At 40.5% G+C, this 54,895-nt stretch overlaps 2 protein-coding genes across 4 annotated transcripts; one reads left to right on the top strand and one right to left on the bottom strand.

The window, feature by feature from the left end:
- The first annotated feature begins 16,545 nt into the window (after window positions 1–16,545).
- pxylp1 (2-phosphoxylose phosphatase 1) lies at window positions 16,546–45,361 on the top strand. 3 transcript variants are annotated; one of them, XM_047392637.1, is made up of 6 exons: window positions 16,546–16,695; window positions 19,802–19,943; window positions 30,753–30,941; window positions 33,932–34,058; window positions 43,347–43,486; window positions 43,657–45,361. In XM_047392637.1, exons 2-6 carry the CDS (start codon window positions 19,862–19,864, stop codon window positions 44,688–44,690), a joined length of 1,572 nt encoding a protein of 523 aa, XP_047248593.1. In that variant the 5' UTR covers window positions 16,546–16,695; window positions 19,802–19,861; the 3' UTR covers window positions 44,691–45,361. The 3 variants fall into 3 exon arrangements, with proteins under 3 accessions (XP_047248593.1, XP_047248595.1, XP_047248594.1); XM_047392639.1 differs by lacking the exon at window positions 19,802–19,943 and having other exon boundaries at window positions 16,553–16,695; XM_047392638.1 differs by lacking the exons at window positions 16,546–16,695; window positions 19,802–19,943 and adding an exon at window positions 28,018–28,164.
- Window positions 45,362–50,893: 5,532 nt separating this feature from the next.
- On the bottom strand, window positions 50,894–52,653 carry LOC124884029 (basic salivary proline-rich protein 1-like). The gene is made up of 3 exons (XM_047391614.1): window positions 52,224–52,653; window positions 51,164–51,786; window positions 50,894–50,908 (listed from the first exon to the last, which is right to left on the bottom strand). The coding sequence occupies exons 1-3, from the start codon at window positions 52,651–52,653 to the stop codon at window positions 50,894–50,896; spliced, it is 1,068 nt and encodes a 355-aa protein (XP_047247570.1).
- Window positions 52,654–54,895: the final 2,242 nt, after the last annotated feature.

The following is a 54,895-nucleotide window of genomic DNA, read 5'->3' as shown; positions in this document are numbered from 1 at the left end:
AGAAGAAGCAGGTAATGAGTGCTTAGAGCAAAGTTTAAAGTATTTTGCTGACACAAAGCACCAGAAATCATTTCCTGTAACTAAAAATTGATTCACTGCAATTAAAAATGTGTCTACACTACAGTGGTATGACTTGTATCCTACAGTGTCCTGCACTAGGAGATGATTGTAGATTTTAAGAGAAACAGGAATAAGTCAAAAACTATTTCTATCATGGGAGAAGAAGTGGAGGTGGTGGAGGAGTATAAATACCTCGGTGTTCACCTGGACAACAGACTAGAGTGGAGATGCAACTGTGAAGCCATCTACAAGAAGGGACAGAGCAGACTGTACTTCTTGAGGAAGCTTAGGTCCTTTGGTGTTTGCAGCAAGATGCTGCATATCTTCTATAAGTCTGTTGTGGAAAGTGTGATCTCTTCTACCATCATCTGCTGGGGAAGCAGCATCAGAGCCAGGGACTTAAAAAAGCTCAACAAGCTGATAAAGAAGTCTGGCTCTGTTCTGGGGACTCCTCTGGAACCTCTGGAGATCATTGTGGAAAGACGGATTCTTCATAAAATGAAGAACATTATGGAGAACTCTGAGCATCCTCTTCATGAGACTGTCCTACAACAACAGAGTGTCTTCAGTCAGAGGCTTCTTCAGATCTGCTGTAAGTCGGAGCGCTACAGGAGATCCTTCCTGCCCACAACCATCAGCATCTACAACGGCTCGTTGAAGAAACCTTCTTAATGAGCTAAAACAACATTTAATTTCCCTTTGGGATTAATAGAGTATTTTTGAATTTTGAATTGAATTGAATAGATGGGCATAGAATGCTTGCACAATCATTACATACACTTTGGATTTATTGATTCAACGTATGGAAGAATCCAAACGGAATCTCAGTGAATCAGTCAGCACAAATCTAATTTCTATTTTTCACCTCAGTCACCAGGACTCAGCAGTGACCCATTGAAATGCACAGTGTCTGATAATCAAGTGCATGCAGCACCTTTCAGCTGTGCAAGCCATGATCTTTTTCATGCTTTGTCTCATTAGTAGAAATCTTCCATGTATTTTATTTGGGTTTTACTTATTTGACCAATACAAAGTAGTGCAGAACTGTGAGGTGGAAGGAAAATTATAATTTAATAGTTTTCAATCTTCTTACAAAAAACCCCCCTGCATCAAAAGTGAACCACCTTTGACCTTTTGGCATTACAACTGCAAGTCTTTTAAGGTATGTCTCTATCAACTTTGGACATTTTTGCTTGTTGTTCTTTACAAAAGGACAGTTACAACAAAAAGTGCCTTTAGATATAGAAAATAAAATAGTTTTTAACTCTTGCCATATATTCTAAATTGGATTTATGTCTGGACTTTGATTGGGCCGTTTACATCAATATGATTTAGATATCGAACATCCATATCTAAATCATTCCATTGCGCCTCTGGCTGTATATTTAGCGTTGTCGCCCTGCTGAAAGATCAACCTCTACCCCACTCTCAAGTCTTCTGCAACATCTAATAGGTTTTCTTCCAGAGTTGTCCTGTATTTATCTCCCTTCATCTTCAACTCAACATCAGCTTCACTGTCTATGCTACAGAAAAGCATCACCAGAGCATAATACTGACACCACCATGCGTACCCCATAAGGATTGTGTGTTGTCAGTGTTGTGCACTGTTAGTTTTCCTCCACACAAAGCATTTTGCATGTATGCCAAAAAGTTCAGTTTTGGTATTATCTAACCAGAGCATCTTCTTTCACACACTTGCTGTGTCTCCTATATGGCTTGTTATAGAATGCAAACAGCACTTCATTTGGCTTTTTTTATCCACTGGCTTTCTTCCTGCCACTTGTATGCCAGGTTTGTGAGATGCACGACTAACACCATAATTGTCCTGTCAACAGATTCACTAACCAGAGCTGTGGACAGTCATATCTTGGTGGGTTTGCAGTTCTGCCATCTTCTTTCCATTTTTAGATGATAGATTTAGTAAAGCTCTGTGTGATGTTTAAAATCTAGGATATGGATTTATAAGATAACCCTGCTTTAGGATTCTCCAGAACTGATTCCCTGTACTGCCTGCTCTGTTCCTTGGTCTTTATGATAATGATTCCTAAGGCCCTTACAAAACAGCTGTACTTATACTAAGATTAAATAATAAAAGACAGTTTATTGGACTGAATTTTATTTAGGATAATTGGAGTAAGAGGGGACTGTATGCAAATCCACACCACAGATTTATGTTTGTGGATGCCTTTTCAAGGCACTACATATATAAAACTAGTTTTTTATAAGTACATGATAGTTGCAAGGCCCAGCCATCACAACCTTGATGATGTGATTGTCCTACTGGGTAAAACTGTGTCTGTCGGCAACAGAAAATGGGTAAGAGAGTGACATCCATATTAGGGTGCTGCCTTTTAAAGAAAATTGATTTGGGGAATCCCACAGTTTGAAGTACCGGCAATCCCATGCAAACTCTGTGTCACCATAAAAGGATGCAAGGTATGCCTGGTATATCGAAACAGGAACTGCAGGTATTAGGTGTAACTCATGTTCAGGATTTGGAAGTGCAGCCAGTTGAACTAACAGCAACAATAATAAATGGGTACTACACAACATATTCATAATTTAATTATTTTGTGATTCTTTTTTCATGGCTGATCCTGCTTCTCTATGACTTCTCCATGACACTGAAATGTTTCTGGAACGTGGATGTCCAGTCAACACAGTGTCAGTGATTAACCACTGTTTGACCATATGGGCTACTGAGCTTTTAACTTTGATGTTAACAACATTAAAACAGTAAGGTCCAGTCTGTTCAGAAAATATCCACCCTGTACCCTGGTTTAGAGGTGTTGGTTATAGTTTTCATTTGGGTTCATTATTTTTCTTGTATTGTGCTCTATTAGGTTTTGCCATATTCTGTTATTTTTGTCATATCAGTTCACTTCTCCGTGTTCCAACTTTTAAGGTGGTTTTCATGTTTGTATATTGCTTTGCATTTAACTTTCAAGTTTGTTCTCGTCTTCTTTATACTGTGAGTTATTTCTCTGTTAGAGAAATCCAGTGTCTCTGTTCAGCTCCAGTCATGTTTTTGTTCCACTCTTTGCCTTGGCCACCATAATCAGCTTTATTCAGTCCAGCTGTTTCATGGCAATCAGTCTCCTTGTTTTTACCTTTGCCATCCACTATATATATTCTTTGGTTCTGTTTACTCATCGCTGGAGAATACCGTTTCTTTCATGCCATGTCTGCTCATGGTCTGTTTAGTTTTTTTTTTTTGCCATTGCTCCATGTTTCATCTACCTCATGCCTGCCTGTAAGTTCTTGTCTTATATTTAATAAATTCTTCAAATCTGAAGAACTACTCCTGCCTGCATCTGGGTCCTACTCCAAGAACATTTCCTGATACATCTGGTCATTTTCTATAGCTGGTTAATCTTTTCAGAACTGCAGACTGGAGCCTTTCCTAGCAGCCAGTGGATAAGAGATTGGATCCAACTGTGCAAACACGAAGTCACACTTGAGGGCAATTTAGAATCACAATTAATCTCGCATGCACGGCATTGGACAGTGGGAGGAAGTCAGAACACCCAGAAAAAGATCCTGGACCCTAGAGACAATGGTGCTAACCTCTCCCAGCCCTTCAGAAACTCTCCTTTCAGTTTTTTCAGAGCACTAATTTTAATACATGTGACCACAAAGCGGTGAGTCATTACCAAGGCGCTCACATGTTCTGTGGCGTCTTCAGGACAGTCATTGTTGTGCAGGTCTGGAGGTGACTGGGAAGTGCCGTACTGTGCAAAAGTCTTGAGTCTTTCCTCAGACAGAGTTTCTCGAGATACTGGTTTCAGATTTCTTCAGCTTTTCCAAAAGTCTGTTGTATACATTGGCTGCTCTTTCACTCATTCTGTGGAAATCTCATAAAACAAAGCTACAACAATAACTGGAAGCATTGATATACAGGACAATACATTTTATCAGCAAGGCTTCTTTTTAATTTAATAATTCCACATTATTTTTAACTTTAAATGAATAATTTAATATTTTTAGGTCTATGTATAAAGTTAGAGTAAAATCTTTTGTGGCCGTTGTCCATATCATTTAAGCTTAAAGCAGCATGGTAAAAAATAGGCACAATTGCATCTTCTCTGATGCTGGGCTGACTTTTGCATCTGCAGCATATGATATGATGCCCTCCATAAGTATTGACATTCCTAGTAGAAGGTTTGTTAAAAGATGTAAATTAAATTTTTGTTTTAAAATGTAGCACAATCTCAAACAAAAAACTTTGTAAAAATTCAAACCTGTAATTTGGCTAGAAAGAGTTTCACGATAAATAATTGTTTTTCACAAAGGGATCAGCGCAACATTCATTGGTATCCCTGATAATTCCATCCATCCGTCCGTCCATCCGTCCATCCATCCATCCGTCCATCCATCCATTGTCTATACCGGATATTGACTGATATTGTGTTCAATTTATACTGTAAGAACATTTTTTTTACGGTCATGAAATGTGTTTTGTAATCATTGAGAAAGGGGCAGGTTTATACAAGATTTTTCTTCTTTCTGCTCCCTTTTCACTTGTGTATACCAAGTAATGTAAGAGTATGTGTTTTTGACTTAATGATAACATTTGTTAAATTGAGATAATTAATTGATTGATTGATCAATTTGGACTGTGGAAGGAAACTGGAATACCAGGAGAAAACCCATTCCTTCACTCAGAGAACATGCAAGCACCATGCAGAGAGAACCCATGCAGGGATTCAAACCCAGGGCCTTCTTGCTGCAAGGCAAAGGCTCTGTCTTACTGTATTAAAGACATGTCTAATAAATTTAACCTACTAAAGACTTTCACGTTGCAATATAAATACTCACAGACAAACACATGCATGTCATTCCCAATCACGCTTGGCATCCTCCTCATCCCTATCCCATGACTTGCATTGGTGCTGAGTAGAATTTAAAGGGAGCACAAAAACGTAAGTGGTTGCACATTCAAGCAGTTCCCCTCATATGACTGACATACTCCTAGACATTACTGTGGAAGAGAACCATGAATCCTGTTGACAATGGCCCACTAAAAGCCCAGGAGATTCCTCAGCCTGATTCACACTCAGATAGTCAGACAGTCTGTTGAGTGACCTTTCTACAGACAACAGAACTACAACAGAAACTATGTAGTTTCTTTCAAAGACACTTTTATTTTCTAGCTATTTCTTTCATCAAGCCATGGGACCCATAGTCATGTATTGGTAGCTTACAGGCAGTTCCTCACTCATTTGGGGATGACTTCCTAACTAAAGCCATTAAGCTACCCAACAGTGGTCTTATAATTAATTCTGGAGGAGGATGTGCAATATTTTTCAGTTAATTCAAAGAAGGTTAATGTCTTTTCAGCCCTCCCTTTCTTTTATAAGCAAGCACAGCTGAGCCCTTTGAATAGTTGTCTGGGATTTTTTTCCTGAGATCCATTTTAAACAGGAACCATAAGTCCTAAACAATGACCAAAGAATACATTTATTTTCTATTTGAGACACGTCTTTCTCAATGCCCCTATTAATTTGAACAAAAATCCATCTATGAATGGACGGCAGGCCCTATTGAATCTACAGCAAGAATCATACCCTTCCCACATACATACTATGTATGTTTATTCAAATGGGAGGAGATATAAACACCTCTTTTTCATATAATTCAAATTATCTGAAATTTATAAGCATAGCCCTTGATTGAAGGTTATAGCCCAGGTTTACTTCTTTTTTTATATCGTCCTTTGCAATTCTTATTTCTAAAAAGACAATTACTTCAATGGCTAAAGGTCCATGCAAAGCTGACTTACATTTTATTGACAAAAGTATTTGCTTAGTGAGTGACATCCTATTCTTAATCCATAGGGTTTATCATGATGTTGGCACATCAATTCAAATTTAGTCAGTCATTTTCTATACCGCTTCTTCCATAGTGGTCGCGGGAAGCTGGTGCCTATCTCCAGCAGTCTATGTGCGGGAGGTGGGGTACACCCTGGACAGGTTGCCAGTCCATCGGAAGGCAACACACAAACAACCACACAGGCTCATTCACACACCTTAGGGCAATTTAGAGACCAATTAAACTAACAGGCATGTCTTTGGACTGTGGGAGGAAGCCAAAGTACCTGGTGAGAACCCACACATGCACAGGGAGAACATGCAAACTATGCAGAAAGACCCCCGGCCGGGATTTGAACCCAGGGCCTTCTTAATGCAAGGCAACAGTGCTACCAACTGTGCCACCGTGCAGCCCGCCTCCTGCCCATAGACTGCTGGTGATAGGCACCAGCTTCCCCGCGACCCACTATGGAAGAAGCGGTATAGAAGATGACTGACTGACCTTCTTTGCACAATGATCTCCAGAGGTTCCGGAGGAGTCCCCAGAACGACATTGGCAATTATAACAGCTTCATGTTTTAGGAGTGTGTTTATGGGTATTTTTACCACTCTTCTAGAAGCTCGATAGTGAGGTCAAACACTGATGTTGGACGAGAAGGCCTGGCTCACAATCTCTGCCCTAAGTAAACCCAAAGGTGTTCATTCAGGCTCAGGGTTCTGTGTAGACCATTCAGGTTTTTCCATACCAAACACTCATCCATGTATTTATGGACCTTGACCTTTGCAGTGGTGCACAGTCATGTTGGAGCAGAAAGCGACCATCTCCAAATTGTTACTACAAAGTTGAGTGAATGGAATAAAAAAAAAAAATTCTGAGTGTGCTGATGCATTAAGAGTTCTTTTATTTGTATTCAATTCAGTTTATTTATATAGCACCAATTCACAACACATGTTGTCTCAAGGCACTTCACAAAAGTCAAGTACTTACATTCCAATTAATCCTAACCATTGAACAGTGCAGTCGGATTCAGGTATTTATTCAAATTGGATAAAAAGTTTTTCTATCTAAGGAAACCCAGCAGATTGCATCGAGTCAGAGACTTGTAGCATTCACTCCTCCTGGATGAGCATGTAGAGACAGTGGACAGTCACTGGTGTTAACTTTGCAGCAATCCCTCATACTGAGCATGCATGTAGCGACAGTGGAGAGGAAAAACTCCCTTTTAACAGGAAGAAATATCCAGCAGAACCAGGCTCAGTGTGAGCGGCCATCTGCCATAACCGACTGGGGGTTTGGTAGAACAGAGCAGAGACACAAAAGGAACACAGAAGCATTGATCCAGGAGTACTTTCTATGGGAAGGAAAAGTAAATGTTAGTGGATGTAGCTCCTTTAGTCGTTTCAACTAGAAAGAAAGAACAGATAAACTTTGAGCCAGTTTTCAAGGTTATAGTCTGAAAGGGAGCACATATAATTAGTTTCTGTAAAAGCTCAGTCAATTGCTATGTCTAGGAGAGAAAAAGGGTTAAACACCAAAAGACAGGACCAAGTGGATCATCCGTAGAAGGTGAGCATTAAATTGTTTCTAGCAGAAGCTTGGACGATGCCCCTCTCCAGAAAGGTGTCACAGGTAGACACAGAGTCAGGCCAGGTGTAGATTCTAGGAAGTGAAAAGACAGAAAACATAAAGTTAAAAACTGAAATAAAAGCAAATAATGCAGAATTGGAGAGTAGTGTGAGAATGTAGCGAAGAGAGTGAAAGTGGTCATTATGTCCTACAGCAGCCTAAGCCTATAGCAGCATAACTACAGAGATAGTTTCAGTTTCAGTTTCTTTATTTATATAGTGCTTATGTACAACAATGTCATCTCAAGGCACCCCACAAAGGGTCCGGAACGGCGCGAGGCTGCCGGGGAGGCCAGATCAAACCACCGAGTGCCAGAGCCTGGCCACCCCAGAACAGGCCACGTGTAGGGAGACTAAGTAAAATAATATACTGATATAGTTTGTCCACCTAGAGGCCACTGATGGCCATTGTTATACTAAAATCCACAAGGACTCGGATACTTCTCTCTCTCAGACTGATTATAACCATTGGAAAAGAGAAGGGGTCATACAGGTAGCAGAAATGGAGGGTGTGTTTGCACTTCAACCATAACTGAGCCGGTTTAGGGTAAACCTGACTCCCTCTTATTCCATCCAACAGGGAGGGAGGAAGGCGGAGGTAAAAAAAAATAAGGAAGATAGCCTAAGCCACTCTAACTATAAGCTTTATCAAAAAGGAAAGTTTTAAGCCTAGCCTTAAAAGTAGACAGGGTGTCTGCCTCACGGACCAAAACTGGGAGCTGGTTCCACAGGAGAAGAACTCGATAACTAAAGGATCTGCCTCCCTTTCTACTTCTAGAGACTCTAGAAACCATCAGTAAACCTGCAGTCTGAGAATGAAGTGCTCTGTTAGGAACGTATGGAACAATCAGATCTCTGATGTATGATGGAGCTAAATCATTAAAGGCTTTATATGTGAGAAGGAGAATTTTAAATTCTGTTCTGGATTTAACAGGAAGCCAATGACGGGAAGCTAATAATAGGAGAAATATGATCTCTCTTTTTAATTTTCTCTTGACATTAAGCAGAGGGAAAAGGATATATGGTTTACATAATTGAACAAAAACGATCTGAAGTGTGTCAGGCATTTGTATTCAGTTCTGTGAAATAATTGTAGAGCCACCTTTTGCTGCACTTTAAGCAGCAAGTCTTTTGGGCTAAGTCTCTACCAGCTTTGCACTTCTTGTGACTTTATTTCAAGTCTTACCACAGATTCTCAGTTGGATTTAGGTATGGGCTTTACTGGGCCATTCTGTCATGTGAATATTCTTAGATCTTTACCTATGCACTATATAGAGGGGTTGGACAATGAAACTGAAACACCTGTCATTTTAGTGTGGGAGGTTTCATGGCTAAATTGGACCAGCCTGGTAGCTAGTCTTCATTGATTGCACATTGCACCAGTAAGAGCAGAGTGTGAAGGTTCAATTAGCAGGGTAAGAGCACAGTTTTGCTCAAAATATTGAAATGCACACAACATTATGGGTGACATACCAGAGTTCAAAAGAGGACAAATTGTTGGTGCACGTCTTGCTGGCGCATCTGTGACCAAGACAGCAAGTCTTTGTGATGTATCAAAAGCCACGGTATCCAGGGTAATGTCAGCATACCACCAAGAACGACGAACCACATCCAACAGGATTAACTGTGGACGAAAGAGGAAGCTGTCTGAAAGGGATGTTCGGGTGCTAACCTGGATTGTATCCAAAAAACATAAAACCACAGCTGCCCAAATCATGGCAGAATTAAATGTGCACCTCAACTTTCCTGTTTCCACCAGAACTGTCCGTCAGGAGCTCCACAGGGTCAATATACATGGCCGGGCTGCTATAGCCAAACCTTTGGTCACTCATGCCAATGCCAAACGTCGGTTTCAATGGTGCAAGGAGCGCAAATCTTGGGCTGTGGACAATGTGAAACATGTATTGTTCTCTGATGAGTCCACCTTTACTGTTTTCCCCACATCCGGGAGAGTTACAGTGTGGAGAAGCCCCAAAGAAGCATACTGTCAGGTTTAACCAACCTAACAATACTTATAACAACACAAAAAGAAAAGAGAGACAAAGTATTAGTTACTTATACTCGCTTTGCGAGGAGAAACGGTCAAGATATGCTCAGTTACAGATCTCGCACCGCTCTGAACAGCATCTGTCCGCCTCCTCTTTTTATTGTCTTTCGGGGGTCCCTAGTTTACAAAAACATTGTTCTCTAAAGGATGGGGGAAAACAACAACTGCATCGTAAACAGGTCATAAACAGCTTTATCCATTAACAATACATTTCCCACAGTCTCCTCCAACTTGTAGGGTCAGTTGTGCCTTTTGTTGAGTGTAATCAGCCTTCATCTTTATGACCTCCTGCTTCCTTCTCTGCTAGTTCAGCTCCTATTTATGATCTTTGCCTGCAGACAAACTCACACATCCTTTACTCACACATACATCATGAAAAGTTATATAATCAAATAGTCAAGTTAATAAATAGGAGAAACTATAAGACAAATCTTTATTCAATTATTCCAACACATACCACCCAGACTGTTGCATGCCCAGAGTGAAGCATGGGGGTGGATCAGTGATGGTTTGGGCTGCCATAGGAGCGAGTCAGGAAACGTTTTCCTCCACCAGTATCACGTAGTGACCTGGCCACTATCCTGCAAGAAGAATGGCTGGTGTATTCAGGCATTTAATTTTCATCAGAACTCTTGCTGCAACATTTTGAATTAGCTGAAGGCTTTTAATTGCATTTTGTGGACATCCTGATAGTAAATAATTACAATAGTCCAGCCTTGAAGTAACAAATGCATGGACTAGTTTTTCAGCATCACTCCTGGATATTTCTAATTTTGGCAATGTTCCGGAGAACTATTGCCAAAATTAGAAACATTTTAAGAAGGAAATCCTAGAAACCTGTTTAATATGGGATTTAAATGACATGTCCTGATCAAAAATAACGCCAAGGTTTTTTTACTTTATTACCGGAGGTCAATTTAATGCCATCCAGGTTAAGTGATTGACTAAGCAGTTTGTTTTTAAAGACTCCGGTCCAAAGACGACAACTTCTATCTTGTAGTCTATCTAACTGGTTGGTTTCATCAGGATTTATGGATAAGTAAAGCTGAGTATCATCAGCATAACAGTGAAAATGTATCCTATCCTGCCTGATAATTTGACCTATTGGAAGCATATATATATAGTAAAGAGAATTGGCCCAAGTACTGAACCCTGTGGTACTCCACAATTAACCCTGGAGTTTAAAGATGATTTTTCATTTACATGAACAAACTGGAGTCTGTCAGACAAATAAGATTTAAACCAGCCTAGCGCTGTTCCCCTGATCCCTACAGCATATTCCAGCCTGTCTAAGAGAATATTGTGATCGACTGTATCAAAGGCAGCACTGAGATCTAACAGGACAAGTACAGACACAAGTCCATTATCTGAGGCCATAACAAAATCATTAGTGACTTTCAGCAGAGCTGTTTCAGTGCTATGATGAGCTCTGAAGCCTGACTGAAACTCTTCAAACAGGTCATTGCTGTGTAAGTGCTCACACATTTGATTAGCAACTATTTTCTCAAGAATTTTAGATAAGAATGGAAGATTGGATATAGGTTTGTAATTTTTCAAGTCATCTCGATCAAGTGAAGGTTTCTTAAGTAAACGTTTAATTACAGCTACCTTAAAAGCTTGTGGTACATATCCATTTACTAAGGATAGATCTAAAATAATATCTAAAATGGGGCTGGTAATCAGAGGGAACACTTCCTTAAATAATTTGGTTGGGATTGGGTCTAACATACAAGTTGAAGGTTTAGATGAAGCTAATATTTCCGATAACTCAGGAAGCTCCACAGGATCAAAACAGTCCAAACACACATTAAGTTCTACAGTTACTTCCAATGTTGTCTCACTTGCTGAGGATGAAGTAATCATCTTCGGGAAAATGTCAAAGATTTTATTTTTAATAGAATCAATTTTATTTAAGAAGAATCCCATAAAGTCATGACTGCTGATTGCTAAGGGAATGGATGTCTCAACAGAGCTATGATTCTGTGTAAGTTACTGGTACTAAGTGGCTTAGCATGGCTCCTGAAAAAAGTCTAAACATACCATAATCCTCTCTGGACCGAACTTTGAATTTGACAAAATACAGTCAGGCAAGTGTCCTTTCTCTGGCAACTGCCCCACCCAGACTTTTTTGTTGGATTGCCAGACAGTGAGGCATGATTTTCTACTCCGAAGAACACATCTCCACTTGTCTAGTATCCAATGTAAACACGGTTTATACTAACATTACTGACCCAGTCTGTGAACATGACTCAGCACTTTGAGGCTGAGTTGCGGTCATTCCCAACCACTTTTTGTTTTTCATAATACCACTAACAGCTGACTGTGTAATATATTTATTTGGGATACAATTTCACAATTAGATTCATTGCCCAGTTGTCATTCTGTCACGGTATCACACAAGAATTCATTGAGCTCTTGAGGTCGTTTCATCCTTTTATAAATGTTTACAGAACCAGTCTGCACATGGTTGCTTCTATGCATCATGTGGTCATGGAAGAGATCTGAACATCTGAATCAATTATTTGAATGGGTAGGCAAACACTTTAGGCAATGTAGTAAATTTGTTGGATGGACCTTGACTCCAGTTAACCAGGATTCTAGCGTTGCACAGAAAAACAATATTCAGAGGCACAAAGAATGGAGTGAAAACTCTTTGCAACACAATTACCTTCCAGCAAGAACATCCTTTTTTGTACATACAGTATATGTTGGACATTTTGTCTGTTGGCATGTTTTTCCTACCATCCACAGGGTATGTTCAAGTAGTTTCCTTTCATAGTCCAAAAACATGTATGTTAGGTTAATTGTCTCTGTGTTGATCATGTGATGGCGGAGCCATCTGTTCAGTGTGTAGTCTATTTCTTACCAACTGACCACAAGGGAAAGTCACCAGCTCTCCCAAATCCCCCAATGACACTGGCCAAGGTTTAGGTCTGTGTAAAAATGATTGGATGCTTGTCTGACATTTTTGCTTGGGACGTCCTCAATCCTGGAAAAGGTCTTGCCCTGCCCCCTAAAGAAATGTCAAAAGAAACTGCACAATTGTCTGCCTGACTCTAGTCTTGTCTTATGCCATTGTTGCATTAAAGAAAATCTTTGTAGAAGCTGAAATTGATGGTATTCCAGCATTCAATCCGGGGACCTATATCACCTGATGTAGGAATTGTACTACTACAAAAGGAAACAACCTGATTGTTCTTGTGCAAACTTTCGGGAGCAAGTTTGTAATGAAAGATATGAAAACAATATAGATGCCAAGCTAGAGGAAGATAGCCCTGACAACAATTTTAAGTCAGGCATTTTTTGTAGCATAGATTTTGGCAGATGTTAGGAATAACCTTTATTAATATGCCTAGAGCTGTTTTTCCCATTTATACTACAGGGAAATAAAATATAAGTTCTAATGTTTCCCTTTTGTTACAATAGGATATGAATGCTCATAGACATACAGTACAACGATAAATGGCCCAAGGTTTGTCATAAAATGACCTGAAGCTGTGGCACTGGGTTTGATAGTGGAGCAGCCAGTATAACTGGGTTGATTAGAAACCTACAGCACACTTAGATTAAGTATGGACACCCGCTACTACACAATCTAACAGATAGACACCACAATGGTGACACATAGTCTACTGATAATCACTGAGGGAATGCACATCTATTGCATTGGAGTGCCAGCTATAAAAACTATATGTGACCTTCTATTGAGGCTCTTCGTCATCCTCTAACAGACGGCAACGGTCCGAGATGGGAGCCTCAGCGCTGATCTCTGTAATCATTCCTCTGCCTTAATTTAGAATAAAGGAGTTACAAGTTAGAAACTGAGAGTTGTTCTTTTAAGAGTCAAAGTTAGATAGAGTGTGTGATCGCTTCCGGGGATCCAAGGACTGGAGGGGCTCCGAGGCGTCTGACCGCCAACAGGGTGCAGTAGCATCGGACACAGAAAAAACTTGAATTCAATGAAAAACTCTGGTTGTGGCAACCAGCAAGATAATTTTCTGATGCCTCAGGGCCCAGGTAAGACTCCCAGTATGACCTCTGATGCCAATGAGGTCAGCAATGCAAATATTATTGAAGACAACAGAGATCTATTTGCAACTACTTTTATTCAAATGGAGACTTAGAGGGTAACTAAGGATAGACTGCTGCCCTGTAGAGGTTTGTGGGATTAGATTTGGTACATGACTTCAATACAGCCTTCCAAAAATTGGAAGCAGTACAAATAACAGGTATAAATATCTTGACATTTTTATTTCAAGTGTCAAATGCTAACGAATGAATACCTCTAAGTCTTTCTGGATTTGGTGTTTAATGTCGGCTGTCTATAGGTTTTCTGTAAATATTGTGGCCAAATTTCCATCAAGAAAGAGGGATATTTTCAACTACAAAAATACAAATTCCCTTGTGCTTTTTTTATGCAGTATGGGAGAACTCCTTTATAAAATAATGGGGAGGGTAAAAAAGGCTATGTCTTATAATAACGTACAGCAAGAATACTAATGTTGTATATTTTCGCCAAAAAAGCTTCAAATAATATAAAATGTATAAATATTTATGTTACAGTAGATAATAAATCAAATTATTTGGAGCAATAATGCTAAAAACATGTAGTTTAAAGAAATAAAACTCAGTGGAAAAACTCTAATTTATTTCCTGTTTTCACTACATTTTGTTGTCTTACAGAAATAAGGGTCTTGTTTCCACAGACCACATTTTATTTCCATGAAGAAAACCTCCAAATACAACTCAAGAATTATCAGTCAGAACGTGCAGTTTGTTATTTCTATATGTACCTTGAATCACATTTGGATTATTATCATGATGTAAACAAAAAACATATTTTTGAACAGAAGCTCCTAAATAGACTTTGGGACCTAGAAGATAACACTTGTATCGCTATAGAGGGTCCAGCAGATGGGGCAGTGAGGTTGGGCTACTGCCTTGGCCAAGAGTTCACAAACTAAATAAAAAGAGCTCTTTGTCTCTGTTGTCAAGTTCGAAAGAAAAAGCAAAAGCCTTTCTGGTAAACGCAAGATTATGTGTTCAAAATAAAAGCATGCAGTGAGCTTTAGCATCTCAGTTTTCAGTAACATTCATTTATAATGGTGCTGCCTCCTCTACCGCAAAGATAATCAGTAATACAATAAGACAGGATTTTTACTTCTACACTTATCAGAATTATTTAATATTTAATCTACAATTATAAAGTAAGATTAATGTAAGTTTGGTAAGATCAACATTTCAAAAGTTAGTGCCATTCTAATTAAAGGGCTCATCACAAGGCCTTGCTGTTTGGACAAGCACACAATATTATGGTTTCCTATTAGGAGACGCTTTCAGAGTAAACAATAACCATAAGAATGTCTGTCAATTAGAAGTAGTGTTTGAATCGCTCAAAAATCTATCATAATGGGTTTCTAAACGGAAACCATTTTCCTAATATTATGATTGACTTTACATGGGAATCATCTCATTTTGAACGTGACTAAAACAAAGGAGATGATTGTAGATTTTAAGAGAAACAGGAATAAGTCAAAAACTATTTCTATCATGGGAGAAGAAGTGGAGGTGGTGGAGGAGTATAAATACCTCGGTGTTCACCTGGACAACAGACTAGAGTGGAGATGCAACTGTGAAGCCATCTACAAGAAGGGACAGAGCAGACTGTACTTCTTGAGGAAGCTTAGGTCCTTTGGTGTTTGCAGCAAGATGCTGCATATCTTCTATAAGTCTGTTGTGGAGAGTTTGATCTCTTCTGCCATCATCTGCTGGGGAAGCTGCATCAGAACCAGGGACTTAAAATAGCTCAACAAGCTGATAAAGGAGTCTGGCTCTGTTCTGGGGACTCCTCTGGAACCTCTGGAGATCATTGTGGAAAGAAGGATTCTTCATAAAATGAAGAACATTATGGAGAACCCTGAGCTTCCTCTTCATGAGACTGTCCTACAACAACAGAGTGTCTTCAGTCAGAGGCTTCTTCAGATCTGCTGTAAGTCGGAGCGCTACAGGAGATCCTTCCTGCCCACAGCCATCAGCATCTACAACGGCTCTTTGAAGAAACCTACATAATATGAGCTATAACAACATTTAATTTCCCTTTGGGATTAATAAAGTATTTTTGAATTGAATTGAATTGAATCTGCTTCCAGTGCTTTTCCATTCAAAACCAAAACTGCCACTTCAGAATTATAATATTTTTATTAAATGATCCTGGTTTTAAGTTTCAAAATAAATTACAGCCCAGAAAATCGTCATCCAATGGCAGTCCTGTGTTTATTTTTATACTGAAACACATTCTAAACTCCTCCTTTAAACTATTCACAGCACTAAAACATGACCTGCAAATTTGACTCAAGAAATTTCAAGCACTTTTAGTTTTAAAGTTTAAATCGAAAGTCTCAGAAACAATGTACCCTTTTATTATTTTACAGGTTAACTTCACTTCAGACTAAGAGTGCACTCCCTGTTAATGTCATTCACAAAATATCATATGATTTAGTTTTGAATTCAATCTCTTAAAACTCACAAATGTCAAGAAAGATCATTCAGCTGTGATATACAATTAAATAAAACTCTATGGAAAAACTGTAATTTTCGTCCGAGGACCAAATTTTTATTCTATTAAGAGACCCTCCAAATGTGACTGAAGATTTATCTGCCAGATCCGATGTAGAATTTCAAAATGAAAGTAACTGAAAATAAAAATCAACATTTGTTCTTAGTTTTAATATGTAGTTGTTTTTATTTTTTTTTTAAAAGAGAAGACTATCTCGAAAACCCATTCAAGAAATTCCAGCCAGGTCAGGTCTAATTTTAAAATTAAAGCCCCATTAAAATAATCAAAATTCCAATACATTCTACCGTTAATTTCTTTGCTTATAGTTTTTTTTTTTTTTTTTTTTTAACTAAAACCATTGTTTTCTTGCACACATCAGACCTTGCAAGTGACAAAACATTAAGCCATTAAGTCGCTCTTTTATTTTGAAAAGGCGCCATGGGAAGTCTCGTTTTGCGTAGACCCACTCATTGGAGGTTGACGCTGCTGTCCGCTCTCTGCGGGCAGTCAGGTGTAATGGAGACACCGGAGCGCTGGATTTGAGCAGCAGCCGTGTTATCCATTGGACTGTGAGGATCCGTAACTGCACTCTGCAGGTAAAGAAACCCGCTACTGGTGACAGTGTGCACAAAATTAATTGTTTTCTAGCTTTGATATTTTCTGGGGTTCTGACAATGTTCTGCAGTAGCGTGGATGGTTGTCGATGTGGCATTTTTGATTGACTCTGTTCTTCCACAACACAAAGCCTTTTGTCGTCGTGCATGTCAAGCAACAAGTAGCGATGAACAAAGTTGGCAGAAATGTTCATGTGCGATAACATTATGCAGGTAATTAGAGAAAGAAGCGCTTTCTCACGTCTCTGTGTTCAGGGTAATTCCTGCGGGTACACAAGAGTAATAATAAAAATAATGCTTCAGCAGAAGGGAAGCTGAGTTATTTTCCTCAATGTAGACTCAGCATGAAAGGAAGTCTGTGAGTTCTGATCTAGAGTTCAGTATTAAACTGTCCTGAGCGACTGAGGATGATGTTCATTGTTGCTTAACGTAGTAAACTATAGTAAACGTCAGCTAGCTAACTGCTAGCTAACTAGTTAACCAGCTGACTGTTACCCGGGGAGCCCATCACGTCACCACTCGGTTAACAGTGTCGAGTTTTAGTTTTTCTTTCAGTGGAGGAAAAACTCTGAATGAGTCTGAAGTGCTGTTTGAATTTCCCCCTGGGGGTAAACATTCCCAAATTATCCAGATAAAATGCAGCGCTTCCTTCCGATAGCCAGTGATGTATTTTACAGTTTTTAAATAAAAAAATGTGTCCGAATTTTTCACCCAAAATGTGGTAGTTTTTTTTTTCTACTGCTCATGCGCAGTCTCTCCGCTACTGTTAATTTGACTTACTGAGCGGCAGCGATCGCTTGACTCTGGTCTGCTGACTGTTATCACGCGTGAATAATCAAAAAGGTCAACGTATCATTTCAGTGTTTCGTTAATTAACGAGTTTATCAAATCATCCAAAAGAACCATTAAATGAACTCTTATTTTAACTTTTCAAACTCATATTTGTGACATCGTCATCATCATTTTGTGTCCTCCTGAATCAGGTAGGTCATATTTGTCTGCAGCAGGATTTTTGCTGCTGGTTTAGCTTCACTCCTCGGGACTGGGCACATTTTCTTCACCACCTAATGACAGGGTTTTAATGCCCAGAGCTCTCATTGGCTTTTTTTTTAGTTTGTTCCATCCACCCTGCTTTCTAATTTTGCTCCCTTTAGCAAATTATTCCAAAGGGTTTATGCCAAAAGAAACGCTTTCATTAAAGTAACCTTAGAAATTACTTGGGCCAGCATGAGGTTTTCACAGAATGGTAACTGATTAAAATTACCGTGAGATTATGTTATAATGAAGCCTTCTATCATGGTTTGACATTTGTGGACTTAGCTTGTGGTTTTGTGTTTTACTTTTATTTAGTTGTTTTCTAGTTTGTTTTTGTCATCATGTTTATTAGTTTATTTTCCTCCCTCTACCATCTCCTAGTGTGTATTGTGTTCCTCTAACTCTTATTTCCTTTTGTTGTTGCTTTCTTATTATTTTTTGTATTATTATTATTATTATTATTATTCACCCTTGAATTCTTATTTAGTATCTCTGTGTTTAGTTATGGTTAGGTATTTGTTCTTATTCCAGCTTTAGTTATTGTTTGTTTATTTTGTAATTTAGATTCTTCTTATGGGCTCTTTGTTTATTTCTTAGGTTATTGTTTTTGTTTTTCTCCTCTAGTTTCTCTGTTTACTTTAGTTCATAGTTATTCTAGTTCTTTATTTCCTCCTGATTTATGCTCTTGCTTAGTTTGTGTTTTCTGTTTATTTAGTCCTTTCACTCTTCCTCAGTCTTTGTATTTGTTTCACCTGTTCCTGCCTCCTTGTCGCACCTGTTCTCAGTTCCCTTGATTACCTGCCTTTGTCTTTCCCCAGTATATTAGTTGGTTTGGTGTCTCTATTTATCGCTGGTTCCTTGTGTTCGTCACTCCTCGTTCTCGACCATGATTATGCTTTGTTTTGCTTTACCTTGGAAATCTTATGCTACGCTTTGCCTTGGAGTACCTGCAGGGATGTTTGGACTCTGGTTCGTTCCTGCAGTGTTTTTGCTACATTTTGACTTCATAAATAAACCTATGAATTATGAAGATGATCCTGCCAAGCTCTTGTCTGCACTTTAGTCCGATCCAAAACCACACCGTGACACCTTCCTTCATCCAGCTGACCAGCAGTGCACAATAACATGTGAGGGAGAGGTTGCACTACAGTGCTCACTTACAGCCAGAATAAACAGAGGATAAACAGGACTTTAAATGGTATGATGGATCATTTAGGTGGTTTTGAGAAAGTAACTTTTCAAAACTTAGATATAACTTTGATACCAGTAACCAACCCAGGACTATATATGCTATGCATCAAGCCTAAACACTGAGGAGATTTGTAGCATTTTAAAAGGAGGGAAACCAAATTATTCTGGGGCAAAAAAAAAAAAACCAAAAAAAAAAACATGCTCATGCATGGTTAAGTTGATTTATGGTGCATTGGAAGTTGTGGTATTGGATGTGGGGGGAAATGGCCCACTGCTTAGGGTAATCTGGTTTGAGTGGGGGTCACGAGCCCTTAAAAAGACCCCCCATACTAGCTTTTCTGTTGCTGTACATGTCCAGTCAAGGAGTAGCTGGGGCCACTACTTTTGTTTTGTGCAGTTTAAACACTGTAAGAAAACTTGGCCATCCACTGCAGCTGATTAATGATACTGAAGTTAGTATCTGATTCGCAAATACCAATGTGTTGCAAAATAAAAAAGTAGAAATGTATTGTTTTTAATGTGACGTTCTGCATTTGAGCCTCTCTAGTTCAAAATTAAGTGTTTTGAGAATTCAAACCTGAACTGAATTGTTTTACACAGAAAATATATATATTTTTAATCCAGTTTGACATTAAAGAAACCTTTACAATACCATGAAAACACAACACACAAAATAAATACCAATAGGATCAGTATTTTCAATGCTATTTCTTGGGCCCAAATTGGTTCGAGACAGACAGCGATATATAGGTGGTTAAAACTGGACTGCATAATTTTCCACTGATTAGAGACTAGAAGGCTCACACAGGGCACCATTAATCCAAGACTCTGTTTAAGCACTGTTTTATGTGTGTGTATCTAGGTTACAGGTATAAGTTGTATTCTGGATGGGTGATGGACAGAAACGCCGACCAGTTACAAGATGCTGGCTCGTAACCGCTTCCTTCTTCTGGTGGTGGTGGGCGGGGCGGCGCTGGCTGTCCTCAGTTTCAGCCTCCAGTTTTGTAAGTCCACCTGTGTGTGTTTATGTAGATATCCATTCTCTCTCTCTTTCTCTACTGGTATTTAATTGTCGTTTGGAAAAAGCATTCATATATATCCTCTCATTGCTTTCCTATTTTAGAGATTCCATTCATGCAGAAACAAAGCAGAATTCCCTGTAGAATTTCTATAAATATCCAGAACCAGCAGTGGGCCTCTCTGGATACTTTGTTTGTTTCCCTCCCACCATCTCCTTTATTTGCACCTTGAGGTGGACAGAATTGTCTTTTTTTTTTAGACATTGTACAGAAAGTTTATCAATGTAGAGCTCGCTGAATGCTGGGAAACCTCCAACACTAAGGCAAAGCAGATGAACTGCTATGTGCTGGAGGAAATTTGCAAGTCTGAAAAAAGTGGTTGCCGACGCAGACAAGGGGAGGAGAGAGAAGAGCTCATGATTGTTAAATGGAATCACAATGCGTTGAAATAGACATTTTTTCACACACGTTATACTTCTTTATCTTCTACTTTGCAAGATGATCAAGTAGGACATTTCCACCAAACTTTATCCAACGCTACAATAGGAATGTTTTTTAACCTGTTATATTGAAAAAAAAAAAAAAAAAAAGCACAGTAAGGAACAGGATGCACTTCATTCTCTAACAAAAACGGTCTGTTTCAGCAAGTCTTTATAGCCTCTCTGTTGTATTTCTATAAAAGATTCCAATGCAGTACAACAGTTTAGCCACACAAATCAAGCTGGCGTTTGTTACATTACCCCTGCAAACAGGCTTTTCAATATATAACCAGTCTAATTTATAAAAGCCGTTTCAGACAAGTTGATGTCTAAAACAGCATTTATGTTGTGGTGATTTATAAACACCAGCCGCTTATATGAAAAGACATCACAGTGCCTATTAAGAGTCCCAAATGGCATTTATAACTGTAACTTCAGTCAGCTTCCTGCAGTGCATGGGCCATATGCTAAACAGACCTGTTATTTATTTCTTACCAGTACTTCTGTAGAGAAAAGTTGTCATAGTTTATTTATACTTTTGCAGGCACTGAGCCATTATCCAGAAATAGACCAGAATAGAACCATAAGGGATTTTCTTTCCATGTTTAATAGATGGCTCTGTGGTGTTGTCAGTCTGTCTTATTCCTGGCTGGTCTTCCCTCTTAGACTGTCTGGTTTAATGTTACGATGGTGGCTCAGGTGGTAGGGGTTCCACCTGTAACTGGTGGGTTGCCAGTTAAAGATCCCTCTCTGAACGTCTCAGTTGTTGTGACTTTTGGCAAGACACTTCACCCACCTTTCCTGCTGATGGTGGTCGGGGGGAGGGTGGCACCAATTGCATGGCAGACTTACAGGGGTTGGACAATGAAACTGAAACACCTGTCATTTTAGTGTGGGAGGTTTCATGGCTAAATTGGACCAGCCTGGTAGCTAGTCTTCATTGATTCCTGGTAGCTAGTCTTCATTGATTGCACATTGCACCAGTAAGAGCAGAGTGTGAAGGTTCAATTAGCAGGGTAAGAGCACAGTTTAGCTCAAAATATTGAAATGCACACAACATTATGGGTGACATACCAGAGTTCAAAAGAGGACAAATTGTTGGTGCACGTCTTGCTGGCGCATCTGTGACCAAGACAGCAAGTCTTTGTGATGTATCAAGAGCCACGGTATCCAGGGTAATGTCAGCATACCACCAAGATGGACGAACCACATCCAACAGGATTAACTGTGGACGCAAGAGGAAGCTGTCTGAAAGGGAGGTTCGGGTGCTAACCCAGATTGTATCCAAAAAACATAAAACCACGGCTGCCCAAATCACGACAGAATTAAATGTGCTCCTCAACTCTCCTGGGCCGGGCTGCCATAGCCAAACCTTTGGTCACTCATGCCAATGCCAAACGTCAGTTTCAATGGTGCAAGGAGCGCAAATCTTGGGCCGAGGACAATGTAAAACATGTATTGTTCTCTGATGAGTCCACCTTTACTGTTTTCCCCACATCCGGGAGAGTTACGGTGTGGAGACGCCCCAAAGAAGCATACCACCCAGACTGTTGCATGCCCAGAGTGAAGCATGGGGGTGGATCAGTGATAGTTTGAGCTGCCATATCATGGCATTCCCTTGGCCCAATACCTGTGCTAGATGGGCACGTCACTGCCAAGGACTACCGAACCATTCTTGAGGACCATATGCAGCCAACGGCTCAAACATTGTATCCTGAAGGTGGTGCCGTGTATCAGGATGACAATGCACCAATACACACAGCAAGACTGGTGAAAGATTGGTTTGATGAACATGAAAGTGAAGTTGAACATCTCCCATGGCCTGCACAGTTACCAGATCTAAATATTATTGAGCCATTTTGGGGTGTTTTGGAGGAGCGAGTCAGGAAACGTTTTCCTCCACCAGTATCACGTAGTGACCTGGCCACTATCCTGCAAGAAGAATGGCTTAAAATCCCTCTGACCACTGTGCAGGACTTGTATATGTCATTCCCAAGACGAATTGACGCTGCATTGGCCGCAAAAGGTGGCCCTACACCATACTAATAAATTATTGTGGTCTAAAGGCAGGTGTTTCAGTTTCATTGTCCAAACCCTGTACTTCTGTCAGTCTGCCACTGTCAATGTGTGAATAATGACTGAATGTAGTGTAAAGTGCTTTAGAGTCCTTGGACTTGGTAAAGGGTTATACAAGTGCAGGCCATTTACCATTAATGAAAAAGCCTGATAACTTGTCTATTTCTTATTGATAATTAGAAAGGTTGTCCATCTGCTAAACGTCCAGGGGATGATGACAGGACAGGGACACCTCTGAGAAAACAGAGCAGGCACAGGGTGGTTAAAATGGCTAAACTAGGACATGAGAAATGGTAAGACGATGGAAAATGGAAGTGAATTAGAGGTCAATGGATGCTACAGGAGAGTTGGTAGATTGACGGGCAAGAATGAAGGAGGATCTGCAAGAAATGCATTGAGGAGTTGATCAAACTGGCCAAATGTTTTGGGGCTGACAGACTTTTTTTCACCTTTTACAAACTGCTTCATTTTTTTATTGTGGTAAATAACTTTATTAGCCAAGAAAATTTGTTAATGAAGACGGCTCAGATGATTTCTGTTATTCTATTGAAATAGAGCAGCAGAATAGTGGCTTTAAATGGAATAAGGCTCGAAACTGTCCTTTTGACAACCATGGTTACCTCTTGGGAAACACAATCTGTCATCTTCAAAGACTAGAAGGATGGTGATATTAAGACTCCACCTAAATCAACCATTTATCACCATCAGTAACTTCAAGGAGAAAGGTTCCGCTGGTGTGAAGAAAGACTCAGGATGTCCAGCACCAGGGGTTGCGTTAACCAAATTTTTTCCGTTTATGACAGTGTTTTTCTAAATGGTGACAGAAAAATCTGTCATTTTGACGGTAACGGCGATGGTGTTGATAAAAGAGGTGAAAAAAGAGGGACGGAGGCAGTGGAAGAAGAACAAACAACTGATCAGCCATCTGTAACTATGGAACGAGCAAGGGAAACAAGGAGGTTATGCAGGAGTACAGAGTTCAGTGGGGACAATCCCACTTGAGACATTTAATTACGCACAAGCGGGTGCGCAATTCAGGTCCATTTGGACCAGGAGGAAGTTGTGAGACTGTCATTTACTGACCATGGTCATTGTTTTTTGTCTCTCCGGAGAAAAAGTTACATGTATTCATCTGGTTGATGTGGATTAAATGCTATTGAATGTTTATTTATTATCATTTAAAAAAAATAAAGTGATGGGTAAACATTGATTTTGTTCCTGTCAGTCAAAGTGACAGGCATCGAAAAAGTCTACCACAATCTCTGTCCAGCACATACCAGGACCTATTCTGAAAAGGATTCAACTAAGGGAGCAGGTTGCCACCAGTGCAGAACTTGCACAGGAGTGGCAGCAGATTGGTGTGTTTCTGCATGCATAGTGACGGGGAGACTTCTGGATGGTAGCCTAGTGTTAGGAAGGGCAGCAACAGGATCAACTTCTCTTCAACAAGAACATCAAGTACAGGCTGACATTGTGCAGAGAGTAGCAGCAATGGACCACAGAGAACTGGAGGATAGCCATGTCTGTGACAAAATCCACCTGAGGTTGTTTGGAACGTCTGGAATTAAGACTGTCCAAAGAAGAATGGGTGAACACTACCACAGGTCCTGTGTTACACTGACAGTGGAGCAACCTGAGATCATTCGTGTGTGGGGTTGCCTCTTGTCCAAGAGAGTGTGCCAAGTCACAAATTCTCTTTAAACACTGCGAAAAAGAATGGGATTAAAACATCCTCCATTGAAAACTTTGCTCAAAGACGTAGAAGCAGTCTAGTGGTGATGGATGCACTATGTCTCAAGTCAAACTGATAACTACGTGGTTTAGGGATCAACAATGTTTTGGGGTCAAGCCACAGGGAACTTGCCAGACCTTTAGCCCTTAGAGAACCCACTAATCCTTTGCTCTATCCTTGTGTTTCTCAAAAATAACCTTTGAAACTTATGAAATCGCTATTATTAAACTTTAGTACAGTAGAGAAATATCTGATGCTCAAAAAATGTTTTTTTGTCATTAATACCTCAATAGATTGAGACAAGCTTAAAAACAGTAACATATGGAGTTGGTAAACCTGGACTAGAATAGTTCATGCTGATAATGGATCTGGGACCCTGATTTAAATCTGTAAAGCCTTTAGTCTACTTGTGAAGAAAGACAACTGAAATTTTAACTTGTCCCAAAAATCTTTCTCAAATCTCATCTAATTCTCGAAGACCCAGTATTGTGCCCTGTCTTGTGAGCTGTATTGTTAACCCCCTTATAGAAATATCTTACAGGCTTGATAGACAAATTACTAAGAGTAAATTGTAATACTTATTTTCATCATAACCATAATAAGCAGTATTGTTGCTAGATATACCAACTCTTTGTGCACGCAGATATAGTAGCAATATCTTTCTCCCCCACCATCGGTACTCCTTCAGCTCTGCCTCTGTCCAGTCAGCAGCAGTGAAAAACAATCACGTACGTCGATGGAACCTGTTGTGTGTGGAAGACAATGATCAGTTTCACTTTCTTATACAATTTTACAAATATAACCAAATAAGCATTATATTTATTCCTTTACTTATGTCTGTGTTTTTTTTTAGATAGTGTTGTGGGCCAAAAAAAGTTAAATAAAGCCTAGATTTTATAGTGAGCACAGGAAAAATGTTGAATGGACTGAATTTATATAGGACTTTTCCAGTCATATTGAGCACTAAAAGCACTATACACTAGTGCCACATTCACCCAATTGCACTCACTAACATACACACACGCACAAACACACACACAGAGCTTTAGTAGATGACTTGGGGTTAAGTGCCTTACCCATCGACATGTGACAGGAGGATACTGGAATCGAACTGACAACTTTTGGAATGCAAGACAACTAATCTTCACACTGAGCCATAGGTATACCTTATTCGAACGGCTGTTCCGTTTCCAGCGTTTTAGCAGCAATCAGGCGTCACAACTCCCTTTAGCTACTGAGACTAGCTCACCAACATTTGTGTTTTCACTGTTCAAGCATTGAAAACGCCACAGATCCTTTAATTTGACATTCCTCTCATTCCACGCCATTAAGTCACTACTTAAAAGCAACATATTATTCTCTTTTCTAATAAGTGGGTAAAATTTGCAAATCTCTTAATGAAAGCGCTGTGTTTGCATTATTCACTCTAAATTCAATTTGAATGAGTCTTTGGGATGATGACCCTTTAAAAACATCCGAACCATTTCACTGCTGATTTGAGGTGACATTGCAGAAATTTGAGGTAGTTGTATGTCAGAAAATTAGCAATGTGACAGAAAAAGTTTGTGCTCTCACAGAAGGTACCAGAACTTAGAACATAATAGCATTATATTACAAATAGATTTGTTGTTTCACAGAGGCCCATCTAAGTGAAACAGATCTGCAGCATGATGCCACAACCACTAGGCTTGATAGTAAAGGGTTTTATTGAAGGCCTATGGTCGAGTCCTCCAAACATACTTCTTGCCATTATGGTCAAATTGCTCAATCTTTTTTTCCTCATGTGATCATAAAACTTGTCTCCAGATGGTATTTGGCTTTTCCATTGGGCTGTTTCAATTAAAGGTGCTGGGTTTAGATTTGGAGCTTTTTTGTTTGATGGCAGCTGCTAAGCTCATGGTGATTTGTGCCTTCGCTGTAGATGTTGATGCTGGTGTTGCAACAGTTTATATAGTTCATGGAATGCTTAAGTCTTGGTCTTTCCTAGGTAAACATCCTAACCAATTTGTTTTATATAAGGGTCATAGTGTGTGGTGGTACACCTGCACTTGCATACAGCTGTCTGGATGAATGATCTTGGAATCTGCTGCTTAGAAATGGCTCCAAAAGACACTCCCAACTTGTATAAATCTGCATTTACCCTTTTAGATCTCCTCTAACCTTTTGAGGATTAGTCACTCCAATGACAGACATTCACAACAATGTTTATCCCATACTTTCTCATTCCCTTGTTAGTTGAAATTAAGCTATTGTTAGAAAAATTGACTATGGATTTATCAGATATTTCTATATTGGTAGGGCCGATGGATGGACGGACAAACATTTTGGATGGATGGATGGATAGACAGACAGACAAACCAGCTCCATGGACAGAAAGACGAACTGATAAATAGATGTTCAGTTGGACAGTGGAAAGGAAAGCCTGAAAACCTGGAAGATATTTAAGGGAGACATATCATGCAAAATGTTGCCTTTTGTTGTGTACTTGGAGTCTGTAGGAGTGCAGAAAATTTGAATTCTCTCCATGTGCTGCGTAGATATCTTTATATCCTGTTTGGGTCGTATTTTTCAGTCCGTTCAGTTTTCTCTATTCTCGTTTACGTTTTTTGAACTGTTACTTTACAGTATTTGCTGCCTGATCACCTAAACAAGGTCATGGATTTCCAGGCTGATCAGTTTCACGTATTCGCCATATTTCTTTTTTGCTGCAATTTTGTAGTCCAAGCTCAAGTTTGCTGAAGCTGCAAGTGGATAAGTCTAAATGTGTGGTTGTTGGGTTTATTAACCTACACAATTCATTACACCGTCCCCCAGCATCAGAACCTCTAAATGGTATGGTTAAATTTTATTTTTCATGGAAATGTTCCCACATCAGTGGGGAAATTCCTTTTTGTCTGCGTGAACACTTCAAGGTTGAGTTCTTCAGCAACCTCCACCAGCATCAAGAAGGATTTGCTGAAAGACTTCGTCTGATTAGGGGTCAGTTCCTTCTGTGTATGGAAATGACGGATACTGGGTATTTTGAATAGTATTATTACATAAACAGTTTTGCATTGGTTTTGCCGTTTTTGTCTTGTTTCTGTTATCAAACTACAAAAATAGCCGAACTGGTTAATGGGGAGCGGTCTTTGACCTGGAGGGGGGCAGGGTGTGAAGTGCCTCAGTAGCATTTAAAGAGACTGCAACAAAACGAGTTGGTCTCAGACGCACCTCAGAACAGGTAAAAGGGCCTGTGGAGCTACAATAACAAGGAGTTCAGACCAAAGCATTGCAGTTCCACTTTATATAGACCACAACTGGATGGTTTAAGGGTGAAAAGAAAGGATTTAAAAGCATGATATGTCTCGTTTTTTTTTTTCAGTGCTTTCAAACAAATCCTCTATATGTCGCTGAAGTGACATTAAAAGCTGCAGTAAATAATGATTACTCATGAGAACTTTGAGCGATGTAGTGCTGTTTATAAATAAAAAAAAAGTCAGCTTTATCTAAGTGCTTTCCTACCCTCTAATTACAGCTGTGGCGTAGCTAGAAAGCAAGATAAAAAAAATCACATTTCAATAAGCTATCTTCCCTCATCACCCAAATTAAGTTTTTCTTTTGGGTAAAACTTTCTAATTAAGCCCTTTTTATTTCTAATGGGATGAAAGGAGACTTTCATTAGATTAATTTGCACGGCCAAACTTCTTTCGAATTGAGGATGAGGTCACAAAAGCCCCATTGTATAGAGGACTGTGGCAGAACCTGTCTGCAGAAGTTTGGCCAGTCTGTGGAGGCCCATGTTTGGATGGTTGGTTGGGAGGTGGCTGCCTGTGGGGAAGAGGTTATGGTAGTGAATGAGTTCCAGTTTGCTTGTCTGCAGCAGTCATCAACATGGTCTCCAGTGTTATTGGGCGCTTTGTTTTCTTCTTCCTTGTTTCTGGTGAGTTTATGCAAATCTGCTTTATAAAAAATATTTGTTTTTAATTCTGGGATTTGTTTGCTGAATTTCACAGCTGCATGGTTGCATTGCTCCGGAGCAAAGCCAGGGTTTTGCTACATTTCTGTGCCCAGGTTACCATTCTCACTGTGCATAATGTAATTAGTTTGCTCTGGTAAACCACACCAACTGTTCCTTGATTCAGGTAGTCCATAATAATCATTGACGAACTGATTCTCATGCAAAAATGCACCAGTGTATCATCAGCTACTTTGAAGCATCAAAGGTTTAACATCGTGTTCCTTTAGGGTGTAGGCAGAGGTGAAATGTTGTCATTTGTTATGAAATAGGTCATTGTAAATCTAACTAAGAAAGGCTGTGTGAAACTCTGACTGGTGATCTTTAGCAAAAATATCAGAATATCACATATTTTCTTTAGTTAAGTAAAAACAACGATTTGCATGCATTATTCTTTACAACTGCTGCTGTTCAATAAATGGCTGTAAAGCATTTTGTTATTTCAGTACAGATACGCAAAATAAGGAGAGAACATGAGTGCAAACATGTTGTACTCTGATCTCAGCAGTCACCCAATAACAGAGAAATATGGTTAACCTATAAATAGAGATGCAGTGATTGGACTATCCTTTAGAAAGGAGAATCCTACTCTCTAGATCCAGAAGTCAAAGATGTAAATGTTCATTCATTCCATATTAGATCTATTTAAAATAAAAGGCACTATACAACTTGATGATTGTGAGGAAAAAAAAGCTCAGATTTACTGTGGTTTGGTAAATATGTGTTTGTTAAAGTGATCATTACTTATTATATCTATACAGGAAGCTTTCTGGGATAAATGGCCATTAATTGTTACCGTAATATAGGTAATTTAGATAATGTTACATAGTGTGGTGTTTACTATAAAGGAGTTGCTGGGATGTGGTAAAACCGGATTTTACAGTTATTTTGACATTTTAAAGTTTTTAAATATTAATTTGCCACTACTGACTGCCTTTCAGGTTCATCAAGTTCCTCCACTTGCCTGCTAAACATCCATACCTTTCAAAGCAGATGATGATGAACAACTAAGTTCTGCTCTTTAATGGACAATTTAATGAAGGGCCTCATTTAGAGAAAGGTTGATGAAGAACTGACCATGTGATCTTTGGACAACTGGTTTTACCAAAGGAGACCCTGCCATTTATCACAAGGAAAGTGGTTCTTTGAAAAAAACGATGGTTTACAACATAGGCTAATGTGACAATTAGTAACTCGGACATTTTTGAAACTGGTTGCACCCGGCAATTCCAGTCCATCGTAACTGCCCAGTATATAAATTAGGTTTAGTTTTAGCTTGTATATATTGTAAAACGGATAAAGAAGATGATGTATATGTGTAGGTTTAGTGTACCCAGGTATCACAAGCAGGATCCACAGTGACTGCTTGTTTCCTTCCAGTGCACGGTGGACTGTTCTCTAAACACGACACTGGCCCTGGCCAGTGATTGGCTAGTTTGGAACCTTAAAACATTTGCCACTAGCTGCTGTACAGCAAGACCTCAGTAGGTGATTGTATTTTGTTGAGGTGGCAAATGGCTCCTTTCCAGCAATGAAATGACCACAAGATTTTAATTCGTACCTGAATAAACATCTTGCATGGCTAACTTTTTACTGTAGCCTTGCTAACTGCGCTAATCATGCTGACCTCTAATAAAAGACGCTTAAAATTTTAATTTCAAATCCGACATCCTAGAACTGGCTAAAATCAATACCAGCAGGTTGAAGCTTTACAAACCCCAGATTGGATATCAACCACAAAACTTGATCGGTGCATCTTTAATAAAAACATGACACTTTGTTATTCAGAGAGTTTACTTGTTTGGCTAATTTCCATGTCAGAACAAGTCTGTTGTTTTTTTTTTTATTGCATAAAACGTGAAGTCTAATAAAACAGCACATGTCTAGTAAACTTGATACATGCCATGCCTGGTTTGATATGAGGGCAAACATTAATGAATATTGGCACAAAATACCTGACATTCATTTATTAGCTGGTGAGTTGTTCTTTGTGACAGCATACACAGTGTGCTGATCTGAGTCTGATCTGTGCCTGAATGTTGTACTGGTAATCAGAACTACATGGGCTTTTTAGGTTGCCATCAAAACAGTAATGTTACTGTTCTTTTTGCAGCTGGAGGCAACATTTACAATTTACTTAGAAACACTTAGAGAGCTAAAGTGTGTGAGTGGGTGTGACGTAAGTGGGATTTGGACGTCCAGCTCTCACAGACGGACACGGGCTTTATTTGTTTTTCTTCTGTTTCTTGGATCTTTGCGAATGCCTGTTTAACTTCCCACAGCAGCTCTGTGTTTATTACACCATGGTAACAGTGAGGGCTTCAGAGGGACACAACTGTTGTCATGGGTATGAAACGTAGTGGGACTGTTTGTAAGTCATGTTTGTCTCTTTGTTACTCTGCTTCCCAACCCCACAATCCTCTCCCAATTTCCTGGAAATCTGGGTCATGAGCAGGTTTAGCTTTAGGTTTTCTCAGTTTCCTTCCTCTTTAACATTGTGACTTCTCTCACAGTGAACCTGATTTCCACCACTCCCATGCTGGATGAGCAACCTGTCCAGGCTGTAGATGGAGGTTTCAGGGCTTTTCAGGGGAAAAGCAGAAAGCGAGTCTTTCCTGTGCATCACACCCAAGAGCCCGATCCCATATTTGAAGCCTACAGCTACTGTAACACCCCCAACCACACCGAACAAGCCTGGGAAGGTAAATTAAAAAGTAATTGTAGAATTTAAGACTGCAAAATGTAGGAGATGTATGCTCATTTTTATGAGCAGTCTTTAGACCAGTTCTTTTTTTTAAACCAGAACCACATCTGATGGAGATTTCATTTAATTCAGCTACAGTACAATGCCACCTTTCACTGTGTCAGGACTCAGCAGATGTTAAATTTGGTAAACTGATTACCCTTTAGTGGCATCATCTATATTTTTACAGTGTGGAGGCCTTTTTTCTAGGTTATGGTCATATAATGTAGCTGTTGCTGTTGCTTTTGTGAAATGTAATATGGAGACACTCCTCAAGCTGCATAGCTAGCAATATACAGTGGGTAAAATAAGTGTGGAGTATATCAATGTTTTTCTCTGTTTGAATATACAGGGGTTGGACAATGAAACTGAAACACCTGTCATTTTAGTGTGGGAGGTTTCATGGCTAAATTGGACCAGCCTGGTAGCCAGTCTTCATTGATTGCACATTGCACCAGTAAGAGCAGAGTGTGAAGGTTCAATTAGCAGGGTAAGAGCAGTTTTGCTCAAAATATTGAAATGCACACAACATTATGGGTGACATACCAGAGTTCAAAAGAGGACAAATTGTTGGTGCACGTCTTGCTGGCGCATCTGTGACCAAGACAGCAAGTCTTTGTGATGTATCAAGAGCCACGGTATCCAGGGTAATGTCAGCATACCACCAAGAAGGACGAACCACATCCAACAGGATTAACTGTGGACGCAAGAGGAAGATGTCTGAAAGGGATGTTCGGGTGCTAACCCGGATTGTATCCAAAAAACATAAAACCACGGCTGCCCAAATCACAGCAGAATTAAATGTGCTCCTCAACTCTCCTGTTTCCACCAGAACTGTCCGTCGGGAGCTCCACAGGGTCAATATACACGGCCGGGCTGCTATAGCCAAACCTTTGGTCACTCATGACAATGCCAAACGTCGGTTTCAATGGTGCAAAGAGCGCAAATGTTGGGCTGTGGACAATGTAAAACATGTATTTTTCTCTGATGAGTCCACCTTTACTGTTTTCCCCACATCCGGGAGAGTTACGGTGTGGAGAAGCCCCAAAGAAGCATACCACCCAGACTGTTGCATGCCCAGAGTGAAGCATGGGGGTGGATCAGTGATGGTTTGGGCTGCCCTTGGCCCAATACTTGTGCTAGATGGGCATGTCACTGCCAAGGACTACCGAACCATTCTTGGGGACCATGTGCATCCAATGGTTCAAACATTGTATCCTGAAGGCGGTGCCGTGTATCAGGATGACAATGCACCAGTACACACAGCAAGACTGGTGAAAGATTGGTTTGATGAACATGAAAGTGAAGTTGAACATCTCCAATGGCCTGCACAGTCACCAGATCTAAATATTATTGAGCCATTTTGGGGTGTTTTGGAGGAGCGAGTCAGGAAACGTTTTCCTCCACCAGTATCACGTAGTGACCTGGCCACTATCCTGCAAGAAGAATGGCTTAAAATCCCTCTGACCACTGTGCAGGACTTGTATATGTCATTCCCAAGACGAATTGACGCTGTATTGGCCGCAAATGGAGGCCCTACACCATACTAATAAATTATTGTGGTCTAAAACCAGGTGTTTCACTTTCATTGTCCAATCCCTGTATCTAATGGGTTCATTGATGTAAAATTCATACCAGATGTCGGCAGCAACCTAAGTAATCCACACATACGAAGAAATCCAAGTAATACGTCCTGAAATGAATTTAGGGGTAACATATTAAAATAACACAGGGAATAAGTATTGAACGTATTTATATAAATGCATTATATGCTCTGTAGAAGAACCTTTCCTGATTAGGAGATCTTCAAGTCGTCTCCTGTATGAAGAAAATAGTCACATTTTGCTCAGGTGTAATTTTTTTGACCCATTCTACATAAACAGTCTTCAAAACCTATGGAGGTCTTTTCTCTGTACTCTGATCTTTTGTTCTTTCCACTAATTTTCAATTGGATACAAGACAGGTGATTGAGTAGGCCATAGTAGGCATGCTACATACATTCTCTGAAACCAATTAAGAGTTTTCTTGGCTGTATCGGGGACTATATTGTGTTGCTTGGAAATTCAAAGTCGTTTTGTCTTTAGATTCTTATTAAGAAAGAAACGGTATATGCAGTTTGCCAGTATCACATGCTGTAACACAGCCCACACCATGATGTTCCCATCTGCAAACTTCACTTTCAGCATATTGTTTTTCTTCCTCCAAACATTGTGTCACAATGACCATCCAAAGAGTTCAGCTTTGGCCTCATCTGACCAGATTATATTCTTCCAGTATTTCACTGCCATATCTAAAATCCTAAACAAGCTTTGACATGCTTTATCTTCATCAGTGGAGCCCTGCGCATTGAATGTGGATAGAGGGCATTGCCGTTGAGCACATCCCATTTTCTTTTCTTCATGGAAGAAACTGTACCTGATATTTCCAGGTCTTTCTGAAGCTCTCTGCCAGTGCACCTTTGCTCTAGGACAACTCCTCCTTTTGATTTCTCTTTGAGAAATCTCACGAGTAGCACCTGGCCATGGCTGGTTTAGGGTCAAATTACGTTGTCTACACCTCTGGATTATGTCTTCAACTCACTCGCAGACAGTTTTTCCTTGTACCATTCCACTTCATTAACAATGACTTCATTTATGGACTACTTTATTTTGATTTCTTTGTATGTGTGGAAAACTTGAGCTGTTGCTGACATCTGGTGTGAATTTCATGTCAATAGAAATATTAGAAATATGTTTACTGAAAAGTCTTCAGTACTTATTTTACCTGCTGCATTCCCTTTAGTCCTAACAGTAAAATAAACCCAATGAAAGCAAGATTCTTCCTAGAGATGAAAGATTAAGATAATTGTAGTTTACCTGTAACTAAATAACAGACAAAAAATTGAAGTAATAGCAATGTTGGAAAATAAATGGCAACAAAACTAAGCTGATTGTAGCTGTGCCCTGACAGGTCACAGTCCTGCAGACTACAAGCTGCTGTCTGTTCATGTGATGATTCGGCATGGAGACCGGTACCCTCTCTACTCCATCCCAAAGACCAAACGCCCCAGCATCGACTGCACCCTGTCTGCCAGCAGGTACACAAAAACAGTAAATACAATTACAATATGTATATGATTTCTGGGATGTAATAATTATACAGTGCAACGGTGTATTCAGAGCTTTTCTCTGTTTTTTATGTGATAGATAAAAAACATTTTCAAAATATTTCCCAAATAAAAACCTGAAAATTGGTGTGTCTTTGTGTTTTAGCCCCCAACAGTACTTTGTAGAAAAACCTTTAACTTAGTCTTTTATGGTATGCCTCTACCAGTTTCGCACATCTACAGATTAAAGTTTTTTCTTTGCAAGGTAGGTTAGGCGAAGTCCCATTTGGATAAGGAGTTATAGCAAACAGCAAATTTCATGTCTTGTCACAGATTCTGAATTAAATTTAGGTCTGGACTTTGACTGGGCCATTCTAAAGGCCAACTCATGTCAGCGGCATCAGAACCTATCCCAAAATTACCCCCTATTACCAGACAACCTACACCAGTTGTGTCTGGGCGGTAGGCGACGCTCCAGGGAGTAGCGCTGAGCGATCCTTTTGGAAGTTGTTTTATTCAGAATCGTTGACACTTCTGATAAAACTACCTAGAGGTAGAGTCCAGTATTATGTCCTGTCCGAGCTCACTTCAGCACTGTGCATTTAATGTGCATAAAAAGGCCATTTGATGTGTATTAAATGACTGAATACAGAGTATTGCTCCTGATGCGTGTTGATCTTAATACATGAACATGATTTGATCTGAGGGAGTCTATTGTAGCTCTGGCTGTTTTGTTAGGGCTGTTGTCCTGCTGGAAGATTAACCTCCACCCTAGTCTCAAGTGTTTTGCAGCCTCTAACATGTTTTCCTCCAGGATTGACCTGTATTGAGCTCCCTTCATGTTTCTTTTCCCTGCTAAAGAACATCATCACCACAGCATGATGATGATGCTGCCACCGCTATGGTTTACCTTGAATATTGGGTTTTCTACCACACATAGCTTTTTGGTGGGTCTCATCTGACCAGAACAGTGACTTCCCCATGTTTGCTATCTCCCCTAGATGACCTGTTGTGAACTGCAAACAGGACAACTTGCTGCTCTCTTCTTGCCAGTGTTTCATATGGGACAGATTTCTGAAGTGCACAACAAATAACTGTTGTGTCGACAGATAGCTGAACATGGGCTTTGGATCTGTGCAGCTCCTCCAAAGCTACCGTTGGCCGTCTTGGCTTTTTCTCTGATTAATGTTCCACTTCTCCGCCTGTCAGTTTACGTGGACGACCATGTCCTGCTAACATTGAGGTTTGGCCATACTCCTTAAGTTTCCAGATGATGGATTAAACCCTGAACTAAGCTCCGGGTGGTGTTCTGTGTATTAAAGTAAATAGGGGACTGAATGCAAATGCATGCCCATCTTTTCAGATTTCTAGTTGCAAAACAAATGTTTACTTCCACTTCACTTTGCACTACTTTGTGTTGGTCAGTCACAAAATCCAAATGAAATACATTGAAGCTTGAAGTTGTAACATGACAGAGCATGGAAAGTTCAAGGGGTGTGAATTCTTTTTCTAGGAGTTGTATCACTTATTACACAGTTATTATACTATTTAAATTAGCACCAGGCATGTGTTTAGATTATTGTAATTTTTTCAGCCAGAAAATGTCCTTGTTGTGCCTGTAAAGCACAACAAATGCATAATCAGGCACTTATCGGTAGATGTGGACTCTCTGGGATTCGACAGAGTCAAATATGCTGCCACAGCAAAGGACGCTGGTCATGTCTGAGTCTGCTACGAAGCTGATGTCGACCCAAATAAAGTGACAGAGATTTTTTTGTTTGCTTCAGATGGGTAAAATTAGCTCTGTTTTTGTAATGTAATTATTTAGCTGAAAGTAGCATAGAGTGAGACACAAATATCTGTCGGGAGTTTTTATATTCTGCTCTGAAAACCGCTGTCAAGGAGTGATAAGGCCGTTGTGCCTCAAAAAGCTCCAGGGAATTTTAGTTGAAATCAGGACCTGAATGTTGCTTAAACGGGTTTTCTGCTCACAACACTGTTGACAGCTGCTTGGCTTCTCAGCCTTATTGCATGTGTCAGCAGTAACGGGTTGGTACGGGTTGGCACATCTGTGCTGTGGTGCAGATGGACAAACACAAACAAATGCTCACAAAGATGTCAGCATCATTGTGTAGCCAATGAGGCATGCTTTGTGCCTCCCGGAAAGAGAGACTGGGTGGAAGTAGCAAAACGGCTTAAATTAAATACTGTTATCTCCTTCCACTCATTGAACTCTACTCTCGTTTATATCTGCAGCTCCCACACACTGCTTGTTGAAGAGGGTCAGATAAGACTTTATGATTAGCACTTTTTAAAAGCTGGCTTTGCTTTGTATTTGAGTGTGAATACATTCCCTTCAAGTAAAGCAAACCCTGCATGCGAGCAGCCATGTTATAATCTAAAAAGAATATAATATAGACGAGAGAAACCAAATCCAGAAAATGGCACCATATGGTCATCGGATTGTCTGGGACAAATCCTCTTTTTACACCATGTACCTGAGCTCAGATTTAGCCTGCGACTTAATTTTACACAAAGCTTTCACTGCAGCACATCTGGACAGAGCACAAGGGCATTTTAATCTGTGGAGCTGCAGGCTGGAACATTGCAACCTGCATTCACTTCTGTTTTTCTGATTCCTTCAGCTCTGAACTGGAGGTTGTCAAAAGCCAGTTAAAAACACTTCTGGGGGAAAATAGGATAAACCTGGAAAAACTCTAAGCTGTATTTTGTGCATTTGTCAAGAAAGCCACATAAATAGACATCAGTCTTTAATTTAAGCTTCTGCAGCTGAGAATATAGCTGAAATCAGACAGGGAGTAAACACATTTTATCTTTGCATCCGTTGTTTAATAACGCAGGAGACTGGATGTCTGATAGAACAAGTTTCAGCCAGAGAAAATCAAAAACAAGAGAGAGCACTGTGACCTCACTTCAGAGTATTGTACAAAGACATCCTTGGATCTAAAATACCACATTCGTTCTCAAACCCCATCATGAGACATGCAGAGCCCAAGCCTCTAACTATGGAGGTTAGGCTGCTTGCTTTGGTGTACAAAAAGCTAAAGCTTGAGTCACTTACACTGTGGAGTTGTTATAGCCACTATTTCTCAAATTAAGGAGTAAAGCTATGTGGGTTTCCTGATATGAGAAACTCTACAAGCTGCTTTAACTGCTACACTTTCAGGTTTGGATCTGTTGGATTGTGGTGACCTGCAGTGCTTGAACAGACACTTAAATTCAGGTGACACTGGTCATCTTTTCTCATTTCATATTTTATGTTCTTGTGTGCTGAGGCACAAGTGCCACATATATCATGAGTTATGTTTCCAATTGCTGCATCAATTACACCAAGTCATCTTTATCTAGATAACTATTATGTTTCAAAACTAAATGTACAGTCATGGCAAAAGATAACTAAACCCCTTTTAAATCCAACCTATTAAAATATATTATTTCTTCCATTTAGTCCTTACCAAACTTCCTATCTACAGCCCGCACTTCATGGCTAAATCCTGTGATCTAGTAGATGTGCTCACAATTAGTGGCTATCAGTAAAACAGTAGCTTGATCAGCGGCTTCTGGCCCCTTTTTTGCCTTTTTAAATCTCATATATCAGTTTTACTTTTCTTTTTAATTTGCCTTTGGGCTTGTAGCTCATGGCTGTTTTATTCATGTTCCTGTCAAGAAATAGGTATAGACAAGGCACCTGAAAGTGATGACGTTATGCACAGAACACTGATCTTCGGCATCAATTCATATCGCAGTGGCCAACCAAGGCAAAAGTAGGGGTAGAGAAATCCCCAGTTAGAATATGAGTTCATAAGGTTGAGATTTATCTGTTCAGTGAGGAGGAGGTCAGGAAAATCTGATTTGAGAGAAGTAACAAACTAGCATCTGGCCGAGGCATTTAAAAGCACTCTGTGGCGAGCCTGCTCCGCATGTAATTCACCAGCGTAGTGAATGACCACTTGTAGCAGAAATTATTATTCACACAGCTGAAATTCTGGCAAGATTGCGGTAGACGTAAATTCTGCTCCGTTTCTGACCAGCATTGTTGCTATGATGGACACTGGCATCAGCACTTACATTGTTACTAACAATGGAGTCAGAATACTTAATTTTTTTGCTAGGAAGTGGTTGAACAAAATAGACGCAGTGAAACGAAGCAGCTGAAAGTCTCATTTTTCTACATATATATTTAGTCTGTGTTGCACTCGTGAAGGTTTAACTGCTCTACAGTAATGTTATTCTGAGGACATCAATATGCCACAGAACTCATTCTAGTTAGTTTTTCACAACATGTTTGGCCATATTTCAAGCTAATACTACACAAGATGTGGGTAGAATTGAAGTCAAAATAGAGGTTACCAATATGTTGCTCCCTTGGCTCAGACAGTCAGAAAGCTGATTTTCTATTGGAGCTAATTATCATCAGTTAGACCATGCCAAGAAATCTGTGGATTTCAGCAGAGGTGTTCTTCTAACTGGATGAGAAATAAAAATTAAAAACCACAGTTGAACAATCTGTTTTATTTTCTAAGAAACTTCTTTACAAACAACACTTCTGGTCTTCTCAGGGTTCTGGCTGGAGAATCTGCTGGAGCTGTCTGCCAGAGCCATGGACTAACTCATGCTGCGTCCTCTTCCCTCAGCCTTAGTTGTTGCTTCCCTTAAAGCAAAGTTTCCAGTTTTTTCAGTCACTGGACAAAAGTGTTTCAAATAGTAATGCTGGTCCTAGTGGGTGAGAAGTTCCTCATCTTCACTTGTTTATATTCAAAGCTGACGTAAAACCGGAACCCGGGGGAGGTTTTGCACTTTCTTTTTTCTACGTTCATTGCTCTGTTTCCTTAGGTAAACATAGACACGTGTGATGTCCTTTTAGAAAGTAAGACTCTTAGCTAAAAGCTGATATAAACCACATCTACAAACATTAAACACAGTTAAAACTAAAAGCAATTGAATCATAAAGTAATCAAACTCTACAGAATTCAGTCGCTGCAAATCTTGGTCTCAGCTGCCCTCGCCGCAGTTTCACACACAAACAGCTCCCAGTGTGCTTTCCAAGCAGATGTCGCACATGTCCTACTTACCGAATGCGGATATGTAGATTTGATTGGAAAAACGTACCAGTCACTCAGTCTGCGTCACTGGTCTTCATCTTTTTACAGCTGGCGGTTGGTGGGATTGATGTCAATGTGTTTAGTATAATCTGATTCTATTGGCTCTAAAGATTAAAAGGAGGGGTCGTTGTGCAATTCGGTCCAAAAAACTCAGTTATTGCTCTGCGTAAAGCTGCCTGTCATGGAACATGCAGCAGTTGGAGCAAAAGAGAGCAGTTTCTCAGTCATTTACTAACAATGGAAAATGAAAATCTGCAATTTAAATAAAGAATGTCACAATGAACCATTTTAGACATGTAAAAAAAAGGTTTTGCTAGTAAAAACACCATTTTTGTAAATGGTGCCAACATGTGCTATACTGTGCCAATACGCAAAATGCCTACGTGTGTTTTTACTAAAAGCTCTGTAACTTTGCTTTAGTTTACCTCAGGTGCATGAATCTTTGCACAGGTAATATCCAAAAGTGTATTCAGGGTTTTTATGTGTCTGTAGCCTCATTCCTGATATTTATGAAAGGTTTATATCCTGTACAATACGGGAAAAACGTCGGGAGGAAAATAAAATCTCTGGAATAGCAGCTACTGTGATATTTACACTTCTAATGAAATCTAAGTGTTAACTTTAATTTCATACAACCACAAACATAAATATATTGTATTGTAATTTTATGTGAAAGACCAACACAAAGTGGTATACAATTGTGAAGTGGACCGATAATTATACACGATTTAAAATTTTTTTTTTACAAATAAAAGACTGAAAAGTGTGGTATGCAAAAGTATTCAGCCCCCTTTACTCTGAGTGCAACAAATTGCCTTCAGAAGCTGCCTGATGATTGCTAATGACTAAATAGAGTCCACCTGTGTGTAATCTAATCTCAGTACAAATATAGCTGCTCTGTGACGGCCTCAGATGTTGGTTAAGAGAATATTTGGGAGCAAATACCATCACGAAGTCTAAGGAACACACAAGACAGGTCAGGGATAAATAGAGATATACATTGAAAGACTTGCAGCTTTAATTGCAGCAAAAGGTGCTTCCACAAAGTATTGACTCAAGGGGGCTGAATACTTTTGCACAATGCCCCTTTCAGTTTTTTATTTGTGAAAATAAAATCATATTTTCTTTTGACTTCACAATTTTATATTACTCTGTGTTGGTCTTTCACATCAAATTCTAATAAAATATATTTATGCTTGTGATTGTAATGTGACAATATGTGGAAAAGTTCAAGGGGTATGAATACTTTTACAAACCACTGTAAATTCATCTGAAGACTAGAGGCTTAGGGGAAAAACGAGGGTGGAGGGTCCTGCCTCCTCCAAACGTATCCCTGTGGGCTTTTAACCATAAGCTTCACCACAAACACAGATGTAGAGAGGTGGAGCTGTGAGAGATTGAAATTACTGCTCCATCACAGTGAAGTCGACTAATCCTGATGCAATGAGTAGTGTGTGTGTGTGTTTGTGTGTGTGTGTTTCAAATTGGTGATTTAGGTTGTTCCTTCTGTTTTCTTTGACCAAACTGTGATTAAAGGGATCCAAAGTGGCATATGCTCTCTGAGAGATCCTCAGAGAGAGAACAGATGAGTGTGTGTTTGAATGCTCTGGCACCAGCTTGCCGACCCACTGTCTCCGTCTGCGGTTAACTGAGCTCTTTCAAGCTGCAGGGTGCATATCCTCTCTTTCCTGCTCCTCTTTTCCAACACAGTGTTTCTCAAGGTTTTTGTCTTTTAAATTCACTACATGTATTCTATCCTCTTTCATTCTTCTGTTTTTTTTTTCAACACAGATTTTCTCTGTTAATCCCATCATTCATATCACTGCCTTTTTTCATCTGCACATTCCTCCCTTCCTTCCTCTTCACTAATCTATCCCTGTCCTATCCAGTGATAATAATCCCTGCTTAATGTAATTGGGCTCTCTAATCTTTAGCTGACAACAATGAACCTAATAGAGGCTTTTTGTCCACACTGGTGTCTCCATCCTCTGACATTCAGTCTCCTATTGCAGCCAATTAAATCTGAATTGTTGGATTCTCCTCAAACCATGTCTGTTCTGCTGCTGACGGAGCAGAAAGTCGTAATGGTGGGTTGCATTCATTTCAGTACATCTCTTGGCTCTGCATTGTTTGTATTATAGTGCAAGTGAGTAAGAGTATCATGATGCAAAAACTGCAGAGTTGTTACATGATGACTGGCGTGAACTGACAGCAGAAAAAAGCTTGCTTTGTCCTTTTTGATGTAGCAGGTGGCTGTAAATGCCAGATTAGGCTTTATTCTGCAAGGTCAGGCTTGATGGAAGGGTTTTATTTGATCTATTTTTGTGGCTTGTTCCTGAATCCCTCTGATCACTATGGAAACTGTGCGTGCACCCATCCTTAATCTGGTCTAGCTGAGCTGCGACTCCCACAGATTCTTTTATATTAATCTCTAATCTTCAATCCTCTTTAATCTACTAGATCACCGACTGCTCTTCTTTCCTACCTCATTCCTGGATGATAGTGTGTGTAGTTTGGGATTTATGTGTGTGTGTGTGTGTGTGTGTATTTATTTGAATTTGTCGGCTGGGGCCACATGATAGTAAACATCTTTTTGTATCTCCATCTTTAGATTTGTTTCTCCCACACATCTCTCCAACACATTCTTGTGTTAAAGAGACACCTGCTGGTAGATACAGGAAGTGGCTTTATGTTTCCACCTTCTTATCATTTAAATATATATATTTTTTCCTTATACTTAAAATATGTTGTTTTGTATTTATTATTGCAAGTAATTATTTAACTATTGAAATTCTTACTTATTTTATTTAATTAAATTACCTACTTTTCAACACCAAGAAAGCTTAATACGTTTTTGATTAGTAAGTTTGAACGAGACAAATATAATAAAGATCATTGGATTTTAATATCAAAGATAACCTGAGTAAATACAGCACCGTTTTTAAATGATAATCGTATTTATTTTGAGAAAAAAGTTATCCAAATCAACCAGTGCGAAAAGGAATTGCCCCCTAAACCAAATAAATTATCATGGTACCCTTGACAGCAGCATCTAATATTTTAAGATTACTGTTGAGGAATTTTGGTCCACTCTTCCTTGCAGAATAATTTTAATTTAGCTTTTCGAGCATGAATGGCGTGTTTAGGGTAATGTCACAGCATCCTAATTGGATCCAAGTCGGGACTTTAAGTAGGCAACTTCAAAAAATTATTTATTCAAATTTCTTTAAAATTCTTTTAGCTATTTAGATGTGAACTTGTCAGACATTGTCCTTCAACATTTTCTGAGGGTAATTAATAATTTCATCAATTCCAGCAAATTGTTCGTAAGCAGCAAAGCAGACCCAGGCTATCACAATACTACCACCATGTTTTCTTTTTGTAATGCTGTTAGTTTTGTCGTAGACATTACGGAAAGTGCATCTTCTAAAATGTTCCAATTTTGACTCGTCAGTCCCCAGATTATTTTCCCAAGAGTCTTGGGGATCATACAGATGTTTTTTTGGGAAATGGGAGACAGTCTTGGGTGTTCCTTTTGGCCTGCAGTGGTTTTCACCTTGGAACTGTCCCTGACCTAGATGAAGACTTTCTCCTCATCTATTCATGAATATCTTTAGATGATATGTTGCTCTTTGAGATCTGTTAACCTGCTTTATTTTGTTAGATGGGTTTCAATTTAAGTAATTTATCGATTCTACAGCTCTGCCTATAATTATGGCATGGGTGTGGCTAGCAAAAAGGAGTCAACAATTTGGTTAATTACAGTTATTAATTCATGATTTAAGAATGTGGCAGTTTATACTGGCACACTGGGTCAAGTTGGATAACATGAAATCATCATTTGACTGTAACTGGTCTACTGATGTATAGTTAGTTCAGATTTAGTTAGATACTGCAAAAAGCTTTTTTCTACCTAATTATATAATCTGACAACCACAATTAAAGAAGAGTCGAGGAGAGTATAGTAATCTGTGATCTCGTATAGCTAAGTGTTGGCACACACTAATGATTTTAATGCAACAATACTGCAGTAAAACACCCAGCAGAACTCCTATATTAAATAATATAGAAGTCACCATAGATGCAATTGATAATTAATAATTACAGTGACAATAGTAATCATGTTTGATCCCATTTTATTCTTTCCCTTTCTCAGACAGCCTTCCCACCCTCTGCTGAACCCCTTTATTAATCACATGGACCAGGGGACCCGTGGCCACTGGGAGTCACCGCTGGGTTCCATTTCACGTCTCCCCAACCACAGTGTCTGCGAGATGGGAGAACTCACACAGACAGGTATTGACACCAGGTAGTTTAAAATCTTTGCCAAATGTGTTGGTTCCTTCTATGCTGATGCTCACAATTAAATGTCGTTTGTTATGCTGTAGAAGTCTTTTCTCCTTAAATACATTAATTGGAATCAAGTAAACATTAAATCAGGCCTTTGTCTTTCCTTTGTCTAACAGGTGTTGTGCAGCACCTTCGCAACGGGCAGCTCCTCCATCATGCGTACAAGCATCACAGTCTGCTCCCCTCTGATTGGTCACCTCGTCAGGTTTGGATGGAGAGTACAGGGAAAAGCCGAACCCTCCAAAGCGGAATGGCCTTTCTCTACGGCTTCCTCCCCAATTTTGATTGGACTAAAGTGACAGTGCGCCATCAGTGGAGCACATTGTTCTGTGGCTCAGCGTGCGAGTGCCCTGCCAGGAACAGATACTTGGAGGAAGAGCAGAGGAGGCAGTATCGGCTCAGAGTGGCGGACTCCAACCTGGAGAGGACTTACGTAGAGATGGCACGCACTTTAGGTGTTCTCACTCGCCAGCTCCGTGCAGCAAACCCTATAGACTCACTGCTTTGCCACCTGTGTCACAGCCTTTCTTTTCCATGTGTTCTCAGTGGCAATAGCGGTGCTGATGGGTGCCTGACCATGGCACAGTTTGCGGTAATTCGTCAACAGCAGCTGGACGATGAGGTAGATAGAAGAAGAGTTGGAGTTTACCGTAAATACGCCATCCTAGCTATGTACCCCTACCTTAACAGAACTGCTAACAAGATGGAACGAGTTGCAAAGGCCACCGAGGCAGGTCGACAGCCTCGTCTAAATGGAGAGGAGGTCTTCACCCTTTCTTCAGGTCATGATGTCACCATGGCCCCATTGCTTAGCGCCCTGGGACTAGAGGAGGCCAAGTTTCCTCGCTTTGCAGCAAGAATAGTCTTTGAAATGTGGAAAAGCCCACATACAACACAAGGCCAGGCGAAAAACAGAGCAGGAAAAGGTGAGAGGTCAAAATCAAATTCGAAAGATGGGGAAGTGTTCATCAGAGTGCTGTACAATGGTGAAGATGTGACATTTCACACCGCTTTCTGTCGTTCTAACGAGCGTCACATCAGCCAGCTGCTCTGCCCTCTGAAAAACTTCCTAACCTTTGTCAGGAAGGACATGTTCACTATTGTCAATGCTACTTCCTACAAGGAAGCATGCTACAAGCAGTCAGGCTGACAGCTGGAGAGCAAGGTCGCAGAGTAGGGACGCTTGGTCATCAGGTGGTTGTGATTCCCTAGATTTTTAAGTTTAGGAGAAGGTGCTCTTTAATGCCACTCATGATATCTGGCATGTTTCGGAAAATGTTTCTCCACATTCCCACACGAGAGTGACAAATATGCGCAATCATTTATTTGAGACATTCACTTCTGATCATCTTTTAATCTTCGTCTAATCAGCTCTTGTGTGATTTTTGTTTACTGAGAACTCCTCTAATTGATACCTCAAGGAAAATTGAATGGCACTTTATTCTTTTATTCTGTAACTGAAGGGAATTATAAATTTTCTTCATGGCCAAGTAAAGGCAAGTGAGAAGGGGTAATGAAAATACAGACACAGTGCTGGAATAATAATTACTTGGGAATATTTTGTATGATGCATCCTTTTAAAGAGCATTTGCATAATTAATTAAACTCAATTAAACTTGAGTTACTTTGTTTTCCTGTGAGTTTGTAGCTCAACATCAATGTGGCTCTACTTGACTGCGGTACTTTCTCTGTGTATTTTTTCTAATCATCTGATGACATTCCAGATTAAGTGAACTTTTGCTTCATTATTTGTAAATCTAATGTTGGTTCATTTTAATCAAACATTTCTACCCATTGAAATAAACGTCATGTTTCCTGTAACGTCTTATTTTTGCCTTGCTTGTTCAGAGCAGGTTTTCTTGCTTTTAGGAGCTGATAGCAGTATCTGGAAAAATACTAAAAACAAGTAAAACAAAATAAGGCAAGAATTTGCTCCATATGCCCCTAGTGTTATACCATCAGCTGCATTCTGCTGGCTGGGTTAGACTTGAATATGTATTGTTTTAGTCAACCTAAGCCTGTGCTTTCCATGCATAATACAATTCAATGAAAATTAAGCGTAATAAGTGTCTGTTGCTATATGATTAAATTTAGTACAAATGAAAAAGTTTCAGTTAATTATGAAGTAAAAAGAAAAAAATCGAAATTAAATGTATGAAATTTTAATTTTATTGAAAAGTAAAATATATTATTTTTGAGTCAAATTTGTCATACAAAAGTATTGTGGTTACATTTGTGACACATCAGGAATTTAACAATTCATTTATCAAACAGGCCTCAGCAGTATGTGGGTGAACTGTTCAGAGAAATTAGTAATTCTTAGCAATCTATGATTCAAATCTTTAAACCTTTTGCTGTAGTTGTTTGTTGGGTTGTCAGTAAGGAACAAAAACAGTCTAAATAGTATTGTGAATGTTTTTAAAAAAGCATTTTTGAATTTCAGCAGAGAGACCTAAGCACTCTTTGAAATAAACAGGTGGCTGGAAAAGCAAAAAAAAAAAAAAGTATCAGCTTGCCTGGCCACATTCATTTAGAGAAATTTCTCCTATTTCCTTTAGGCTGGTGTTGTGCTGAAGACAAGAACTAATAGCAATTTGGTCTATTGGTTATCCGGTGCATGCTAGAGGTAAATGTGTGAACAGACTACTCAGAGTTGTCTAAATTTGATCTCTTCTGGTCACCCGTGTGGTCACACACTGTTGTGGGATGGCATCCCATTCTTCAACCAGCATTTGTTACAAGTCACCCAATGTGGTTGTTTTGGTTCTCTGGCCTAAACATCACCCTTCAGCTGATCCCCCAACTGTTCAATAGGCTTGAAGTCAGGACTTCAGGATGACCATTCCTTCCAGATTTCCTTTCTGTGCAAAGTTTTGATTCATTACAGAATGATATACTCTAAATGTGTTATTTTTGTAAAATTTTAGGATGGCGTTCAACTCTTAAACACCCAAGGTTCATTTCTCAGAAAATTTGAATATTACAAAAGACATGAAGCATTTTAAAAGCGGAAATGTTATGTAATGGCTTACGCACCTGGAAAGACTGTTGACAGATGTTATGCAGGCACTGACACGCTTTACAAGGGGTCATTGCTAAAGATTCTGGCTGTTCATAGGGTGTTGTTTCCAGGCATATTAATGTAAATTTGAGTGGAAGGAAAAAGTGGTAGAAAATGTAGGCAAGCAACAGAGATAACAGCCTTATGAGGGTTGTTAGGCAAAGCCCATTCAAGAATTTGGGGGAAATTAACACCTGGAGTTAGTGCTTTAAGATCCACTACACACAGACATATCAAAGACATGCGCTAAAACTGTTGCGTTCAATGTGTTTAAGCCACTTCTGAAGCAGAAACATAAAAATACGCTTACTTGAGCCTAGAAGAAAAATGACTGGACGTGTTCAGTGGCTGAAAGTCCTCTATCAGATTAAGGTAAATTTAGCATTTCATTTGGAAAGAGAGAGTTGGACTCCAATGTGAAGTTTTCACAGTCAGTGATGATTTGTGGAGCTGTCATCTGCTGGTGTTGGTCCACTGAATTCTATCAAGTCCAATGTCAGTGTACAAATTTTACCCCAGTTTCCAACTGCTGACAAGCTTTATGGAAATGCGGATTTTATTTCCCAGCAGGATTTGGCATCTGCCCACACTCACAAAGGTAGCAATGCCTGCTTTAATGATCATGGTATGACTGTGATCAGCCAGCAAACTCACCTGACCTAAATCCAGAACCTGTATGGCATAGTTAAAAGGAAGATGAAAGACACACGACCTAATACTGCAGGTGAGCGCGAACAACATGGGCTTCCTTAACACCTCAGCAGAACCACAGGCTGATCCATTCCATGTCATACTGTATTGATAAAGTAGGTCATCAAAAAGCAGCCCTGATCAAGTATTGATCGCATACTATATTGTACAGCATGTGGACATATTGTTCAGTAGGGTCGACATTTCTGGGTAAATAAAATAATTTTTTGCTGATTGCATGTTATATTCTAATTTTGAGAATAATGAGAAACAGAATTTTTAATTTTCATCTGTATGCCACAATTATAAAAAACGAAATAAATGCTTGGAATTTATATCGGTGTGTGTAATGAATTTAAATCATAAATCACTTGCAGTTTTTGAGTGGTTGCTAAAATAAATAAACTTTCTGATAATATTGTAATTTATATATTTTTATTTTCATATTTATATTTACATATACAGATTCACATTCTTCCTACCAAACATACATTCACACCCTACATACTCACCCCTCGTATACATACACGTACACATCGTCACAGGACTTATTTACCTCATTGCCCATTTGTACCTTAATGTATATTGCACCTTTTTCTATTTAGGTATTTTTATTTTTTCATGTATGCTCTACGTGCCTCTTTTAATTGCCCACCTGGGAATAAATAGAGCTTTTAGAATTGAATTGAACTGAATTTATTGACATGCTTCATATGTATTAATTTTGCCAATGTGCACTAGTAAAAGGAGAGGTGGGAACTGTTCATTACAGCTTAAAGTCACTAGATGGCATACTAGTTTCACTGTCCTAGGTTAGACTGGAATCCTTTGAATCTAATTCAATCAGTTTTCCACTTTGTCAACATTGCTGCAGCGACACAGGACACCGTACATTTATATAAATGTAAAAACCCCTGAGTGCCTTTTCCCCACCACTAGACAAGCCATGTGTCATCATCATTAAAAGCATAATACAATGATGACAAGATATCCATTGTACAGCTAATTTTCATAAGTGCTTCAACCTGCTCAGTCTCCTTTTTTCTGTTTCAGAGTCCTCCAAATCAGGAATGTATTGACTGAAATAATGCAATAACAAGAGCAGCTCAATAAATTACATTTGCAGCATATGGATGTTATATTTGTCCGGGCAGTATTGGAGTAGGATGCAACTTGCTGGCGAATAAAAGGATCCTCAATTGATGCTGCAGATATCACAAATGTAATATGTAGGGCAAAGACTTAGGAAACATTTCTCGGTTAAGGGAACACAACTATCAAATTTTATTTTGTTGCAAGAGTTACCTTTAAAACTAAGATCTCCACAACGACTGGATTGAAGAGTTTTTTCTTAGCTGTGTGTCACACAGTAAGACTTCTAAAAACCCAAAGTTAAGGCAATCTGCACACATCTGGAAATCTATTCCCCATATTTGTCCTGAAACATACTCCCAATCCATTTCTAATTCTATGCCATGATGTCAACGTAGTTAATGCTCGGAGCAAATCTCCCTAGCCAGCCTCTATTGCTCCCCCTCTTTTCCTGTTGCCTCTCACCAACACCTTTCCTAGCAGTCCCTGACACCCCTCTCACACTAACAGCTCTGAAGTCATCTTCGCCACAGTGAGACAGAGCTGTAATTTCCTCCCGCTACAGCTTGCTTAAACTATGATGTTATGACACCTCAAGCTTTAGCTTATTTACTGGGGTGTCTTACTATGAATGCGTATGTGTGAAAACAAAAGAATGGAGGTGGATTTAAGGGGCACAGCTTTAAGCTTGTGTTGATGTTGTCTAACCCTGAAACAATATCCACTTGACCCAGTCTGGCTTTAAAATCCCAGGAAAATATTGTCCAACACATTTAAGATGTTTAGCATCAAAAACAAAGTAGCAGCCACAAAAACCCATGTGTGGGAGTGGGTGATGTTTGGACAAATTATGGCTAGAGAGATGACTGACAACTCACTCAGCAGGAAAGTATTGTGGTAAATACTAAGAAGACAGGAAAATGGCAAGGGGGGGAGAACTTGTGGTTATAGGTAAACAGCCTGGAATCAGCCATAGGACATCCTTACCCTCAAAACCACAACTTATGGCCACCAGTTATATTTATTAAAGATATTTAATTTCATTAAACAGAGGTTTTCAAAGGAACAAAAGTGACCAGTTACTGAGTGAAGAAAGGCTAAATGTTGACCAGTGGGAGCCTGAGCAACGGTTAGTACTGACACTGACATTTATTTAACTTTCCTCTGTGAGGTCAGCAAGGAATAGTTGACAAGAGCTTATCAAGAGACAGACATGAACATTATGAGAGAACATTGATTTTATCCAACGAAGTATCAGTGCAGATAATTTGACAATTACGAGCTGTAATCTTTTAAATGGGAACATTTGGGAAGTTTTGTACTTTTACGTGATTCTGATTCTGGCACCTGCAAAATACACTTTCATATTTAGCCATAAGCCAGCTGATTGCTAACCAAGTATGCTACAGATGGTAGTTGGGTTAGTTTAGCACAATGGCTGAGTAAATGAACATCTCACTTGATCATACAGATGTCAGCACACAAAGAACTGCTGGCCATGGCAAATCTCTAAGATGGCTTGATTTTAACGTCTTTTCATTCAGCGAAAATGGAATTACATAAAAGTCTCAATTATAGACTGAAAAAGAAGAGGTTCCAAACAGGGCTATTAGGTCCATTAGATTGTTAACTCCTTCAATTCCAGGAGGGATGACCAAGGTCACGCTCAAATATCAACAAGAAGTGGGAAAGAGTATCCCATTGTGGAACTAAAAGCCAATAAAACTATAACCAATGATTCTGTCACAGTAACCATATTTTGTGACTGCTATAATCACCTTTCAGATCAAAATGAGCTAATGAATGGTGAATCAGTAAAAAGAAATACTAGCAACAAATGTTTTAAGAGAAATAGCTTCAGAATACCTTTCCTTTTTGTTCAGAAGTCGGAATTTCTTAGTTCCAAATCAATACTATTGACTAGAACGTCTACTGAAGTCAGAATTGTGGCTTAGAAATTTGGAGGTCCCTGAGCAACCCTGAATTCAAATTTGATAATTGGATTGATAAATTCTTTCTAAAAAATTTCAGACTATTCTATAAATGGGTTAAAATCGACAGTTCTTCCAATTAATTGTTCTTTCAACAATTTTCCTAATATACAACTACAATCAGGGGATATTACATATTTGGGCATTAATGTGTCTCCTAGATTGGCAGATTTAACAAAATGAAACCACATCCTGCTCTTAAAAAAAGTGGAAGATGATCTTGCTAGATGGAAATCTCTACCCATATCACTCATGGGCAGGGTTGCTTCAATAAAAATGATGGTCTTGCCAAAAATCAATTACTTATTCTCAATGATTCCAAATAAAGTGTCATCTGACTGGTTTAGATCTCTGGACTCCTCCATCACTAAATTTCTCTGGAAAGATAACGACCCACGCATTAGCCAAAAAACACTACAAAAGACCAAAGATAAAGGAAGACTAAATCTGCCTAACTTTCATCTTTACTTCTTAGCTAACAGGCTACATTACATCCCAAAATGGTTTAAACGCAGTCCTCTAGACGAACCCTGGCTAGACGTAGAACAGACATTATGCAATAATATAAAGATTTCCGATCTACCATTTATTAGCTCAAATATAAAACGGCAGGTATGCTTCAAAAGCCTCAACATCAGCACTTCTCTGACAGCATGGTGGGAATATCTAAAAATGACAGGGTCTTCACTAATTCCATGCAGACGTACACCCATCTGGAACAACCCTGACATCCTACAAAAAAATAATATGATAAATTTTCCATATTGGAGGAGTAAAGGAATTGAATACCTGGGGTTCCTGGGGCTTATCGCCCCCCCGGGCTGGGGTCCTGGCTGGGCCTTGGGGGTCTTGGGTCCTGGCGGATATGTCGCCAGGGTTTTGGGCTGGTGCATTCCCGGGCACCCGCCCCTGGCTCCGGGACCTTTGGTGTATCGGTGGGCATAACGGCTTCCCAAACTGGCGGGTAGGTCCCATCTCATTGCAGGTGCCCCTTCCTTCAAGGAGCACATTCTGCTGACGGGGCGGAGGGTCTGTGGGAGGGGGTGGGGCGGGGTCAACCTGGGTGTCCAATGTCTTATGTGCTCTGGGAGTTGTTTGAATATTGGGGTGAGTGTAGGTTTCCTTCTTGGGTGGGGATGGGTGGTTGGCCTTGGATGGTTGTGGACGTCGTTTGGTCTTGGGTGGTTCCAGCTTGGTTTCTGGTTCCTTGTCTTGATTCCAGTTACTGACGCCGGTCACTTTTCTGTCTGGGGAAGGGGGTTCAGAGGGGTCTGCATGGTTCGAGTGTGTGGGCTGGCCGGGGTTGGTCTCGGGGTGGATTGGTCTTGGCTTCCGGATGGGTTTTGGTTTTGGCTCTGTGGGCTCTCTTGCCTTTTGTGGGCCTCGGAGTGGGTCTTCTTGCGGGGCTGCTTCTAATAGGGGTATGGTTGTCGGGGATGTTCTAGGACCTGGATGCTGCGGGTCTTCTTTTTGTGGGAGTGCCTGTTACCTGTCCCTAGTTTTTTGCCCGGCAGATGTGCCTATGCCTCCCTCCTTTGTTGGCAAACGGTGGGTGCCTATTGGGGTCAGCCAGAGAGCTGGCTCCCTGGGAGAGCAGTGGGGTGGCAGACACTCTTCCCCACCGTTTTTTTCTTTTTAAATGCACACTACAACAACACGCATCAACACCACATTTGAGCTGGCGGAAGCAGGCTTGGGGTCTTTTCACACCCTCGTTCGTTATTTCCCATCTGTGGTCGGAGGCCGGGAGAGGGAGTGGGCCCTCTAGTTGTGTCTGGGCTGGGGTTGGGGGTCGGGTCTTGGGGATTGTCTGGTGCTGGGGCTGGAGTTTCGGCTCTCTTGGCATCGCTTGGGTTCCCTTGGATCTTGGCCCCTGGCTTTGGGCCCTGGTCTGCCGGCTGGGGGGGTGCTGGGCTCCGGCAGGGGGGTCTTAGCCGGCGTTGATTGGGATGTGGCCCCACTTTGGTGGATGGATGGCCGGCTGGACTGCTTGGTGGGCCGTGGTGTGCCATGTGGGGGTGCGGGTGGCCGGCGGGCTGGGGCGCCCCCGGGGTTTGGGGGTGGAGTTGGCGGGGTGCCCGGTAACTGGGGCCGCTATGGCCTTTTTCCACAGCTTCCTTCTGTGGTTCTGGCCCATGGTCGGGCGCCGGGCTGTGGTTGGCGGTCGGGTGGGTGGGGCGGTGGAGCATGTCTTTTGACTGCACCAGAGCGGCTGGCGGGTTGTGCTTGGCCTGGAGCGGTCGGCCTGCATGGCCCAGGAACCCGGCCAGTGCATGCATCCCTCTCGTGGACTGGTGGGCTGGGGCTGCTGGTGCTGTCTGGGGGGGTTGGGCGGGCTTGGAGGTGTGCTGCTCTGCTGGCTGTCGCGTCCGAGGGGGGATCGGGGCGTTGGGCTGGGGGGTGGCGTGGAGGGGCTGCAGCCTGTGGGGTGGAGGGGTTCTGTCCACTTCTAGGGCGTGGGGTCACCGGTGTTTGGATTGGCTGGACGGCGATGCTGGAGCTGAGCTGGATAGTGTTTCTCCCTGGGCAATCGTTTCAGTGGCAGTAATGTAGTGTTTTTTGTGGCTGAGGGGGGCATGGTGGGGGACACTGGCCCTGGGTGCCTGCCGCTGGCTGGGGACCTCTTGGTGGATGAGTTTGACCCGTCATGGTGCGGGTTCGGGGGTCCTGTTGTGGGTGCGGTGCTCGGTGGGGTCTGCCCTGTTGCGCCAGTGGGCGGGGGTGGCGTTGCACGGGACCCTTGCCTTGCCGTTGCGGCTTGCTGTGTGGTGGGGAACGGGGTGCGGCGGGGGTTCTTAGAGTGGGGCTGTGTGTGGAGCTTGCACTGTGTGGGTGTGCCTTCATCGGCTTTTCGGCCATGGAGTTCATCTGTGGGGTTGGGGGAGGGTGGGAGTGGGTGATTGTGACTGTGTGTGTGCCTGTTTTGTTTTGTTTGTTTTTTTTGCGACAGGTTGGGTCTTGGACTGCTCCCTCTCCTGGATCAGCTTAGGCCCCCCATATTAGGGAGGGCCTATTTCCTCCCCGCCACACTACCTGCCGGTGGTTGGAGTCTCTGCCCGCTGGTGTACTTGTGGTTCTCGGTGTCCGGGGACGGGTGCTTTGGTGTGTGCTGGCTCACTCCCGGGGGCTGCTTGCCGCGGCCTGGCCTCCTGGGCTCTGTCGGGCCTCTGCTTGGGGGGTGGTGTGTCCCAGGGTCTTGGGCCTCTGGGTCCATGGCTGGATCTGCTCGGGCGTGGACGGCTGCCTGCGGTGCCTGTGGGCTCGTTGCTGCGGCTCCCTGGGCTTCTGCACTGTCGCTGCTGGGTGGATCCCCTGGGTCTCTCCACTGCCCTTCTCTGGGGGGGTTGCGGTAGTCCCGGTGGTGGTTCTCCTGGGGTTCCTGTGCTTTGGGGGGCCTTTGGATGTCTGTGGCTCGGATCTCCTCAGTGTCCGTCCAGGGACCATGGGGTAGGTCTGTGGGTCCTCACACTCCCTATTGCATATTTTTGTGGAGAAACCTTGTATACAAAAGCGCGTCCACACTCATACTCACAGGTGTTAAGCTTCAGGTGTTGACAGATACACAGATGTTCTATATTGGGCTGCACCTCTCACTAAGTACATTTTACATTCACAATTACCGTGTACTATTTTGTTAAAAAAAAAACAAAAAAAAAAACAGCTCTAGGTGTATAAGCAAGCAGGGTGTAATCTTGTTTTCTCTTCATCCTTCTTTCTCTCTTTACTCCTTTTCTCCCCTTTTTCCCTTTTGTCCCATCTCTCTCTTTTTTGAGCTTCTTTTTTCCTTTTTATTTCAGTCTCCGTGTCTGTAACAATTGAAATATTCCCAAAGAGGTTTATAATAAAGTTTCTTTTATAAATATCAAGCGGAGTTTTAAAGCATTAGCTGTGATGCTCTGCTTGTGAAAATGAATCTGTTGGACAATTTCTTGGCACTCAGACCACAATTCTGAGCGTCACTGCCGGACAGGACACGGTAGGAAAACAAAAATAATTTGAAATGGCTGCCATGAATAAAACATTGTGAGAAATGCATAAATAAATTGTTAACAGTTACACATAATACAGTACGATTTCTATTTACCATTTTTATTTTAGTATTTGAATACATAAAATACAGAGAAATATGATACTAGCAGCTCGTTTTGCTAATTGTACTTTGCAATCTGAGCCACCCTAGTTTTCTGACAGTAAACTGGAATGTGCTCAGGGTCTGACATCATTCCCTTGTCGAGATCTAGGTGTTGTGCCCCAGCCATGGGATAAAACATGGACTGAACAGTACCCCGAGAACAATAAACTGCTAAATCTCTAAATCTCAGAATGCACAGTTTCAACCTACTTTTGGGACAGCCCCAGGAAGGAGGAGTCACATCTGAAACCTCATGACATCTTAGTACAAAACTCTGGAGTGAAGCCCTGTTCGCTCTGTTTGCCTGCAGCTGCCACTGGTTGCATAGGGGAGGCAACACAGGTGACTCTCCTGATTTTGCAGGCCGATTAAAACTTTGATGTTTTGTC

Source organism: Girardinichthys multiradiatus, chromosome 18 (assembly GCF_021462225.1).
Source record: "Girardinichthys multiradiatus isolate DD_20200921_A chromosome 18, DD_fGirMul_XY1, whole genome shotgun sequence".
Lineage (NCBI taxonomy): Eukaryota > Metazoa > Chordata > Actinopteri > Cyprinodontiformes > Goodeidae > Girardinichthys > Girardinichthys multiradiatus.
Note: the sequence above shows the minus strand (reverse complement) of the source record. Positions and strands in the feature narration are given on the sequence as shown.

Coding starts and splice junctions, on each gene's coding strand:
- pxylp1 (XM_047392637.1), top strand. CDS start 19,862: ATGCTGGCTCGTAACCGCTTCCTTCTTCTGGTGGTGGTGGGCGGGGCG. Junction 30,942..33,931: donor CACCGAACAAGCCTGGGAAG/GTAAATTAAAAA, acceptor GTGCCCTGACAG/GTCACAGTCCTGCAGACTAC. Junction 43,487..43,656: donor GGGAGAACTCACACAGACAG/GTATTGACACCA, acceptor TTTGTCTAACAG/GTGTTGTGCAGCACCTTCGC.
- LOC124884029 (XM_047391614.1), bottom strand. CDS start 52,653: ATGCATGCACTGGCCGGGTTCCTGGGCCATGCAGGCCGACCGCTCCAG. Junction 51,787..52,223: donor CAAGATCCAAGGGAACCCAA/GCGATGCCAAGA, acceptor TACCCCTATTAG/AAGCAGCCCCGCAAGAAGAC.